The sequence below is a fragment of the Nicotiana sylvestris genome, chromosome 2, assembly GCF_000393655.2.
Source record: "Nicotiana sylvestris chromosome 2, ASM39365v2, whole genome shotgun sequence".
In the NCBI taxonomy this organism is placed as follows: domain Eukaryota; kingdom Viridiplantae; phylum Streptophyta; class Magnoliopsida; order Solanales; family Solanaceae; genus Nicotiana; species Nicotiana sylvestris.
In genome coordinates, this window is record NC_091058.1 from 56,166,160 (window position 1) to 56,238,248 (window position 72,089).

A 72,089-nucleotide genomic window follows, 5' to 3' on the forward strand; every position below is an offset into this window, starting at 1 on the left:
AGCAATAAACCTGCTAATATAATTCAATCTTCCCAACAAACTCATTACTTCAGTTTTGTTCCTGGGAGGTGGCAATTCTTGGATGGCTTTGATCTTTGATGGGTCTAGCTCGATGCCTCGTCGACTGACTATGAATCCCAGCAACTTTCGGATGGAACTCCAAATGCGCACTTGGCAGGGTTAAGCTTGAGGTTGTACCTGCGAAGTCTTAAGAAGAACTTCCTCAAATCCCCAACGTGGTTGGCCTGATGCTTTGATTTTATGATCACATCGTCCACGTATACCTCAATTTCCTTGTGTATCATATCATGAAACACTGTGGTCATTGCTCTCATATAGGTTGCTCCGGCGTTCTTTAGACCGAATGGCATTACCCGGTAGCAATAAGTTCCCCATGGTGTGATGAATGCCGTCTTTTCTGCATCTTCTTCATCCATTAGAATTTGATGATACCCGGCATAACAATCCACGAAAGACCCTATATCATGCTTGGCACAATTGTCGATCAAAATATGGATATTGGGTAATGGGAAATTATCCTTTGGACTTGCTTTGTTGAGATTGCGATAGTCGACGCATACTCTAATTTTGCCGTCTTTCTTTGGCACAGGAACGACATTAGCTAACCAAACAGGATATCGAGTGACTCGAATGACCTTTGCTTCCAATTGTTTGGTGATTTCTTCCTTAATTCTCACACTCATATCAGGCTTGAATTTTCTCAGCCTCTGCTTGACAGGAGGCACCGTTGGATCGGTGGGCAATTTGTGGACCACTAAATCAGTGCTCAAGCCCGGCATGTCGTCATACGACCATGCAAAAACATCTTTGAATTCTATGAGTGCTTTAATTAACTCCTCTTGGATCTTTGGTTCCAGATGGACACTTATTTTAGTTTCTCGGATATTACTCGTGTCCCCTATATTGATGTCCTTGGTATCACTCAAGTTAGGTTTGATTTTTTCCTCAAAGTGAATTAACTCTTTACTAATCTCTTCAAAAACCTCATCTTCATCATATTCTGATTCATAATCACAATATATTTCTTGAATTAATGTTTCGGAACCAGATTGATTTTTAAGACTGGGCTGAGGATTCCTCATGCATGTCATATCACTAGAGCCAGTGTAAAAGGAACTGTACAGGAAAGAAGAAAAAGAAAAGAAAACTATTAGGAATGATAATAAAAAGGAAACTGCTTTTTATTGGATGATGAAAGATAACAAGGTTTGCACACTTCAAACAAACTGTAAGATAAGCTTTGGGATTACAACCTTGAAATAACCCAAACAAACTGAAAGAAAATCAAAATAAACTACCAAGACTCCTTTCGAATTGGGAGAGGAGTGGCTTTCCAATTATTGAGCTTTGTCTCTGGTCCAACGAATTGAACTTCTGCGTTGCTACACCCTTCTCCGCCTTCCAGCATATTCACATCACTAAACAATTTCTCGAACCTTTCAATTAATTCCTCCTCAGGATTGACCCGGGATTTAGGAATTGTTGTTATCGGGCGATTTTTAGCACCGGTCTTGACAAAAGACTTTGACAGATGTGGTACTGGTTTTGGAAGAACCCATGCTTGGTGTTTCAACTTCCTGGCCCTTATCACGTCATTGGCGGTGGGTATGAACCCTAAACCGAATGTTCCCCAGTTCTCGGGGAGAGATACTGGTTGTACAATTCCTTGCAAAGATAAGCCCAGACCTTTGCCGGGTATAAAGCCATTCTTCAGCATTTCATAAGCTACCATGACTGATGCAGAGGATATATTTGGATTCGAAAGGTATTTCCCTTCTGGAATTTTCTCTACCGACACTGTGTCGGACACTTGGTATACCCATGGTCCTTGGTCAATTTCTGTTCCCTCGACCGGTACAATGGTACTGTTGTGAGCATTTAAACTTTCTTCTCCATGCACGACTATTTCTTGATGATCCCATTCAAACTTGACAGCCTGATGTAGTGTTGACGGGACTGCTTTAGCAGCATGGATCCATGGTCGACCCAACAACAAGTTGTAAGAAACAGTTATGTCCAACACTTGGAATTCCATTGTGAATTCAACTGGCCCTATAGTTAGTTCCAACACTATGTCGCCAAATGAATCTCTGCTTCCACCGTCAAATCCTCGTACGCAGATACTATTCTTTTGGATCCTCTCCTCTTTAATTTTTAATTTGTTTAAAGTGGAGAGAGGGCATATGTTTGCACTGGACCCATTGTCAACCAATACCCGGGTTACTACGGAGTTTTCACATTTCACGGTGAGGTAAAGAGCTCTGTTGTGCTCGGTACCTTCCACAGGTAATTCATCATCAGCAAATGTAATTCTGTTTGTCTCAAAGATTCTGTTGGCTATTTTTCCCAAATGATTTACAGATATCTTTTCAGGAACATGAGCTTCATTCAGGATTTTCATCAACGCCAGACGGTGTTCCTCTGAATGGATCAGTAATGACAACAATGAAATTTGAGCGGGGGTCTTCTTTAATTGATCCACCACAGAATAATCATGGAGTTTCATTTTTCTTAAAAACTCCTCCGCCTCTTCTTCCGTCACAGCTCTCTTTGTTGGCATTGGATTGTTTTTAGTTTTTCTCAGCTCTTCGGGAGTAAAACATCTTCCCGAACGAGTCAAGCCTTGCACCTCACACACTTCTTCCTTGATTTCTTTGCCCTTGTACATTACGGTCATCCGTTCATAGTTCCATGGGATGGTTTTGTTGTTGATGATCGGCAGCTGGATTACAGGTGCAATAATAACCCGATCTGTACGTGCTCCTTCCACGAATACAACGGGTTTGTTAGCAACCCCTGGTACTATCACTTTTGGCCTTTCTTGTTTTGCGGAAACTTTGCTCGATGATCCCTCATCGACTATCATAGACGGTTCATCACCATTTTTGTTCTGCTTAGACACCGGCTTCTCCTCCATTAACTGCTTATCTGGCTTGGTTTCATGAGACTTGATCATCATGACAGTTTGTGACGGCTTCTTTGTCTCCCCATCAGCTTGTATGATTTCTATCATATTAGCCTCTTGATGGGCTGGCATTGGATTTCTATTGATATTTGGAGCTTCGGGGGTTTGAACCTCGATTTTATTAGTATCAATCAGCTCTTGTATTGCATTTTTCAAATGCCAACATTTCTCCGTATCATGGCCTGGTGCACCGGAGCAATATTCACAGCTAATGGTGTAATCCAGATTCTTTGGAGGAGGATTGGGTAGTTTGGATTGTATTGGTCTCAGCATGTCTAGCTGTCTCAGCCTGTGGAACAGACTAGTGTAAGACTCTCCCAATGGAGTGTAAGTTTTCTTTTTCTGTTCCCTTTCTCCCCTGAATGCTGGCCTAGGCCTGAAACCTGGTCCGGGATAGGCTCGTGGGTAAGTATTTGGTGTGACAGGAGCACGCCAATTGGTGTGAACAGGTGGCTGATTGTATGCTTGAGCATGGTTAATGGCAAAATGAGGCTCTGAAGGGTGATAGTAATGTTGGGATGAATCATGGTGGTAAGCTGATTGGCGAGGTCGTTGTTAATTATAGTAAAGTGGTGAACCTCTGGGTCCCGGCCAAATTCCTGAATCAACTACTGCTGCTTCCTCCCTTTTCTTTCTTCCGATTCCTCCTACCCCGCCTTGAATAGCTTGAGTAGTTGCCTTAATTGCTGAATAGCTCATGATTTTATTTGTTTTGAGGCCTTCTTCTACCATACCTCCCATCTTTACTACCTCGTTGAATGATTTTCCAACCGCTGAAACCAAGTGGGCATAGTAAGTTGGTTCCAAGGCTTGGAGGAAGTAATCTACCATTTCGCTCTCCTTCATAGGAGGATCCACTCTTGCTGCCTGTTCTCTCCACCGAAAACCATACTCTCTGAAACTTTCATTGTGTTTCTTCTCAAATTTGGTCAAAGATAATCGATCTGGGATGATTTCCAGATTGTATTGGAAATGGTATGCGAATGCCTGTGCCAGGTCATCCCAGGTGTACCATCTTCCATGGTCCTGGCGTGTATACCACTCCAAAGCTGATCCGCTTAGACTTTGACTGAAGTAAGCCATCAATAATTCATCCTTTCCCCCAGCTCCTCGCATCTTGCTACAGAAACCCCTTAAGTGGGCTACTGGGTCGCCGTGCCCGCTGTATAGGTCAAATTTGGGCATCTTGAAGCCAACTGGCAATTGTACATTAGGGAATAAGCATAAATCTTTGTATGCTACACTGACTTGCCCACCTAATCCCCGCATGTCTCGGAACGACTGTTCTAGACTTTTGACCTTCCTGAACATCTCTTCTTGTTCAGCATTTTTGGCTGGCTTGTCAATTTCGGTTGGGAGATCAAACCGAGGAGCAGTTGAATTGATTTCGGAGGCTTTGAAGGTGGGCTCCGGGGGGTAATATTGGTTGTCTTGGGCCTGAAATGTAGGCTCACTAGGAGATTTGTGAAATGTAGCAGGGGGAGGTGCTACGAAAACAGGAGTCATAGGTGGAGGAAGGTACGGAACTGGTTTTGGAGGTGGAGACTGTGGTGTCTGAGAGGTGGTGCCTCGGTAGTGCTGATAAATGGGGAAACTTGGGGATAATTCAGTGGTGATATTATCCTGAGTTTGGGTCATTGATGGAGCAGGGTTATTTGGGTAAGATGGGGGTAACTGTCCTGTAGACCAAGCTTGGTACATTTCAGCCATTTGCTGCTTGAGCTTAAACATCTCTTCTTTCATTTTCCCGACATCCATCTCTTCTATCTCCATACCTGTGTCAACATCTGGGATAGACATACTTTCGGGTATTGGTCCTTTTGATCTTGTGTGATAGTGATAATATGCCAGTATACTCTTTAGAGAAACTAACTGCTTGAATTCTGAAAATGAACAAACTTGTTAGTTTTGAGAGTTTAACACATATATAATCACACGTTGAGATGCAATGCTCCTAGACAAATAATCCCTTTCTATTATGCATTCGCTCGGTTGCTTGTGTCGTCCCAGCTTTCTTGAAATTGAAAAATTGTCATTCGCTTTTATTTACTATATATATCTTTATCGTGGTGGTCGAATCTTAGAGATTGCCTACGTATCATGCCAAACATGAATCAGACCTTGCGTAGTACGGACCAAAGTCAATCGTGTTTATTCATTACACAAAGATGGAATTACATTTGAAAACTTTAAGAAAATAGCTTGAAACACACACACTTAAATCAAAATAAAAGATACAATTCATAACATCTCACAACATGCCCCACTTTCCACTTTTGTTCTCTAATATTGGATTATCTGCTCAATGTGGGGCTTGACCTGGATGGCCTCCCAGCGTACGATACATCCTTTCCAACTCCATTGCTAGATGACGAGCAAAAGTGGGCGCATGCTCTGTAAACCTTTCATAATCCATTCCTTGGCAGTTTACATAACTTTGAGATGTGAAGACTGCCAGGTCGTGGATTTGTGCCCTGAAACCTTGGAGACGTTGGTCTTGGTCTTGCAATTGCTGCTGACGAGTGGTGGCTATATCTCTGACACGGTTTTCACGATCTAAAGCTGATTCTAATAGAGCTCGGAGTCTGGCCTGCTCTAATCTTGCTTGCGATCTTTCCCTGTCGAGGTCTGCTTGTTGATATTCTCTGTTGCATCTTCTTGCCTCTTCTAGTTGTGCACGAAGCTGGTCTTCTGATCGCATCCAATAGTCTTTTTCCTTCTTGAATTGAGCCTTGTCTTTTTCGGATTGCCTATCTTGGCGTTCCTTGTTAGATCTGGCTTCTTCGTTTAATTGTTGGATCCTTTCTTTTGCTTTGCTCAATGCCCTTTCGTTTTCCGCAAGAATGGAATCATAATCTTGCATTTTTTCGAAGAGATTGGCGATGGTTTTTTGATCCTTCCAGCTCCTCTTTGGCGTTTCAGAGATTCTTTTCATTTTTTGGAATCGAGCATGAAGATTTTCATTCTCACAAGCTAGACTCTTTTTCTCGCCTTCGGCTTCTTGTTCTTGCAAATCTTTCTCTAAACTGAGGCTTCTTAGATTTTCTTTTAGGGCATGGATAGTTGCTTTGTACCCTTTTTCTTTTTCTCCCCAGATCAACCGCTCTTGGATTTTATCATTGAAGTTTTGAACATGGGGTCTTTTTGTTGGCCTTTTTAGCTCAGGTTCTGGTACATCATCCACGCGAGACCGTTTTTCGAACCACCTTGCATATCCAGGATTTATCTCACCTTTGGTAGTGTCTAGGACTTGAGTATCACTTTTCAAGTATCGGCACCCGTTCCATATCTGCTGAAGTAGAGCTTCGGGAATAGTGGCTTCTGGGTGTAATTCGATTACTTGCATACTCAAATCTTCCTCATCAGGAACTATTTGATATCTCCCTAGTTGCCTTAGGACTCTTAGTGGTGCATACGGCTGAATGCTTCTCAATCCCAATAGTAGTAGATAACTATTTGAGGTTGACATATGTATTACTTCTCTCATCGGGAGCCATCCCAGAGTCCATTCAATTTGATTTGCCGTTAAAGCCTTTAGATGAGATACCCATGCTTCTATCCCTTCTGGAGCTTGATAATTTTTTGTTCTTTCCTCATAGCTCTCGATGCAATTAGCTTTGTTCGACCCATACTGTATGATCTTGGGTTGTTGTTGGAGATGTTCAATCACCCACATTTGCAACAAAATTTTGCATCCTTCGAAAACTTTCGCTCCTGATTTGCATAAAGTCAAAGCCCGATAAATATCTGATAGAATGATGGGGACAAGGGTGTGATTTTCTTTAGTGGTGAGGATTTGCACAACTTTTGCGGTGCGAATATCAATTGTTCGCTCTTTATTTGGGAAGACCATGACTCCTAGAAAAGCCACCATGAAAGCAAATCGACGGTGCATCTGCCAAGTGTCTTTGTTTTGCTTATTAGTAAGGCCTTTCTCATGAATTTCGAACCCATCTGACTTTCCAAACCTGGAATACAAAAAGTTGAAGGAACAACATCCATTGATGACATTGCTTTTCCTGATTTGACTGCTGATGTTCAGAAGACCGAAGAATCGATGTATTGAAGGAGCCTTTGTGAATATCAAGCTTTGATTTCTTAAACTTCCGTCAAAACCAACATAGCCAGCTATCTCCTCTAATGTAGGAGTAAGCTCGAAGTCAGAGAAACGAAAAACATTGTGAACAGGATCCCAGAAAGTTACTAATGCCGTAATCAGATCATCACGAGGTTCAACTTTCATAATGTCCGTGAGATTTCCCAAATGCTTGACGACCCATTTTTGACCGTCTTCGCCTAAATCATACCACCACATTTGAAGCTGACATAGAAATTCTTCCGTACTTGTGGATGAGGGACTTTGTGTGGTGCTCATTTTGTATCTGAAATTTAATTTTAATGAAGTCAAAATTCATTTTGGAAAATTTATACTAAAAATCATTTCGAATTTTTTTAAAAACAACCCATTTTATTCCTTTCTTCTTACCAAGCTTTTATTTAAGCTGGTCAACAAGCATGTTTGAGGCGAATAAATGCACAAATAACAAGTAGGATGCATCATGATGGTCTTTTAATTTTGGGTTCACCTGTCCTAGACAGACCCAACCCCTGTGTTGAGTCTCCAAGGCCAAATGCATATGATGCAAATATTCGTTCCTACTAGGGATCCGGTACATGGCTGAGTTATTCTAAGTGTAAAACCTTAGGTTGATTGTTCTAAACCTGGCTTACCCAAACGGACAGTTTGAGCCGAAGCGGGGGTAACGTACCGGGAGCACGAAAGTCTGCCCGACCTAGTTACTTGTCCCAACTCCGTCTTATTTGGTATGACTTTAACAGAAAGGTGGGTCACGCGCACGTGTACACCATAAATTCAGAAGACTCAGAAAGAAGGGGGTTTCGTAGCAATTATATATATTCACAATTTAAATAATATTAAAGCGGTAAAAAAAAACATTTAGCATATTAGCATATAAACAGTTGAAAATCATATAGTAAATAAAGCCAATTAACACAGATATTTAAGCTCGAATTCTTTAAACCCTGAACCAATGGTTCTGGGTTACAATAACAGTGTCCCCAACAGAGTCGCCAGAGCTGTCGCACCTCCTTTTTACCGTGCCCGCGGGGCGCGTGGGGAGTTTTCTCCAATTGAAGGACAGTCGAAACGGGATTTGTTTATTTGTTTTAGAGTCGCCACCTGGGAATTTTAAGGCGTCCCAAGTCACCAATTATAATCCCTGAATCGAGGAGAATATGACTCTGTTTATTATTCTGCGAACCAGAAATCCTGAGTAAGGAATTCTGTTAATCCGGAAGAAGGTGTTAGGCATTTCCGAATTCCGTGGTTCTAGCACGGTCGCTTAACTGTTTTTATTATTGGCTTAATTATCTTGATTTTTATTAAATACTTTTTGTTACGTGATTTTTCTACCGCTTTTACTTATTGTGATTAAGGACCCTTCTTTGAATCGAATTACGCGTACGTATATTCGTGTTATAAATTTAAAAAAAAATGCGGAATTGTGTCACGCGTACGTGTACACAATAATTTTTTTGGTAATATATTTATTAAACAATCATTTTTCGAAATTATTGTCGAATCGAGAATATTTGTTTTTCTTGAATAGTGAACCGTACATCTCAGGTTTTTATGAAATTGATTTAACGCCTTTGGAAAAATCCTTTTATTAAATATTCACTCGAAGTTGCGCGTACGCATAATCCGAATTTTGCTTTTAAAAATATAATCAGGGTACGCGAACGTATCCCTAATTGCGCAAAATATTTGTAATGATATTATGGATTTTCCACAAATTGTTTATTATATCCATACATTTTATATGAAAATACTGAGAAATTCATATTCAAGGGGTGTCTTTAAATTCTTTTAAAAGAAATTCACAAATTTTGAATATTGCCCGTTGACTATAATTTCCGAGTATTAATTATGTTCATCCCAAGACTATTCAAACTCTCAATGAAAGGATAAATATATGATTAATGCTATTTTTTTTTGACAATTATATGCTAAAGAATGAATTGTATATAAAACTGAAAATAAATTATAAAGGAAAGAATATTTTCAAGAACTTTTATTATTATTAATTAGTGCAAGTTCTATTCTAATTACCATTGATATAAAGTTTTGCAATTTGTATCTTACTCTTATATACTTGTTTTGATCCAATAGGCGAAATTAACTTAATTAATTATGCCTATGATTGAGTTATATATGTAATCAAACCCATTTAATTCTAGATCTATATGAATTATTACAACCATTAACTTTCGCATCGTACAAGTTCATAAACCCTTTTATTATTAAGAACGAGAACAAGTCTAACTGACTAAATAAAAATGAATATTGCATACAATATTACTTACCATATTTGACATCATAAACATAATGGATTATACGAACTCGTCTTTCAACTATAGATTATGAACACAACCAATATTATGCCAAAAGATAACTAATTGCAACCAATCATCATCTAGCTTTAAACAACACTTAATTAACTAACAAAATAAACTGATAGCATATTTTCCTTGATATTTCAGAATGTTCTATACCTGACTAACAATGTCATAGAACTTAACTAATAACCAACTTTCTGTCATATTCCTTACCTTAACAATTCAATCATAACTATACTTCAATGAAAATTTAGAAAATTAATCTTATTACAACACTTATACAGTCTTCAATGAAGGATATTTAACTTACAGTCATCCTATCAACATATATTTCTTATTTGATCAAGAAACAAAACTGAATTTTTAATTAAAGAGCTCCAATGAATAACATACATTATTACAATTCAAACTTCATTTATATGTCATGCTGAAACTCTTTCCAACATAGAATTTAAAAGGATATATATACCTGAAAATGAAGGTAGAAGGAGTAAATTTCAGCAGTAGCAGCAGTAACAAATTCAGCAGAATATACCAGTGTTCAACAGATTTGGTCAAACAGAACAAGGCCCGAGGAACTCAGAAACACAGTACAAGACTTCTTTAAAAGTTTCAGATTTTAAAACTGAACAATCTGTCTGATTCTAAAACTTTAGAAAAAGGAAAACTAAAAAGCTTTTAACTTCAAAAATCAGCCTTAATACTAGTGTCTGATGTAGAGTTCTTTTTTACTATTTCTGATTTTCTTTCTTTCCTTCTATCCTATATCTGATTCTGTTCTTCTCAATTTTCAGATTTCTATTTCTGATTTTTTTTTCTCAATGTATCTCTCTCAGTTTTTCTCTCAAAAGCTCCTTAAAAAACTCTCTTAAAGATTCTCTAAGGTCTGTCTGCAAAACTCTCTCTATCTTTTCAGGTCTGTCCCAATTCCCCTTCTTTATACAAGTTTTCCTCCCCTAATGCTGCCTGGACCCCTTCTTTCTTTTAAAATCAGAAAATCCCATTCAAAATCTGCTTTACTACTTTAAATCCCATTATGTAAAACCTTTTCCCTGATTTTCAGCACTCCCATTACCCTTTGTTTCCCATTATCCCATTAAATTATAGCCACTAACATTACATTATAATACACTAGCACTAACACCCTGTTTTTACTGTTTCATTCCCAGAAATGCCTCTGAAATCCTGATGTTATTACTGAAAAAATCAGAACCTACTACAAAACAGATTCTAAAATCTGTATAACTTAATTATCCTTCTGATTTACAGCTATAACCAATCCTATTAACCTCCTAATACAATTGTATTTGACCAACTTTTGTAAACTTGAATTCAAACTTGACATTACAGCAATATTACACTGAATTCAGAACTAACAACATATTACTGAAATTATCATAACAATTCAGACTGGACTTAACATTGAACCAGAATCAAACACACACAGGATCATTGTCAATACTGACAATGCCCTAAAACTTTAATGTTCAGATAATAACATATATACAACCCTTATTTTGACAGATTCATATAAACCAGGATGATTTAACTGACAAGTATTAGTTAAAATTGATTATCTACAATATCTGTCAACAAACAGTACATAATAATAGAAACAGATTGTTTCAATCAGTATTATGAGAATTCGTAATATAACTAATCGACGAACTTAATCGAGTCAATTACACACATTGTAACTAAGCACAATCAACAGAAACAATTCACATTTAAAATCAGGTAGACGGGTAGGAGACAGTATGATAATAAAAGATGGGAAAATTACACAGACTAAAACAAACACAAAAATACATGTATAATACACAAAATAAATAGAAAAAATACCTTTGAATCTTCAATTTTATTCCGACTCGAACTCAACTTGGATTTCGGATTTTTTGTTTGAAATCAAACTGACCTTAGTCGAAGTATTTTCCACTGAAAATACTTCGACTAAGGTCGATTAAACCTCAATCTTCATTTAATATGAACGGAATCCAAAAGTTTGGTATTTTTAGGGTTTCAGGTTCTTGGATCTTAAATCCGATCATTTCCGGGCAGATTCGAAGGGAACCAAACATGATACAAGGGTGAGGGTAGCCTAGGGGTCATTTGGTGTTAGTTTGAAACGGATCTGAGTTTGTTCTTGTTTGGTCCGAATCTTCAAAAGAAGATTCGAGAAGTTCAGAACTGATTCGAGCCAAACTAACTTCAGATCCATAACAAGGCATGCTAGGGGAAGCTGTGGTGTTGACTAGGTGCTGTTTGGTTTAGATCTGAACTTGGCTCGAATCTTCAAATGAAGATTCGAGAACCTTTAGGGAGATTCGAACCAAGCAGATAACATATTTGAATAGAGGGTGTTCAGGGGGTTCTGGGGTGTTAAGTTGGTGACCGGCGGCGTTGATGCCGCCGGGTTTCAAGCGGTGGAATCCTAGGGCGGCTAGGGTTAGGAGTGGGGGTTTGGGGGACGATGATGAATAGTGTAGGAGGGGGGGGTGTTCAGTTAGGGGTCGGGGTAAGGGCTTGGGATTTATATAGGGGAATAGTGGGTGGATATTGACCGTTGGATTAGGCAGGATGGACGATTGAGATCTATTCACTTAACCAAACGGTGTCGTTTGGTTTAAGTTAGGGGGACGGGTTAAATCGGGTGTTGGATCGGGTAAAGGTCTCGGGTTAGGGTGATGAAATCTTGGCCGTTGGATGGACTTAATCCAACGGCCCTTGACGAGAGGTGACCAAACGTCGTCGTTTGGTTCTGGCTTTGAATTGGACCGGACAGGCTGTTTTGGATTGGGCTGGGGGGGGGGGAATTAGTTCACTTGGGCCTGGATTTTAATCCAGGTCCAATTTCCTTTCACAATTTATATATATATTTTCTAATTTTATTTAAATTATAAAAAATCCTAATAAAAATTATAAAACAATTTTTAACCTTACACAAAAATATTAATTACTTCATAACAATTATTTAACACATAGTCAAAACATTAATCACACAGTGGGATATTTAAAATAGAACTAACGCATATTTTTTTTTTATTTAAATTATCTTTTAAAATGCATAATTATATCCTATATGCATGCAACATGTATTTTATTTTATTTTTCATTTTATCATGACAAAGTAAATATTTACGGACATAAACAAATATTTAACACCACGCAAATTCAGAAATTACACGGTAAAATAAATTTATTTTATTTTTGATTTATTTTGGAGTAGTTTTTCGTAAGGCAAAAATCACGTGCTCACAATTAGACAGATATCAGAACACTATTTCACAACGTGCTCTTTTAAGTGGTTCAAAAACAGCGTCCACGTCTCTTGGCTTTCATTGGCACAAATAGCAAAGGCTAGAGGAAATATCTATCCATTAGCATCTACTGCCATGGCTATCAACAGTTTGATATCGTACTTTCCATAGACATAAGTGCCGTCTATGGATATTAAGGGCCGACAATGTGAAAGACCATCAACTGCTGGTTTAAACGCCCAGAAAACGTAATTGAACATATATTCTGGTTTACCTGGAATACACTCAAGCTTCCATTCAACAACCGTCCCGGGGTTAAACTGCTGCAGTGCAGCCATGTACCTAGGGAGATCTGCAAATGACTTATCCCAGTTACCATAGACTATTTAAAACGCTCTTTTTTGCCCGAGATATGCCTTTATTTTAGTAATTGTATGGCCATGTTCCTGGTGGACTGCTGTAATGCACTATTTGATTTTATACCTTATGGTTGCTTCGATGTATGGAATAGGAACAAGAGAAATCAAGTCAATATCCAAGTTGAAATGATTCCCGTTGAATGTGTCCATTTCGCATGTATGGGTGGGAATGTATTTACCCACTTTCCACATACCTGTCTTCTTCTTAATCGCACGCAACATCCAATGACATGACCAAAACCACCTGTGACAAACAACCTTGTATACAACCGGACTTGACTCCCATACCTCATCTCACGACACTCTTTTATGTTGTGCATTTTACAAGCCCTGCTTAGGCGCGCTTTATCAGGAAAAAGCATGCCCTTTTCCAGCACCGTTGGTCTAGACTCATCCCACATTGCTGTCCGAATTTTATCAAAATCCCTTGTTATAGCTTCCACATCCGGCATGTTTGTCAAGTTATCAAGGTAAGGAACCTCCCTTGAATGAAATGACACTTGGGACTCATGCACTCTTCGTCTAGGGGATGGAACATACTCTCTCGTCAAATCAGGTCCTTCCTTCTCATCCTCCTCATCACCATCCTCACGATGAAATGGTGTATCGTCTCCAGATTCATCAGCATTATTGTCGTAATCACTGTTCTCTTCTTAACTCTGTGCATCTGCGAGATCCCGATTTAATACGTCATCTTCGGGCAATTGAGTGAGTACATTTGCTTCAACTTGATCGTTTTCACTGCACAATCAACAAATTAATAAGATGCTAAATTTACAAAATATTTTTCATATAGCCGTATCACTTCACTTACAAGTCGTAATGTGATGAAATTCCATGATGGACATTTTCATGTCGGTGATAGTACCCGGATGGACCACTTTGATCCAACACACCAAAACTATGCTTGGGTTCATTATTTATAAAACTCATATCCGACCTGTACCCCTTGTTAAATATATGAGCGTTAATACAAATTGAATACAACAAAATTGTACATCGTACCACAAAGAAAAATTGAAGCTTACCACTCGTCTTGTGAATTATGTAAAGTAGGCAAGGATGAGTTTAAATCAAGGAAAACTCTTTAATCAGGAACATGTCCGGCAAAAACTCCTCCAGAATAGCCAGCCGATGATTGGGGGTTATCCTGAACATGTCCAGCCATCTCATTATTTGGAACATCTTCGACCTTGACGTACATATCCAACATATTTATTACAAGATATTCCCGGTATTCATCCGGAGTCCTCATATAATCCCTCAAAGTTTCATCATCGTAGATGTTTAACACCGAGTAAAAAGCAGCCCCTTGCGGAGTGACGGAATACGAATATCTTCCAGTTACTTTAAGTATCACTGAACGTTTCCTCTTTCCCATTTTTTTACATAACAACGATATCAATTTATCGTACTCTAGTGTAAGTGGTAATTTAACATGACCCTGTGGAGATAAACTATACCTCACAGAGTTATTCTCCGTCACAACCTCACCCCCCAATATAATGAAACTCTTATTCTACGCTCTTCAGACATTGCGAAAAAAATGCTTCAGAGTTTAACAATAAGAAAATATTGAAGAGAATTAGAATTGTATGTGAACGATTTTTCCAAATACTCTGACCACTTTATATAGGAAATGGCTAGTCCGGGAGGTAGAAAATTTTGGATATATAGTGTTTCTAAACACACGCTATACATTGAAATAATTGTGATTGTGAGTTCACTTATTGGTGGGGCCAAAATCAGAGGATATCGTTTTCTGTTTGTGCGCTATACATATAGCGTGTAACAACAACACGCTATACTTAACGGCAGACGTTACCGTTAATATATAGCGTGTTGTTATTGCACGCTATATATAGAAATGTCGTTTTTTTAATACACTTATTTGTGTGTTTTGAGTCCAAACACATATTATTTAGGTTCCGGACTCTATTAAGGAGCACATGTTGGTGTGTGTATGATCTAATTTTGGCTATATCATAAATTAAGGAGAGATAACCATAAAGAGGTAAAAAGATAGTGGGATCGGAAGTAGGAGCGTAGTGCCAAATGGAAATAAACACGTAATTACGGTTTTTAACCATTATCTTTTTCTTGATAAAGAATTAGTTATGACTTCTAAAAATTGAGTTAATATGCTAATGAAATTAAAAACATGATTATTATTGGGAAGAAACAAGACAAACCAGATTTTTATTTAACCAAAAATCTCACATACTACACTAGTTAAGGGAGCACATGAGAAAATGGTTGGAGTTAAGCTCAAAATATAATTTCTGGTCTATTGGTACAGATATGTGTGTTAGTATCATTTATAGTAAAACTGCAGCTCACCGCCTGTGCAAATTAGCAGTGTACCATTCTGCAAAAAGGATCATAACAGAGAGAACACTATACGCTAATCCACTCCTGTAACCCTCTCTGTATTTCTGCTTTTGTTGCAGTGAGAGAGAAAGAAAGAGAGAGAGAGAGAGAGAGAGAGAGAGAGAGAGAGAGAGAGAGAGAGTATGTGTGTTTGTGTCTCTTTGCATTTCGTTCCTTTTCATTTCTCCTTGTTTGATGCAAACTTAACTCGGAGGTTTGACTCTAAACGCCATTTTTCGTCGTTCTGTTTATATATTTATTTGTATTCTCCGTCATTAGCAAATATAGACTCTGAACGTTTTCTTTTTCTTTTTCTTTTTTCTGTTTAGGTGTGTGAATGTTCACATTGTATTTGTGGGTTATTGTCATTTTTCTGCCAGAAACTTCTATATGGTTCTATATATTTTTGAGAAATGTTCTACAGGGTTTTAGGATTATGAGGTTTTTTGATCATTTTTCATCTCGTACAGGGCTTATTTTGCTGCTGGCTGCATACTTCAGTGTACACAGTTTAAAGTACTCTCTCTCTCTCTCTCTCTCTCTCTCTCAAACTCCTTCCTCTTCAGGTATGTATGCAATATGTTGGTCTAATAGGGTTTATGGATCTTTGCGTTTTTATCACGATTGTGTATGAATGCTACCTTATCGTATGGCTGTATTGTTCAACATTTTTAGATAAATGCGAAAAAAATTGTACCGTTTTATATTTCGAGATAAAAATGGTCTACAGGGCTTTTTGAATGATCGGATTTGGCCATCTTCCTCTGTGCATTTTCTATGCTTTTTTGGTTCTTCTTTTCTTTATTTCCTTTTGTTTCATTGTGTATAACTTTTTTCCCCCTTTGTAGCAATGTTTATGCTTTTTTATTTTCTCCTTGTTTTTCTGATTGCGTTGTGTATATTTTGTTGGTTGTATAGCTTTTATTGTCATTTTATTGATCATCTTTGTGTATACGTAGTACTTTTTAATGAATTGTCTGTTTCAGTGAACCTGCATTCAGAGCAACCCACAAAAATAGACATGATTGAATCCCTATTTCAAACTGAAAAAGAAACTTAAGAGGTGAACAAGAATGTTTTTGCTTTGCACCCAAGGTTGTGTCCTAGTCGTCAATGAAGTGAGTTGAGAACCATGAGGTCTCAGGTTTAAATCCCAGTGGAGGCAATTCCTATCTGTCCAAGTCTTGGTCGAACATCACTTATATAAAGAAAAAAGAATGTTTTTGCTTTGAATGGTTTGTTCTTTTGGAGTCTACCTTTGTTTGCTCTTTTTTCTTGTAAAAGCGAAGCCTCAATATGTGGGTTTCTATGGATTCTCCATGAATTTTGGGCCATATGTGTAATGATTCTGTTTTTAGGAATTTTTGGCAGTCAACAATTGTTAGAATGTGCACTTCTATTTTCTTTTAGATGGTTATCAGTTTTTAATGACAAGCATGTCTTCCCTTTTCAGGCCTTTGAAAAGTTAACACCACATTGTGATAAGTATCAAATGTTGCCCTTTCGAGAAGCAGAGGAAGACAGTAGTCCTAATTTTAGTTGGGGTGTCAAGAAGGGAAAGGGTGCCCTTAACAAGGGTGTCCAATTTTACAAATCATTCACTTATGAGGGGGTTGATATCTCCTTATATGATTGTGTGTACATGTGTCGTCCTGATGAAGATGAGCCAGACATCGGTAAGGTTGTCAAGATATGGGAGACAGCCCAAAAGAAAAGGATGGTTAAAGTTGTATGGTTTTTCCGTCCCACCGAGGTAATTCATTGGTTGGGTAATATCAAGCTGCTTGACAATGAGTTACTCTTGGCTTCAGGAGAAGGCATAGGGCTTTCAAATTGTAATCCTGTGGTAACTGTTTCACTCATCCTTTTAGAAAAATATATTTTAAATATAATCTGTTTTCAGATGTTATGGCATGACCTCTTTGAGATTTTATTGCAGGAAGCCATCACTGGTAAATGCAATGTTGTCTGCATATCAACTGATACGAGGAACCCTCAGCCAAAAGACGAAGATTTGGACACAGCTGACTTTGTCTTTTGTCGCACCTTTGATGTCAGAACTCGCGAGATATCTGAGGAATTTCCAAATTCAATCGCACAAATTGAAGGTAGTAACTATAATTCTGTTGCTTGGTTTCATCCAGTTCTACAGCATTGTGCATTCATGGTTGGATGAAACAGCATTTTAGATGCTTGAACCTAGAACTTATCCATTTAGTAGTGTTCCTGCTTCTTAGATTGTTATGTCGTGTATTTGGATTTATTTCTATAGAACTACTTTAACATGTGATACTATCTTTCAGAATTTTGTTTTCTCAAACTTCTGTGTAACTTATTCGAAGACAATTGTTTAACTTTCTGGGAACCTCAGTTTTATAGTTGCTTTAGATTATGTTATACATTCGACGACATGGTCTGAATGAAGAAAAAAACGAGTACAAGGGAGAGTTACTAGCATACCACAAAGAATTTCTCACAACATTTCTGTTGAAAGGGGTAGGATTCTAATATAACTGACTCAGGCACTCATTGGCTTTTCTTTGCTCTCCCCCATGAACATTCTTGTTTCAGGAAGTTTTCATCTCTTGATATTTTTTTTCGTTTGATAAGACGAAAGAATACTGGACAGGAAAGATGATTTGTGCAATAGATAGCAGAGCTTCTTAATATACCACTTCACTCCAGTGTTTTTTGTCAAATTGTGGCATGTGAATACAGTATTGCTAGCATTCAGGTTGCGTCTTATGTAGAGGTGGGAAATGGGAAGAATAGCAACAGATGATGCTGGGTTCTTGGTGCATCCCATTCATAGACATTTGGTTTTAGCTTATTTTTGGTCACCCATTCACGCATCAGTGCTGCCTTTAATCTGATGCATATCTGGATGAGTTGGTTTTCCTAGGACTCTCTTAGCTGTATGACCTTCTGATGTGGTATTTCTTCAATATTCAAGGAATTTAGAGCAAGGTCATATTTCTTTCACTTTTTGCCTTGCACTCTGGCTGCTTTTAGTCATGGTTCTAGTGCTTACATTTAAGGTGCTCTAGTGATGGACATAGTGGTATAAGTTCCTTGCAAGTTTTTATTGGGCAGAATAGTTCGGGATCCCCTTGAACTTGACAACTTTTGTTTAGTTCCCACTTAAACTTCACGTGGTCTTTAGTACCCTCTGAACTTGGCAATTTCATAGCCTCGACCCCCTAGACGCTGACAATCCATGGGAGTGTGACACGCACATCCATGTGGCATTTTTTACTATAATATATATATTTTTTAAGTCCACCAACTATCTAAATCATTTTTTTGCGTGCCATAATTTGTTAAAAAAAACCTTGAAACAACGTTATTTTAACTATAGTTTTTTATTTGACTAAAGGTATTAATATTTTAATCAAGTTACTTTTACATATTTGGTCAGGAAAAGAAGGAATACACAATTAGAACATATTATAATTGCATCTAAAAAAATAAAAATAAAAAATACGTTATTGAAACTCCATGTATTGGCTAAGTAAATAGTTGAGCTAAAAATAGTAAAATTCGGACCAAATATTTGCGAATTTGACTCGAAAAAAATGCATAGTCTAAATAAATAGTTACTGCATGAAAATAAAAATACACAATATTTTTTTCTTTTTGTAGAAAATACATTGTTTGAACTTCATTACTTTGGCTAAATCTTCTTTTTATTTGGCTAAAATAAATGGAGTTTCAACTAACTTTTGTAGATTTGGACCGGAAAAAAAAGATAAGAAATACATAGTTGAAACATATATTCATTGTATCTAAAAAAATACAATTGGGATAAAATATTTATTAAAAAGCAACAACGAGAAATACATTTGAAACAAATAAATCATTATATTTGATTATGTGGCAATTAATATTTAAAAAATATCCTACTTGGAAGCTGATTTTTTTATTTTTCTTCTCTCCCATGCGCCTAAAAGAGAGTGTATTCATGTTCTTTGCCACATCAGCATCTGGGGGGGTCAAGACTTTCAATTTTCCAAGTTAAGGTGGGTATTAAAGACCACGTGAAGTTTAAGGAGAACTAAACAAAAGTTGCCAAGTTCAGGGGCTCCCGAACTATTCTGCCTTTTTATTGTGCTGAAGGTTTCCTTTGAATGAAGGGGCTGGATTGATATGGTGTCCATCTCATTCAAATGATTTGGTAGCCAATTTTGTTGACTTGGTTTGGTTTGGTAGCCAACCTTGTTGAATTTGTATAATTTGGTAGCCAATTTTATTGACTTGGTTTGGTTTGGTAGCCAACCTTGTTGAAATTGTGAAAAGGGTGTGTAAATTGTCAAATATTGTAGGCTTTAGAGAGTGAGGTTTTGGCTATAAAAGGAGAGCTTTAACTCTCATTTCTACACACCAACAAAGAGAGAAAAGAGAGAGCAAGGTATTCCATAAACTATAAGAAAATAGTTTGTGAAGAAAAATAGAGTGTGAGAGATATTGTAGTGAGGTGGAAAAAGCAAAAGAGTGTTTATTTCTTTTGAGGGTGTAGTGGTCTTAGGAGTATTTTTTACTCGTTACTACACAGTGTAAAATTCCTCGCTATAGTGATATCAGTTGCTCTTCTTGGCCGTGGTTTTTTCCCTTATTCAGAAGGGTTTCCACGTAAAATCTTGGTGTCATTATTGCTGCATTTCTATTCTTGCTGATTTAACCATAACTTAGTGTTCTGCGTTTATCACTAATACCGTGAATACTATTTTTACGGGGTTTATTCCCAACAAGTGGTATCAGAGCCAAGATTCTATCTGAGTATGCTCTGTGGTTGCAGCACAGTCTGAACTTCCACATCAGAAAAGAATTACTTTGGTCTCCTAATAAATAGTATTTGTATTTGTGATAAACGATGGAAGCCAACACTAGTAAAATGGTTACCTTGAATGACACAAATTATGCCATTTGGAAGGGCAAAATGGAAGATTTGCTCTATGTCAAGAATTTTCATCAACCTGTCTTCGCCACTGTAAAGCCTGATAATAAATCAGATGAAGAGTGGAATTTGTTACACAGGCAGGTTTGCGGCTTTATTAGACAATGGGTTGACGATAATGTTTTGAATCATATTTCTGGGGAGACACATGCTCGGACCCTATGGGAGCACCTTGAAAGTTTGTATGCTCGGAAAACTGGAAACAACAAGATGTTTCTGATAAAGCAGATGTTGGGTTTAAAATACCACGATGGTTCCGCGATGACAGATCATCTGAATAATTTTCAGGGGATCATGAACCAGTTATCTGCTATGAGCATTAAATTTGATGAAGAAATTCAAGACTTGTTTCTACTTGGTTCCCTACCAGATTCTTGGGAAATTCTTAGAACTTCATTATCAAATTCTGCTCCGGATGGTGTGATCTCTATGGATTTTGCCAAGAGTAGCCTTCTAAATGAAGAGATGAGAAGAAAATCTCAGGGTTCCTCCTCATCAGATGTCTTGGTGACTGACTCTAGGGGAGAAGCAAGAATCGGGGTTCTCAAAATAGAGAACATAATAGAAGCAAATCCAGAAGCAGACTTAAAGATATTGAGTGCTATCATTGCGAGAAGAAAGGGCACACAAAGAAGTTCTGCCGGATTTTGAAAAAGGAGAATAGAGACAAGGAAGAACAGAAAGAAGATGGCAATCGTGTGGCCACCGTCACTACAGAAGATCTTGTTACAGTCCTTGATGCGGATCTGATAAATATTGCTTGTGATGAGTCAAGATGGGTTGTGGACAGTGGTGCCGCATCTCATGTGACATCAAGGAAGGAATTTTTCTCATCATATACTCAGGGTGACTTTGGAACTCTGAGTATGGGTAATGAGACTGTATCTAGGGTGGCTGGTGTTGGAACGATTTGTTTGGAAACTAGTATTGGAACTAAACTAGTTTTAAACAATGTAAAACATGCACCTGATGTTCGTTTGCACTTGATCTCTGTTGGTGTTTTGGATGATGAGGGATATGTCAGTACCAATGGTGCTGGAAAGTGGAAGCTCACTAAGGGCTCCATGATTGTGGCTCGTGGGGAAAAGCGTCGTGGTCTATATTGGACTACGGCCTCTACCTGTGTTGATATGGTGAATGCCGTTGAGAGCCATAACTCTTCAACGTTATGGCATAAGAGGCTTAGCCACATTAGCGAGAAAGGACTAAATGTTCTGGCCAAGAAGAAATTGTTGTCAAATTTTGAAAGTGCAAAATTAGAAAAATGTGAGCACTGCTTGGATTGAAGCCATGCAAGATGAGATGAAATCTCTGCATGAGAACCATACTTATGAGTTGGTGAAATTGCCTAAGGGCATGAGAGCTTTGAAGAACAAGTGGGTGTTCAAAGTTAAAGCTGAAGAACATAGTTTGAAGCCCAGATACAAAGCTAGATTGGTTGTCAAGGGATTTGGTCAAAGGAAAGGTATTGACTTTGACGAAATATTTTCTCCTGTCGTAAAAATGTCCTCCATTCGGACAGTTTCTTGGTTTGACTGCCAGTCTTGATTTGGAGATTGAGCAGATGGATGTGAAGACTGCTTTTCTTCACGGTGACTTAGAAGAGGAGATTTATATGGAACAACCTGAAGGCTTCAAGGCAAAAGGTAAAGAAAATCTTGTATGCAAACTTAAGAAGAGTCTATATGGATTGAAGCAAGCTCCCAGACAGTGGTACAAGAAGTTTGAGTCTGTTATGGGGGAGCAAGGCTACAAGAAGACTTCTTCAGATCACTGTGTGTTTGTACAAAGATTTTCTGATGACGATTTTATCATCCTCTTGCTATATGTGGATGATATGTTGATTGTGGGCAGGAATTCTTCTAAGATTGACGAGTTGAAGAAACAGTTGAATAAGTCTTTTGCAATGAAAGACTTGGGTCATGCTAAGCAGATTTTGGGCATGAGAATTACTCGTTCGAGAAACGAAAGGAAGCTTTACTTGTCACAGGAGAAGTACATAGAACGTGTACTGGAGCGCTTCAATATGAAAAGTGCTAAGTTGGTTCGCACACCTCTTCCTGGTCATCTGAAGTTAAGCAAGAAGATGTGTCCAACAACAACGGAGGAAAAAGAGAGAATGACTAAGATTCCTTATTCCTCTGCCGTTGGAAGTTTGATGTATGCAATGGTATGCACTCGACCAGATATTGCTCATGTAGTCGGTGTTGTTAGCAGATTTCTCGAAAATCCAGGAAAAGAGCATTGGGAAGCTGTAAAGTGGATACTCAGGTATCTAAGAGGAAGCTCACATGAATGCTTATGTTTTGGAGGATCAAATCCAATTTTGAAGGGCTATACAGATTCTGATATGCAGGTGACCTTGATAACAGAAAATCCACTACTGGATATTTGTTTACTTTTTCAGGGGAGCTATATCATGGCAGTCGAAGTTGCAGAAGTGTGTCGCACTATCTACAACTGAAGCGGAGTATATTGCGGTTACTGAAGTTGGCAAAGAGATGATATGGCTCAAGAGATTTCTTCAAGAACTTGGATTGCGACAGATGGAGTATGTTGTCTATTGCGACAGTCAGAGTGCAATAGACCTGAGCAAAAATTCCATGTACCATGCGAGAACAAAACACATTGACGTCAGATATCATTGGATTCGTGAGCAAGTGGAGAACGAATCACTTCAAGTCAAAAAGATTCACACGAGTGAAAATCCTGCAGATATGTTGACCAAGGTGGTACCAAGAGACAAGTTCGAGCTATGCAAAGAACTTGTCGGCATGCACTCAAACTAGAAGATAGTGCTACCTCCTCTAGATGAATGAGACTGGAGGGAGATTGATATGGTGTCCATCTCATTCAAATGATTTGGTAGCCAATTTTGTTGACTTGGTTTGGTTTGGTAGCCAACCTTGTTGAATTTGTATAATTTGGTAGCCAATTTTATTGACTTGGTTTGGTTTGGTAGCCAACCTTGTTGAAATTGTGAAAAGGGTGTGTAAATTGTCAAATATTGTAGGCTTTAGAGAGTGAGGTTTTGGCTATAAAAGGAGAGCTTTAACTCTCATTTCTACACACCAACAAAGAGAGAAAAGAGAGAGCAAGGTATTCCATAAACTATAAGAAAATAGTTTGTGAAGAAAAATAGAGTGTGAGAGATATTGTAGTGAGGTGGAAAAAGCAAAAGAGTGTTTATTTCTTTTGAGGGTGTAGTGGTCTTAGGAGTATTTTTTACTCGTTACTACACAGTGTAAAATTCCTCGCTATAGTGATATCAGTTGCTCTTCTTGGCCGTGGTTTTTCCCCTTATTCAGAAGGGTTTCCACGTAAAATCTTGGTGTCATTATTGCTGCATTTCTATTCTTGCTGATTTAACCATAACTTAGTGTTCTACTTTTATCACTAATACCGTGAATACTATTTTTACGGGGTTTATTCCCAACATGGATAAATTACTAACAAATAACTCTAGCATTGGACATATCTGATGAGATGCATGTCTATGATAATTTCGATGTTTCATGATAAAGAAGAAACATCTTCCAGTGACTCGATGTGAGTGGCTGTTGTGACTTGTGAATTGTCACTTGTCAGCTTAAGGAAAGTGCTGGCATTAGCCGAAGTGGACTTGTGCTCTTGTTGTTCAGTATCACACTACTTGCTTGGCCAGATAAGTGAGGTGTATGACGTGAATTTCCTTGGGAAGAGCCTAAATATCTATTGCTTTTTTGCTTAGCCTACTTGTATGCATGAAGGCTTATATCTTAAAGAAAGTAGTCTCTGAGCTCTTGATATATAAGTTTGTGATAAAATCTGTTTCTTCAGTTTTCACATTCTTCCTCTGAGGCATTTAGATATTGAAAATCAATGATTGAATTATTACCTCACTCCTGCTGCAGTGGAGCATTACTTCAATAAGGAGACGGATCAGAAGCAGCCTCTTCATCATGGAGGAAAAGGAAGTCTTGAAAAGCCACAATCATCATCTTCATTTGGAGGAACAACAACTAAAACAGTGGTGAAAGATGGCCAGTCAGGAAGAAGCACTCGTAAGTACTTGTAGACATGTGGGGTAAAGTTTTAGTGGTAATGGCCAATGACCCGTGGTTATTTTCATTTTAACTGTTAATCTGGTCATTCCCAGAACTGAAGAAAGCCACCAGTAGCTCACGGGAAAGACACGGAAATATTTCTGTGACAAACGGCACTGTTGCCAGAACTGAAGTAAAGTATTCTTGTTGTATTTCTCCTACTAGCCTATCTGATTCTCATGCTTTGAAGAAGAGGAAGCTTCTAGACTCTTCAGGTTTCTTTCTTACCTGTAACAAGCTCTTAGAATCAGATGGCAAGTATTATGGATGTTGACTGTTTGAGGATGATGCTGCAGGTACTGCACCGTTTGAACAACATAAGGTCATGCAATCTAAGAGTCAGGTTACAAAAGTGGTAGAAAAAGGTGATTAATCGCAAAGATAATGGGTTCTTGTAAATTCATATATTTGAGCTTAACTGTTAATCATGTCATTCCCGAACTGATAAATTCATCAATTAATTTAGGTGGACAAGGCAATATTTCTGTGACAGACAAGACTGTTGCTGGAACTGAAGTAAAGCATTCATATTGTACCTCACCTACTAGCTTATCGAATATCCATGCTTTGAAGAAGAGAAACCTTCAAGATTCTTTAGGTTTCTTTCTTACCTGTAACTTTCTCTTCGAAACAAATCATTATGGATGTTGTCTGATTGGGGATATGATCATACAGGTACTGCACCATTTGAACAACGTAAGGTCATGAAATCTACGAGTCAGGTGATCGAAATAACAGCATGGGTGAAGGAGGCAATTCCCTTTTCCTTTTCTTTTTTTTTGAGTATTAGGTCCAGTGAAGTATTTGATTTACATAGAAAACACTTTTCCTCCTTTCATTTTATAAACATTTCAAAGAAAATCAAATATTGAGGTATTTGAAATCTCTGATTGCTCATATCCATATTGCACAGTATTTCTCTTTTAGTTCCCGATTATTGATGTACTGCATCCTGCTTTTATGAGCATGGACATTGGTTGTTTGGTTTGTAATAAAGTTATAACTTGATTATTTGTTCTTGTTTATATCTGATGGCGTTTGCTGGCCTCATCTGTTGTGTAACTAAGCCTCAGGTCGATTCCTGATATGAGTGATTGGATACATTAAAGGAGCTTTTCACCTGTTTTGAATTTGGAAATTTTCCTGATATGATCTCTTTTATCTTGCAGGGTGCTAGCACATGGTTCAAGGAGCAGGTCAGTTTCCTGTTCCCATTGTTATATTTATGAGGAAGTGTTGCTTTCAGTATGAGAGAAAAGGTGTAAGTTGTTTGGAAAGGTGCTATATGCTTCATCTGTTTAGGGAAAAGTAGAAATAGTTAATTTGTAACTCCCGGTGTAGCTTTTACGTTTACTTTTTAATTGGTGAGTTGGGAAGGAGAGAAGAAACACGTGTCCTTCCAGGAAAAAGAGATTTTCTGTTATTGGGAGTCTCCAAAGTAACGGATGCCTGCATTTGTGCTGGTAACCTTGCAACTCACACTTGTACTCCTCAAAAATGAATCCCTGCATTTGTAGGACTAGGTCACCTTTCTTGAAGAATGCTCTTAGTATCCAGAAAGGGAACTCTATTCCCTAGGCCTAGAATTATAAGTAAGAAGGAATATCTTATTTTTCTTTAGAATTTTCGCTTTTCATGTTCTATTTGACATCTGCAATATAGAATATGGACTCCTTTCATCTCTTATAAGTCTTTGATAAGGGTATTGCTTGGTGATACAATGGCCCCTTCATACAAGAGTTATTGGCTATATGCAAAATTTTGAAAGAATAACTAAAATTGAGTATTTGAAGTCTGAAATTCATACATAACTACTCTATGGAATGACATTAGGAAGTCTATTTCCATCCCAAAAAAAAATTGAAAATAAGAAGTCTTACAAGTTAGAGTTTTTACATTATAAAAAAGGCAAATTAGAGCATTTACATGTAGTCAATTATCAATGCAAATTTTGGTATCCAACTGCAGAAGTCAATTATCAAACAAATATAGCTTACTAGCGAAGCTTGAGCGCTGTTCAAAGTTTTTGCGTTTTTCTTTAGTATTCATGGATTTTGATAAGAACTTGACTGCAATGTCTGTAACGCAATAATCTGCTTCTGGGAAGGGACTGCATTTGTTACTGGTGATGGGTGCCTGTTTTCCTGTAGACCACATTGTTTATGACTTCGTGCTCCATTCTCTTCATATTTTTCCTTTTTATTCCCATAAAAATACCATGTAGCAGGTACTATCATATAATCAAGTTAAAGGAGTGGTCGGCAAAAAAAAAAAATTATTAGATGCTTGTTTTCTTACTTCACTAGTCGCAGTCACTTAAATTGTTTCGTGTGAAAGAATATGAGTTTCTGTAACAACTCAACTCATATCCTTTATAAAGAAAAGAACCCTTTTCTCTTGTTTGATTTTAGTTCCAAGAGCCTTTTGTTTGACCTCTTTCATTTGGGAGGTGGCTTCTTTTCTCCATAACATTTACAATGGGCTTTGTGGTCTTGGATGGTTAAATGCTAATGAGATCTTGGAAGCATAATAAGGAAAATGTTAATGGTCTCTGGGTCCTTGTTTTCCTTGTGACCACATTATTCTCAACTTCGTGCTCCACTCCCTTCATATCTTTCTTTTTGTCAATACCATGTGGCTGTGGCAGGTTGTCATAAAATTAAGTTAAAAGAGTGGTTTGGTAAAAAATGTCTTAGGTACCTATTGTCTTACACTCTTACTCACTGCACATATCCACTTGATCTTTTTGTGTAAAAGAATCCTGGGCTTCCTTGACAAATCCACTAATGTCTTTTAATAAGAAGATAATTCCTCTTTCTTGTTTAATGTTTAATTCTATGATATTTTTCTTTGAGCTCTTTCATTTGAGAGGTGGGCTTTCTTATCAGAAACATTTACATGAGCCTTATTATTCTTGGATGATTTAATGCTAGTGACATCCAGGCATAAAAAAGGCACAATGAATGCTCTCCTGTGCTTCAATTGAGAACGTTTGTATTCTATTGATGGTGTGGGGGGAGACATGGTCAAATGTGTCTTTTCAGATATCAAGGGGTTGATAAAAGATTTATGGAACTTTTCTTTTGCAAAGTGTTAGTTCCTCTTTGGAACGTCTGATATGGTCGGAATGTTGGATACTTAGATATCTGAAAACCACTTCATGTTCTTCCTTTATCAGTGGTGGACCTTTTCGCTCCACCAGGAGTCAAGTGGTTAGTGGGTCAATTTTTGGATCCATTCTGAACTCAAAAGAAATTTGAAAGCCGTATTTTGGAATCTGTTACATATTGTTGATGCTCTACTTGGGAAAACCTCAAATGCTACATGAATCTGGTGCCTCTGTAGATCTCTCTCCTGGCCTTTTTTCTTTGGGTGGTTGGTGGGAAAGCAGGAGTTGCTAATTCGCCTATATTGAGTGGGAGAAGAGTTGGAGAGAGATTTTGAAGTTTCTTTTTTTTTTCCCCACATAACTTTTTGAAAATCTGAGAAGTTTTTTCTTGAAAAAAATGATGCAGAAGTTAAGGTTACTTCTGTTGACATCTCTTAATTGTTGTTATATTATGTTAACTTCTTTTCAGAGAAGTAATTGTACTCTTTAATTCTTGTTTAGCTCCCTTCAACTTCTCCTCACTGGGCAAAGTAAGCCAATATGGGCAATCCAATTTTGACTTGATTAAACTAACCAACACTTGGAATAGCAAAAGTAAATTGATGTAGCGTCTGAAGTTGCTGTGAACCCAGCCTGTCCAAAAATGACTAAAAAGAAAAAAAATCATGCGAAGTTTCTGTTATTTTTGAATATTACTACTACAATTTGTTGGTTTAGTTGGGTCTTAGACTGTGGAAGCATTCTGCTCTATACTGGACGAAGTATAGGAGTAGACATTGTTCCGTCACCTATGTTTTGGCTGTTATGTGGTCATTTTGGATAGGGAAGAGAAATAGGGTACTCTAAAGATTAAAAGACTTTAAATCATGCTCTTTTGTGTAGTTCCATGTGGCATTTTTAGTTTCATTTTACAATGAACTTTTGAATAGCTGATCAGGGAGTAGGCACCTATTTGTTGTTTTCCTCATTTCCTTTTTGTCTTTGACTACTTTGTCAACTGCTCCTTTCGATTCTCTAAACTTTACTGGGACTTCCTCGAAGTGCTGCTTCTGTTCTCATGAATATGTATACATTGATAATTTTTTAGCCTCAAAGCAGTTATTTACTCTATATTTTGTGATTTGCATATGCTATTTTGTTCCATCCAGCCATGGAATGAAAGACTCCATGTAGCTCAAGAGCGAGGCACACTTGTGTTGCTTGAGAATCTTGATCCTTCATATACATCAGCAGAAGTGGAGGTACATACTAAACTATTTTCAAGTTGACTATGTGCTTTATTTTGCCCATTTGAGTAATGAAAATTGAAATAGAAATGTTTCTTTATGTCACGACCCTGAAACCGACCCGGTTGTGATGACGCCTATCGTAAAACTAGGCCAGCCGACAGAAATTCCAAATCTAATCAGTATTTCATAAAGTCATTTTTTAAGCTATGAATTAACAGAATCTCATAACATAAGTCTAAATAACTAGTGCGGAAGAAAATAATACAAACTCGACATCGGGATGTCACAAGTCACGAGCAACTACAAGATTTGTCTAAGTACAAGAACAGTCTGTGTAAAATAACATACTAAGAACAGTCTGAATAAGGTAAGAAGGAGAAGTGCAGTACTGCGAACACCAAACAGCTACCTTGCCAACTCTGAAGACTTGTTGGAAGAACGATCAACACTCACTATCGTGACCCGCAACTCCTGGATCTGCACACAAGGTGCAGGGAGTAATGTGAGTACGCCAACTCAGTAAGTAATAAAAGTAAATGAAAGCTGAGTAGTAAAAAAACAAATAATTCCGTGTCATAGCACTACAACAAATACAGTATGTTCCCAAATCAGTACAGAAATCAATTAACTCGTAAAACAACTCAGTTTTAATAAAACCTTTTCTTTTAAAGACATCTTTCAATAGTTAACAAGTGATGAAATAGAGAGTAAAAATGATAGAAATGTAAACAGCACCTCGGGCAAGACATGTACCATAAACGGCCCCTCAGGCAAAATATCAACAGAACCAGCCCTTTGGGCTACCTCACAATCGCTCGTAAACATGTCCTCAGGCAATATCACATCACTCACACTGGGTACCCGCGCTCACTGGGAGTGTTCAGACTCCGGAGGGGTTCCTACAACCGAAGTGCTATAACAAGCCATTTCGTGGCATAATAAATCAGGCCCTCGACCTCTTATATATCACAAATCAGTACAACATGCTGCGGCGCGCAACCCGATCCCATGATATCCTCACAACACAGGCCCTCGACCTTACTCAGTCAGAAACCTCTCAAGCCACTCGGGCTAACAATGAAAACGGGGTGCTCAGCCCAAAAATATCATTTATAATATCAAAATGGAGTAAATAAGGCTGAGTTATGAAATCAGTAAAAACACAGCATAACTGAGTACAGATATTAAGTCAAAACAGTGAGGAATAGTAGTAAAAAGCCCCTAAGGGTCCAAATAGATTGGCACGAGGCCAAAATATGGCATTAAGCCCAAAACATAGTAATACTTTCCAAAACACAATGATATCAACTGCTCTCTCCGTTCAAATTTATGTGAACTTGTTTGATTGGGACACGAAGTTTAAGAAAAAACGAAGACTTTTGGAATTTGTGGTCCTAAACAAGTCAAAAAGGGGCCTAGAATATTTGTGTGGCTATAAAAGCTTCTCATTAAGGGTAGAATTGTAAGTTTAAGCTAAATTGTTTCCAAATTTAGAAAGGGTTGATTCTTTTTGGAACTGACCAAAAAGGAAATAAGTTCCATAAACTGGAACGGAGGGAGTAGTTTTCAGCCAAATATGCGACTTATTAGTCATACGGGACGGACCAAGTCACAATCCCCAACAGTGCACGCCCCCACGCTCGTCATCTAGTGTGTGCGTCACCTCAAAGTAGTGAAACGATGTGAAATCCGGGGTTTCATACCCTCAGGACAATATTTACAATCATTACTTACCTCAAATTGATCCAAACTCTAACCTGCGATGCCCTTGCCTCTCGAATCGGCCTCCAAATGCTTTGAATCTAACCAAAATCAGTATTACATCATTAATACACTCTAAAGGAACAAAGCCCAAGCGAAAATAATCAAATTAACTCAAAATCCCGAAATTGGCCAAACCCGACCCCGGTCCCACGCCTCGGAATCCGATAAAAATCACAAAACTGGAAAACCCATTCGCTCACGAGTCTACCCATATCAAATCACCAAAATCCGACATCAAATGGCTATTCAAATCCCCAAAATCAACTCTCCAAATTTTTCTTCCGTTTTTCCCAATTTTCACCCCAAATTCCCAAATTAAATGATAAAAATCAAGACATAATCATGGGATTTAACCAAATTTGAGTGAAGAACACTTGCCCCAATCACTCCTTTGAAAATCCCCTCCAAAATCGCCTTCTACCGAGCTCTCTAATGAATTTGAAATTATGGACCAAAACCCTCGTTTTTGAACTTAAACATTCTGCCCAGATGTTTTCTTCTTCGCGAACGCGGTAGCTCCCTCGCGTTCGCAAAGCACAACTGCCTCTGACCTGGAAATCCTTCTATGCGAACGTGATGCCCCACTCGCGAACGCGTACCTTAACCAGCTCAACCATCGTGAACGCGACGCCCTCCTCGCGAACGCGATCCATACTCAGATCAAACCTTCGCGTTCGCGGCCTCCCCTTCGCGAGCACGTAGAACAAAATTCCTCTGCTCTCAATAACCCTTCGCGAACGTGATAGCCTCCTCGCGTACGCGAAGATGGAATTCTTTGCAACAAAATACCAGAAATCTGCCAACTTCTAAAGTCAAGAATTGGTCCGTTAACCACCCGAAACACACCCGAGGCCCTCGGGACCTTAACCAAACATGCCAACATATCCCATAACATCATTCAAACTTGTTCCAACCTTTGGAACATTCAAAACAACATCAAATCACCCTTAGATTCAAGCCTACGGATTTCCAATCTTCCGAATTCCGCAAACGATGCAAAAACCTATCAAACCTCATCCGGATTACCTAACATTTTGCACACGCATCACAAATGACACAACGGACCTACTCCAATTTCCAGAATCCCAATCCGACCCCGATATCAAGACTTCCACTGCCGACCAGAAAACGCAAAAATTCCAATTTCGCCAATTCGCCTAAACCTACCGCGGACCTTCAAATTACATTCCGAACACGCTCCTAAGTCCAAAATCACCTAACGGAGCTATCCGAACCATTAGAATTTACATCCGAGACCTTCTACACATAAGTCAACATCCGGTTAACTTTTCCAACTTAAACTTATTTAAAAGAGATTAAGTGTCTCATTTCAGTCACTCCAAACACATAACAACCAATACGATATGATGAAATACAGCTGAACAACACATAACAAAGTAGAAATGAGAGAAACGGAGCTGTAACTCATGAAATGACCGGCCGGGTCGTTACACTCTAGGTGTCACTCTTACGTTAATTCATTATTTAGACATTCATATTTTTCCATTTTTTATTCGGGAGTATTGTTTCTAAAGCTCTTGTAAGTCCAGATGTATGCGGTGAATGCTTGTGTTCCCTTTTCTTTCTATTTTCTTCTTTATTTTTGGATGAAAATATAAATTTTACCTGAATTACATTTCTTGTATTCTACATGAACTTTTCTTTTAAAATTATTGCTATTCCTCGGGAAAATTTCAAGAGCAAACTTTTGAATATCCTTACATCAACTTAGGTTAACCAAGATTACTGCATCTAGCTTCAGATTTGTTATACAAATTTGTTTCACTTAACTTTGTTTTGCCAGCCCTTTAACACATGTTAATTTTCATCTTCAATCCACTATCGTTAGTGAGTCTATTAGTGGGGAGGGTAGTCTTATCCCTAAAAAAACATAGTGAACCACGGCTCTGTCAGAGGAGGAAAAAGTGAAAAGCTTAGAAAATGAAATTATAACATTACGGAATTATTCAAATATTTTATTTAAGTTGATATCTACTGGAGCTCGGTAGACTTTGAAGCTTGTTTGGACCGGAGAAGTTACTTTCTCCTTTTAAAAAATCATTATTTTGGTGAGTTAACCTACGCGGTTAAGCTTCTGAGAAGAAGGGGATTACTAGCTTGTTTGACTAAGCTTTTGGGAAGCCAAAAGTGTTTTTTTAGTGTTTATTTTTTTAAAAGTGCTTATTTTAGAGAATTAAGTGTTTGACCAAGCTTTTAGGAGAAAAAAGGGCTTTACAGTAGTGGCATCAACAGTTTTTCAGAAGTTGAAAAAAGTAGTTTTTTCATGAAGCACTTTTGGAACTTTGGCCATTCACAAATTGTTGTCATAATATTGGCAAAATGATTTTCAAGTTAATTAGCCAACACAAACTGCTACTCTCCAAATACTTTTTGAAAAACACTTGTGACAGAGCACTTTTCAAAATAAGCAAATCTTGAAAGTTTGGCCGAACGAGCTAATATGAGTAGGAGTAGAAGCAATTTTTTGTTGTTGTTGCATAAAGCAGAAATTTGTGGTTTCCTTGAAGCCAATAGTTTTTATCATGATCAAAAATACCTTATCAAAATTTTATATTATCAAACCGTCCCTCCTTAATTTAATCGATGTCTCTCACACTCTCGTTTCTTGCATGCCTCTGAGATAAAATTGAAAAACTTAATACTCCCTTTGTTCTATTTAATGTGATATTGCTTGCTTATTAATTTGTTCCAAAAAGAATGACATACACTATATAACAGCTATTCACTATAAAAGTCGAGTTATTGTCGAAATCGAATATTATATTATGTTATAATATATGTTCACTATAACAACACTTCACTATAGCAGTCAAACAATTTCGGAACAAACGAGGCTGTTATAGTGAGGTTCTGTATTTCTATATTAGGAAATCATGTAACTTTAAACTTTCCTTTATCCTGAATGAGAAGCCTTTATAGCCACACTATGTTTAAAATTATAAGTTCCAAAAGGTTTATAGCCGAACAAATGTTATGGCATATTTAAGGACACATGTTTCAAAAAATCTTTAGTTCTTTTCAAAATCTCGTATCGAGTTAAACTACCTCAGATAAATTTGAACATAGGAAATCCTACTTTACATGTAATTTGACAACTAAAGATACTCTTTGGAATGATTGGTCAAACATGTTGTTTTTCTAATATTGACAAAAATGTTTGTCAAATGATTTAGCCAAACACAAATTGCTACTCTTTTAAAATACTTCTGAAACGCTCTGAAATTTGCTACTCATCAACTGCCCTCCAGGATATTGTCGGGCGTGCCTTGGAACAAAAGGTTAGTGCAAAAATGGTGCAACATAATACCTTCTCAAATTCACTGAATGGTAGGCCATCATGTATCTTCTTCTTTAAGTCGTGGAGCACAAAAAAAAATCTCAGCGAACTCGATGTTGCTTATTAGAATAAACACTTGCAGGGAAAGCATTTGTTATCTTCAAATCAAGTGAGCATGCAGAGACTGCCATTTCTAAATTGAAAAAGAGATGCCTTATGTTAGGTGATGGAAGGTACTAGATCTATTTAACAAGTTTTATATCACTTGTGCTTGTCTTGTTGATTAGATGTTTCTATGCACTGTTTCTACATCCATCTTGCTAGTTGGCATCCGTTTCTTTACAAACTATGCTATGGTCATGGTCTTCAAAGCCCTTGATGACATGAGGTTGATGGTATAATTAGTGTAGTATTTTAAAGGGCACGGGCGTGAGGTAATGCGCAAGCCTCGATGGAGCATAAGTCCCATAGATATTTATTGTTTACCATTTTTATAAATTAATAAAATAAGCATATAAATCACAAAAAAAATTGTAAAAAATTCAAAAATATTGTAAAATTAGTGAAATATATATAAACATGCTAATATGTGCACAAACTTTACAAAAGAATTTTTTTTTTATACTTGGAAAAGTGAAAGATGCCTCTCTACCTTCTCAATGTAGGGGTAAGGTCTGCATACACACTGCGCTCCCCAGACTCCACATGTGGGATTACACTTAGCTTTTTATTGTTGACTTGGAAATGTGAAAGACGGTAAGATGCATTAAATGTAAAATGATAGTTCCTAACGATTTACCAAAAAAAGACTATTATAAAGATTGTGTGAATGCCTAAAGCCAAAAAAAAATTACAAATACTCATCACAACACAGATAGAACATCTTTTGAATAAAGTCTCCATAGCAATATCTAAAGCTAGAGTAATACCAACATGGAATTCCAAAATAAAACTAACTTGAAAAGAATAAAAAGAGAATGAATAAGAACTTTGAAGACAAGCGTGGAATTAGAGCAAATGTTGGAGGACAAAGCTTTTGCTTTGTTGTTTGCACTTTACAGACAAAGAGAAAGAATTATGAAATTAGGGTAAACAATTAAAAGAGACCTTTGACTTTTGAGTTATTTTAGTTTGAGAATTTAAAATTAGCTAACTTCTTAGTATTATAAGTTTTAAAAAAAGAAAATTTTAAGTAATTTTGATTCTGATTTGGGAAAGTTTTTTGGGCTTATGCCCCAAATCAGTCCACCTCAATATGTTTTTAGCTAGCCTCGCCTAGAAAATGTTTTTGAAACATTTGATAAATTAGTAATATCAAGAAGTCTAGAGGTCACTTATGATGGTGTAATCTTAACTTTGTTCTTTCTTAGAGAATTAGCGACAAGCCTCAAGGTTAATTGTGATATTTAATATCAGCTCTGTCTGTGTTATCCATTTGATGATTGTCATGGTAGAAGTCATACATGTTATTTATACTTAACCATCTCATGGAACTAGGTTTTGTGATTTGTAATTGTTGAAGTGCGTGATCATCTCATCTAAAAATTTTAAGTTGTTAGAGAGCACACTTTTAATTACGTAATCAAGTTTTCAACATGTCCACTTACATGTGGGCTTGATTCTTTTTAATGAGCCAAACACATAAAAATTATTGTTGATGATGTGTGGTGGTGAGACTCGAATCAAGAACTTTTGCTTGCTCTTATACCATGTTAAAGTGTGTAACCATCTCATGTAACAGCTTAAGTTGTTAGAGAGACCACACTTATAATTACTTAACTAAGCCTTCAACAGTCATCTAGAGAAACAATTTGCGAGAATAGCTTCTCAAGGGTAATAAAATTAGTCAGTCTGTACTTGACATCATGAACCGATGTCATGAAAACAAGCTTTCGTTGAGTTGTTGCTTGTGCTTCTTGTTGGTAATATTTATTTGAAATTTGTCTTGGATTTAGGAACTTTTGTGATTACACTTTTAATGGAAATAGCTGAATGAAACGTGAAAAATATTTATGGTGAGGGAGATGATGTCACCATTGTTTATGTATTGTTAAGGCCAGTTGTTGCTCGGAGAGGAACTATAGAGGAGCCAGTGAAATGTAGTGGCCTTCCTGGCCATCTGTCCATTGGTAGAATCAAATTTCAAAAGCTAGGAGAAGAAATGGTATGCATTTCACTGCACAAATGACCTCGTCTCCCTTAATTTGCGATTTGTTGATCCAATTTGATAGTTCAATTTCTCTTGTAAAGAGAAAAGCAGTATCAACATCACACCACTCTCAGAGTAACACAATCGAACATGAGATGGCCGTCGAATGGCGTGCACTACAGGAAAAGTCAAGCCTTTGGTGGAAAGCTTTACATGAGGTGATTATGAAGAGCTTATTTTCTATCTCTCCCTCTTCTGTCTTTTCCCTTCTGCCTATATAGCTCCTCCCCTGCTTGCTGCCATTTGCCTGTCCTTTCTAAGTCTATCCGCTTTTCTTGTTGCAAGAAACAAGCAGCAGAGATTGAACTACTTAGGGGCAAGTTGAAGAGCCCTATTTGGAACTAAGCCCTGTATAGGATCTAACCGTAAGTTTAATCCACTTTTCACCCTTTTAGTCTTTTTTTTCAACCTTTGCTGTGATTATTCTTTTTCTCGTCCCTGTAGTGTTAAGAGGATTGACATCATTTCTTTTCCACAGGGACTCTTTTTGTTGGTTTCCTTGTGTACAAGCGGTATACAGAGGTGCCCCCTTTTTGGATATGGGATTGCACCTAAGCATAGAGTAGTACAGAGATTACAGATTAGTATTATCTGATGATAGAATGCAATTCTTTTTGTGCAGCACAACACTGCATTGCTGTGAATTCGAAAGTTGTACACAGTTAGTCAGTTATAGGAAATTGGTGCGGTTTGACTTTCTTTCCACATCATAACAACCAGATTCTTTTTTCTTCAAAAAACCAACATTAAGTCCCTAATCATATATCTACTTAAGAAAAACATATATCTACTTAAAATTCGTACAGCATCGCATGTTTACAACTCAAATGATAAGCCAGCTTGTGTTAAGGAGTAATCTCTTTACTCATTTGAATATAGGTAGTTTTAGAAAACTTTGAACTCCCCCTGTTTTCTCAATATGATGTACTCCCTCCGTCTCATAATATATGTCATGATTCTCTTGTGCACGCCCTTAAGAAAGAATAGTTTTGACTACTCTACCCTTATTAAATGTTTTCTCAATTTATGTGTCATCTCTATTAATGAAGTTATTCATATTTTTACTAAACGTGAATGCAATTGATTATTAAGGGTTAAAAAGGAAAAATATAATTAATTTTGTCTTGAACTTCTAAAATGATAAATAATTTGAGACAATTATTTTTAGCAACCATGACACATATTATGAGAAGGATGAAGTATTACTTTTACCTTTAAAATGACTTTGACCAAAGTCTTCTCTATAAATAAATATTCCCAATGTGGACGAAAAGCTTTGGATGGAAAAAAATATATAACGGCTTTGACCAACGTCCTTTTAATATTTTTTAATTCATGTATGTCAATAATGTACGTACATGCCATATTGCCATTTTTCGCCAGATTCGTGATCTATAACTCTATAACTAACAAAAGAACAAGGAAAATCCCCGATTTACTACCTTTAAAAACTACTAGTGTCATTACCCGCATACAAAATATTAATCTTATAAAATTATGAACTAATATATTTTATTATTTTAATAAATATTAGTTTTTATTTTCTTATTTAATGTAGCATGCGGAAATATAACAAATCTATACAAAATCAAAGGATACACATCATATAGTAATCAAATAAATCATTGTCCCTTTTTTTTTTTTGTTAAATTAGCAAGTATTTAGTATTATCTATTTACTAATGTGATTTTTATAATCTTGTCAATTGACTTAATATTTTGATACTACTTCTCTTTTAATATAACATGGATATATATTTTCTTACTCTAGAAATATTTTTATTCTTAAAACTTGTGTTATACTGTTCAAAATTCTCTAAATTTATCAATAATATTTTTGAGAGTTATTTATTTATCTTTTATTTTTTAATTAATTCAAAATATAACTATCATAAAATTATCCTTATCCCCCTCTTTTCGTCATTTTTTTTACTATAATATTTGATTAATTTTCTCAATTTGTAAGTTACTGATAACTTAAATAATGTAATATTTTTTTTACTAAATTAAAATTTTAAATTCATCAAAATTATAAAGAGATAAGCCTTTTATTATCTATATAAAAAACCTACCAATATTTTTAAGAATTATTAATTTATGTTATATATATAATATGCTTATTTTATATATAGATGTAGATTTGAATGAACAGTTTTTTTAATTTATGTTTTTTATTATTAAATATTTTTTTTTATTTTATAGATATTTAAATTCAAAAACAATAATCAGTAACTAATTATTAACGTTTTATGCCATGTGACTTTTTTGTAGGCTGCCACTTGACTTAAGGACGGAGCTTATAATACTTACATCTTTATCTTTAAAATTAGTTAAAATAGGGGTATTATTTTTATCTTTAAACTCAATTTTTTATTAAAAAAATTTATTAGTTAAAATAGGGCAGTAGGTCGTATCTTTAGAAAAATCTTATTACTCTCTTCCCATTTAAATTTAAAAAAATCTTACCTTTCAATTTAAATTAAATGTTATTGTACATATTGTTCTAAATTGCCAGATGGCTTTATAATAACTTGACACCTTGCTTAACCACAATGCAAACATTATTTCTTTAATTAATTTTCATCCTTCTTTCCATTAATTATTAAAGGAAAGAAAGGTAGGGGCATTTGTATCTATACCCGCTTTTTGTGTCACGTTTTAACTTGTGCCCGCTATGCAAAAAAAATTGCAAGCGTACCCGCTTTTTCGCATAACTTCAGCATACGGGGCTGAAGTAGCAAAGGCAATCACGCAAAACTTCAGCATTCTAGTAGCCGGGCCTGAAGTTCAGCTCTAGAGCTAAAGTTTTTTTTTTGTAACTGTTGAACTTCAGCTCTAGAGCTGAAGTTTTTGTTTGTTAGCTTCAGCTCTAGAGCTCAAGTTTTTGTTTGTAAGTTTCAGCTCTAGAGCTGAAGATTTTGTTTGTAAGCTTCAGCTCTAGAGCTAAAGTTTTTGTTTTGTAACTGTCGAACTTTAGCTCTAGAGCTGAAGTTTTTGTTTTTGTAACTGGCGAACGTCAGCTCTAGAGCTGAAGTTTTTGTTTTTGTAACTGGCGAAAGTTTTTGTTATTATTATTATTATTTGTATTTGTGAGAAAGTAGTATATGCATATGTCCCTGCTTTTCCAGTTTTTGCACTGATTTCTTAAGTGCATTGGCGAAAAAGCTTAAGAAGAATAGCCTGCTTTGGAGAATCATCATCGAATTTATGTCCCTCCAGGTGTTGCCTTAAAACGTGAGAAGGATGAACCGCTTCGAGTCAATATACTCTTCAAGCACATCCAGGTAAATATGAATTGTGATTAACACAGAGCACTTTAGAACTGAAGTGTAAATTCCATTATCGATTGACAGTATAAGAGATTTCATGACGCTACATACAATAGAATGAAGGAGGAATTCTTATATTCCCTGGAGGTTTTAATTTGTTCCCATTGCTTTTTCGTTCACAGGAAATGCTTAGTGGCAACATTGCGGTGATTGCAGAAACAGGGGATTCATGGTTTAATTGTCAGAAGTTGCATGTTCCTGAAAATTGCGGGTAAGCTAGACTCGACTTTATTCTGAATTGTGCTTGTGATAAGACGTATATGCATATGTCCCTGCTTTTCCAGTATTATGAACTAAATTCTTGTGTTTATAATAATAAGAAGCACCAACAACAGCAGAAGAAAAAAGAAGAAGAAGAAGATAACGAAGGAGGAGAAATAGGCAGAGAAAGGGGCTGAAGTTATTTAAAATGTGGGTACAAGTTAAAAGTTTTTAGAAAAAATGGGTATAGGTTAAATGGGGGCGACCAAATAGGGCGCCCCATGCAATTTTTACAGAAAGGTAAATTAAAATTTGAATTAATTTGTTTCCATTTTGATTTCAGTAATTAGTCATCTCTTTGTTCTAAGTTTGCCAAATGGCTTCTTAAGAGCTAGCCACTTGGCTTAATCACAATGCAAACTTTATTCCTTTAATATATATGTATATACTAGTATCTACAAACGTGCGTTGCACGTTAATAATGATACGTGATGATTTAAATATTTATTTATATGAAAGAACAATAAAATTTAATTAATGAGAGAAATATGTATAATAATACATCAATCATGTGAATGCCGAAAAATATTATTACATTAGCTAATACATGAATTTAAAATAAAAGGGCATCATCAAAACTTACACAAATGATCGATTTTGTCATATTAGTTGGATAATTATATATTATAGTTTAAAAGTATTTAATGTGATGGTATCTTAACGAACATTTCGTTGTGGACAATATTTTTGTGTGTATGTTTCCTGCTAATGCTTTGGCTACTCTACCTTAAGCAGAACTCTTGTTGTCGATCTTGATATCTCTCTTAAAAGTGAAACTTATCGTTGTTCGTGCAAGAAAATATATTGCAATAAATATAGTCCAATATTTAGGATGTTTGTCCTTGTGCTTTATTTATTATATTTGCAAAATATAAACATGCTAAATATTATTTTCACACAAATTTAAAAGGATATCCTTAGTTTCAGAAGACGAAAGTTGAATTCAGGTATAAGAATATACTTAGAAGCACATTAACCAGTATCATAGTTTTTGCATGTATCACGTTATTGTCAAAACTTCTATATATTATCTGTGTGCTATTACATAAGCTATTTAGCGTATCTAAGTTTTTAGTAGCATGACAGACATATTTTTCTTCAAAATTAACCTATATACAATGGAAGATCAATTTTAACTTAGTCGATTATATAAACGGTACTAACATACGTAAGAAATAATAAACTTAACAACAAACATGTATGGTAGAAGACCATTTGGTATTAATGTATTTAAGTATCCTTCTTGGTAGTAATTATTGATATCATTTTTTGCTGAGTCAAAAATAGAAAAATATTTTGTTTCTACTATAAAATTTGGCAATCAATCTTTTATTTAGTTGATCAGTATATTCATTTCTGCTAGCTAAGATATCTTTTTAATTCTATCATGCGATTCACACAAATTAGCTTTTAATCTAATAATAAAAATATTTCTCTTATTAAATGCACTACTATTACCATTTGGATTGATAACCAAGTGTACATGAAGAACTAAATCATCTTTTATTGGATGCTCTTCTTCGTTTCTGACACGAAGCAAGAAGACACAAAATACTGGATCTGTTCTTCCTTTATATTTCTTGTTAGTTGAATCCTTTTCATTTGAGACCAGAAGCATAACTTTGGCAAGTAGCTTTTACAGTCTCTGTTTTTGTCAATTTTGGAACTACTGGTAGTACTTGACATGCACATCCCAAACCATTAATTTTTCATCAAACGGTTCATTAATATCCAATACATCTCTATAAGTTCGGGCAATTATTTCGATCGTTTGACACTTAGCCGTAAGTGTTTCACCCCATATTATCAATTTTGCTTTCCTTATAAATTTAGCACTATTACTCTGCTTTGATATATTTGTGATAGTTGTCACACCTCATTTTTCACCCGCGCCCCCGGGAAGGGCGCAGAGGGAGTTTTTCCAATTTAAAGGACAATCAAAACGGGATTTATTATTTAATTCAAAGTCGCCACTTGGGAGATTTATGGTGTCCCAAGTCACCGGTTGAGTCCCGAATCGAGGAAAAGATTGACTCTGTATTACGGTCCGCGAACCAGAAATCTGAGTAAGGAATTCTGTTAACCCGGGAGAAGGTATTAGGCATTCCCAAGTTCCGTGGTTCTAGCACGGTTGCTCAACTGTCATATTCGTTTTATTTATCTGGTTTTAATACATGTTGAACCTATGTGCAAATTTTAACTGTTTACCATTTTTTTATTTTTTTTAACGAGAATTGCAACGTCGTGAAAATACACCTCGAACCACGTCACATCAATGCACCCGTAGTTATTGACACATTTCAATTCTGTTGAGATTTGGATTTGGGTCACATAAATGTGCACCCGAGTTTAAGAAAGTAAATTATTAAAGGCGTGCCTAAAGCGACTAGCGTATTATTATTTTGGGTAAGGCCGTGAAATTTTGCTAAACGACCCATCCCGAAGTCTAAGTAATTTTACCAACACGTATAGAGGGCCCCACAACTTGTGTATTTTTGTTTGTCGAGGCTCGTCTCATTCATTTTTTTGAAAAGAAATTTGCAACGTCGTGAAAATGCATATCGAACCACATCACAATCAATGTACCCGTGATTAACGACACATTTCAACTTCGTTGAGATTTGGATATGGGTCACATAAATGTGCACCCGGGTTTAAGAAAGTAAATTATTAAAATGCGCACCTAAAGCGATTAGCGTATTATTATTTTGGGGAAGCCCGTGAAATTTTGCTAAACGGCCTATCCCGAAGTCTAAGTATTTAAAATAACTATTTATTGAGGGCCCCGCCGTTTGTACGTTTTATTTGGCGAGGCTCATCTCATATTTTATTTAAAGGATATCCTAAAGCGACTAAGATTTTTCTATTTTTTCTCTAAAGATAAAGAAAAGGTCCTAATTAGTTAATATTATAAAAGCGGGCTTCGAGTTCAAATTCGAGTCCAAACAAAAGGACGGACCTTTTAATTTGAACCCTCTACCTAACTCAAAGCCTCAAACTTATATTGTGTTAACTATATACTGAAACCTTTAAATCAGGCCCAAATTAAATGGGCCAACTAATTCTACTTGTGAACGAACAACAACAGGTGGGCCTTGAGGCAAGCCCAAAACCGAATGGGGCGTGCCAAGCTGCGTAGGAGAGATCGAGGGATCGAGCCCCTGAAGTCAAGCGTTTACTTATTCATTTGCATGTCATTAGGTAAGCATCCTGATTTTATAGTGAAAGCAGTACATCGTTCTACTTGGAACAACTTGAACAAAATAACCACAACACTCTTTATGGGCCAATTTTAACATGCCATGATGTAGCAAATAAACAGTCTTATTTTAATACAAAACACATGACGACCATTACTAAAGGTTTATTGCAATGTGAATCGCTTTCAAATGACTTCACGAAACAAATTATCAAAACTGGAATTAATCTAACTATCCTATTAACCTAACATAAAACTAAATACAACCACTGCTCGAGATCACAAACTTATATATATTCAAGACATATCGAGTGATAATCTAGCTAATAAAAACAGTTTCAGTTTATTTATACAGTCATGTCAAATAGAACTAACAGCTGCATTTCCATTTCATCTCAACTTCAACTCCAAATTCGAGCTTACATCAACACATGTTTTTTAGAATGTGTACCTGGAAATGGAATACAATGGAGAAGAAGAAGGAGTGATCAACACAACAGATAGCACAACACAACAACAACAGTAACATATATCCAGCAGCAACTCAGGAAATCAATTAAAATTCCCAGGAATACCAACAGCAACACAAACACCCAGTAACTGACCCCAAAACAGCTTGATAACAACCAAATATCAATCAAAACACAAGCAGAAACACCCCTAGAATTCAGTAATCAAGAAAAACTCGAAAATACAACTCCACAGTTAAAGCTGAAGCTCTTTTTAGTTTCAATGGGATAGAACTAGTTGAACTAGACTAACTCTTAAAACTCTCTTCTAGTTTTCAGAATGTTCAACACCCTTAAGATTTCCAGAATGTTCTCTTCCTAAGGTCTGCCCAAAAGAAAAGCCAGATCAGACTCCAAGGATCCTCCCCTAATTCTGTCCAGACCCCTATTTATACCCAAACCTCAACCCCTTCCCGCTCTAAGGAGCACTTAGCTCATTAAAAAAGTATTTCTGCCCACTACTACATGTTTTGTTCTCTTTTTAATTCACTTGTTCCCCACTACCCTTGTCTTTTTTTTATTTAAATTCAAATAGGTATGGGCACCTATTTCTTAATCCATTTCCTCTAAACCTTCCCCTACCATTATGTTTTGTTCCCCATTAGCACTTAAACAATTCATTAGTTTAATGGTATTTCAGTACCCTAATGTCAGACCATTCAACTTAAACTACTTTCAAACCTTTTTGATCCCAAAATACCCTCCTAAAGTCCCTAAAATTACTGCCCTGCCCTAAACCTCTTAATCTGATGGTAGAACTCTATAAGTTATAACATTAACAACTGATTTCTAACTGATCACTAAAGTACTACAGTTATAACCAATTCACAACCAAATTCAAACAATGATTCAATCAGAAGTGAAGTAGTATGAATCAAATTATTATCAGGTTATTCTAACATTCAAGCATGTAAAACTAATCGACGACACTTATCCAATCGACTACACGAATTACAACACATACAATCAGTAGCAAATCAGAATCGAACAGGCACACAGGTGGTTCGAGTCGTATTGATAGAAACATGGAATTATAATAAAACTTAACTAATCGACGAAACTCATTCAAATCGATTATATAGTTTATCATATACTTGACCATGACCAGAAAAGGTTCGACCAAATAAAAGGTCATTGAAGAAGGACAGAATCAATCGACAAAAAAGAATTGAAAAATCAATAAAACTAAACTAAATAAATAAACAGATATAAACAAATACAAAATGGAACAAACAGGAAAGGAAAAATACCTCAAGAACTCGGAAACATGACGACCCTGACTTGGACTCTGACTCGGACTCTTTGAGGTTGAACGGACCTTAATCGAGTGTTCTCAACTGAGAACACTTCGACTAAGGTCGATTAGACCCCAAATCATCCTTTAATTTGGACAGATTTCAACCTTTGGTTTTCTAGGGTTCTTGGGGGTTCGATTTGGGGTTCGAACGGTTCTGGTCTGATTTAAACCAAACCAACGGTGGTTTGGTGACGAGGGAGGTCAGAGAGATGTCCGGTATGAGTTTGGGACTGGTTGGGGTAGGTTTAGGTTCTGCTCGAATCTTCGATTGAAGATTCGAGAAGCTGGAGGTTGATGCGAGGCAAACGGTTAGCGGATTTGTAACGAGGGTGGTCAGATGGCTTAGGGGTGTTAATTTGGTGACCGGCGGCGTTGTTGCCGCCGGGTTCAGGCGGAGGTGCAACAATGGCGGCTAGGGTTTGGGTCTAGTCCATCTCTGAGCTTGAGAGAGACGATGGGGTGAGGAGGGGTTTGGTTTGGGGTGTGGGGTAAGGGATTAGGGTTATATACGGGTGGGGGCATTTGATCTTGGCCGTTGGATCAATCACGATCAACGGCCTGGATCATTTTACTAATAGGCACGGTGTCATTTGGAGTAGTACTGGGGCGGTCCAGGTTGGGTCAAAAACGGGTTATGGGAGGAGTGGTCTGGACCGTTCGATCAAAACAAATCACCGGTCCAGATTGAGCGTGACAGAAACGACGCCGTTTGAGCGGTCGTTTTGCCAGATCGACTGGACCGAGTACAGGAGTGAAATTTGGGCCTGGTTTTGGTCAAAAATAAAATGGCCCAGTTCCGATTTCTTTGGATTTTTCATTTCTTCCTTTCCTTTTAACTTCTTTTTAATTCCTAATTACCAAAAATTAAATTCCAAAAAATCTTAAATTAAATTATAGAACTTAAATTAACTTGTTAAAAACACAAATTAACTTCTATTACAACTATTAACACAATTAAATATCAATTACAAACAAAATCACACAATTGAACTACAATACATATTTTTGTGATTTTCGCTCTTTTAAAAACCAAATATGGTTCAATTAATTCCTAATTGCAAAATTAAATCCTAAATGTGAATGCAATATATATTTTGTATTTTTTCTTTAATAAAATGAAAACAAACATGCACAGACAAATACAGATAATTAACAACATGCCACAAAAAAAAACTCTCAAAATTTCGTATAAAGGAAAAATTATGTTATCTTGATTTCTTTTGGAGTAGTTCTTTGTGAAGCAAAAAATCACGTGCTCACAATAGTTATTTAAGTTGTTTGAAAAGGTATATCAAATCTAAAGTGGGTTGCCTCATAATAAAATCGTTGTTGGTACACCACTTGTTATTGCTAACAGTGTCATATCACTTGATATGATATTTGGAAGTAATGCATGATATGAAAATATTATTTCGATTCACCCGAAGGCATCTACAAAGAATAATCCCGTTATAGCAGAGTCGATTCTTTATGATATAGCCTTGAAATCTTGTTCTTGTTTAGGATTTAGCTTTGATTGTGCTTCCTATAGCATTTTGATTCTTAATAATATACTAACTTTTTTACTTTGTGTTCTAACGCTCTTTTAATGGAATAAAATTATGTGCCCTAAGTTGTTTTTTATTTGAATAAGAATTTTACTCATATGATGAATTTAAACAGTAATTGAATTGGATTCTCTTGCTAAATAATTAATTAAATGATTTTATTATTTTATTTTAACATAAAAAATAATTTATTCTATGCTGATTCAGATCTTAATGTTAGTTTATCTCTTGTTTTGAATATTTGATCTTAATTATAATTTATCCACCATAAATTTTATTTTCAAAGATCAAACTATTGATATGACATTTCACTTTTTTATCTTTATGTTTGTAGAATCATTAGTGGTATTGACTCTTACCAATCATTTTTTTTTCTTTCTCACACATTTATATTCTTAAATTTTCTTAGTTATTGTTTAATAATTGGGTATTTTTTAATATTACACGAAAAATTGATTAAAAAAATATTATTTGAGTAGAAAAATAGTTCAAATATAATATAAACATATATTATCGTGGGAGTATTTTTTTCTCAATTTCAACTCTTTATGCAGTCCACTTAATATTACTTTTATTTTTTCTTGGTATTAGACATTATGGAGTGGTAATGTATTGCCAATACGGCTGATTCTTATGAAATTGATTTTATTAAACCTTCCTACATTTTTAATAATAATTTAATAGACAAAATTTTATTAATTTTAAATATTAAATATTAAAAATTAGTAGCATATAAGGTATTATAGTCCAAAAAATAGCTTATTACAGTTACGTACTCTTCCTATGAGTTCTTTCGTTTAATAATGTAGGGCTATTTTGATATATTAATATTGTATTTATGCTTTTATAATAATATAGGCTCTCTTTTTTCTATATGAATTTGGACAATATAATACATTTTCAAATTAAATTAGTATCAAATAATTGTATTTTTGCTTTTTTAATAATTTATACGCATGAATTTCATAATCCAGCATATTATGCTAGAACTTTTCGTGTTTCAACTAAAATAATGACTATTTTTCAATGACGTTACAAACACTGACTAATTTTTGATTGCAGTCCGAAAACTATCTAGTCTATGCTATTTTCACTTTTCTAAACTCCCTGCCACTGTATGCTTTCATTGGATTAACCTTTAACCACACAAATATTTTAAAGAGTAATGTTTGACAGCGTAATTTGAAACATCTACTATGCCTCTGTATATAATATCTAATGTTTGTTCGTAGACCAATATTCTAATTCCTCTCTTGTAGACTAAACGGGGCTGTAACTAACTAACCACCATAGTTATCTAAATTAGTGACCCTAGCGACCATTGATAATTTGATACTGATCATTGACTTCCACCAAATCTACTTTCTAAATGTGGACTGACTCATTATGAATTTGTGAGGAAAATACTTTCCTAATGCTAGTGCTCTTCCCATTATCTAAACTCCAAAATTTTGTAAAATTCTTTGAACCTTCCTTTAAACTACCACAAATTTTCTTATCCTTTCCTATCTCACCATTATAAATAGCCACGCACATGCAAACCAAAGGTACACACTAAACAAACTTCATTCTTCAAATTACTGATTACTCGAAAAAAACACTTCAAACTTTGCCAAAATGGTTCATGAAAAGCAAGTGATAGAGGAAGTATCCGGCTGGCTTAGAGTTTTCGAAGACGGTTCAGTAGACCGGACTTGGACCGGTCCACCCGAAGTCAAATTCATGGCCGAGCCAGTCCCACCCCATGACTACTTCATCGACGGCGTTGCCGTCAAAGATGTAGTCGCCGACGAAAAATCCGGCAGCCGTCTCCGCATCTACTTACCTGAACGAAACGACAATTCCGCCAGCAAGCTTCCCGTCATTCTTCACTTCCAAGGCGGCGGCTTTTGTGTCAGCCATGCTGATTGGTTCATGTACTACACTGTCTACACGCGCCTAGCGCGCGCGGCCAAAGCTATCATTGTCTCCGTCTTCCTCCCCCTCGCGCCGGAGCACCGCCTCCCAGCTGCCTGCGATGCCGGTTTCGCCGCTCTCCTCTGGCTCCGGGACCTCTCCCGGCAGCAAGGACACGAGCCCTGGCTCAACGATTACGCAGATTTCAACCGAGTATTCCTCATCGGAGACAGCTCCGGCGGGAACATAGTCCACCAAGTTGCCGTCAAAGCCGGCGAGGAAAACTTATCTCCAATGCGACTGGCCGGCGCAATTCCGATCCATCCAGGTTTCGTGCGGTCCTATCGGAGCAAATCGGAGCTAGAACAAGAGCAAACCCCGTTTTTAACATTAGATATGGTGGATAAATTTCTAGGGTTAGCTTTACCAGTAGGGAGCAACAAGGATCATCAAATAACATGTCCGATGGGAGAGGCGGCGCCGGCAGTGGAGGAGCTTAAATTACCGCCTTATTTGTACTGTGTGGCGGAGAAAGATCTGATAAAGGACACTGAAATGGAGTTTTACGAAGCTATGAAAAAGGGGGAAAAGGATGTAGAGCTGTTTATTAACAATGGAGTGGGACATAGCTTTTATCTTAACAAAATTGCTGTTAGAATGGACCCTGTAACTGGTTCTGAAACTGAAAAACTTTATGAAGCCGTTGCAGAGTTCATCAACAAGCATTAAAAGGAGAAAATTTGTGGTTTTGCAGAATATTTGTTTGTTGCATGCATGTTCAAGATTTTGATGTACCGTCTTGATTGTCACGTTCTAATGGTTTTGTAATTATAATTATGAGGAGTAAATTTCTATTGTTGCGTAGAAATGTTTTTTCTTTGGTAGTAAATGTTTATTTGTAATACTTTAAAAAGTGGACAAATTTCTTTTGAGATTCATGAAATAATATCTTTAAATTTCGAATGTCAATAAGTCCAGAAATTGAAATGTACTGTACCGTCAATGAAGTCTCCTTGAGGCTTTTTTTCACATGATATTCGTCTATTACCACCAAAAAGTTTGATAAGCTATACAATATGAGATTCTCGTTGGTCTCGATTAGGGCAGCTATAGCAAAATAGATAGGGGCGGTGTCAGTGCTATGGCTACGGGTTCGGCAAACCCAGCAATGTAACTTTGGTTTAAATATGTATTTGTCTTGAATAATTTATTAATTTATTAACAATTAATAATTTAGAACCCAATAACTTATAATGCTTAGAATTTCGAATCTATAAGCTTGAATCCTAATTTCGCTTCTGATTAAATAGAGCTATAGCAAAAATGGAGTCACATGCCGGTCCTTAGTTGGAGCTATATATAGTGAAACGGAGAAAATTTTGATAAAAAGTGTTTATTCCTTTAATGAATCCGTGATACGAATTTGAACTAGTCAGTAGTCAAGCAAGTCTTTGGAGTGCTTTTGAAGATGAGCTTAGTTATAGGAACGACACTGTGAAAGAAGTTTCTTTGAAGAGTTGGGTAAAATTTTACTAGAAGTTTTCAAGTGCGTTTTACGTGGTTCATAATAGAAATAATTGTTGGGGAAGGAAGGAAATAGACTTGATAATTTGAAGCAATCTTGGCCTACCACATTTGCTAGTGCTAGTGATATACGTTTTAGATGTCACGTTTTTTTGTTGCAGCAGTTTGAAAAGGATTGGTCTGCAAGGTGATCCTCATAAAAGTTGGTGAACTAAATTGGAAATTAAAAGAAAGAAAATGAAGTTGACATTTTTGAAGCAGACTTGCCCCTACCATAGTTGTTGGTCGGATATGCACACTGTTTCCTTTTTGGCAAATTGTACACTTTTCTTTTTACCAAATTGTTCATGAAAAGCAAGTAATAAACTTGGCCCTCTACCACATTAAATGGAAGAGCTGTTTGAGAAAATGCCAATGTAGCCTTCTTCTTTGTTTTGTTAGTGGAAACATGTTGAAGTAGAAGACATCCATAACTACACAATATATAGTCAAAGTCACATGAGAGCAAATTCTAACTACCATAAAGAAACCCCAAGAATATCAGACAGAAAAACTATCACTACTAAAAATCCGATAATTAGCGACCACAGAAAACGATCAATGTTGGTCGTTTTTGGCAAATTACCGACCAAAACGCGTCCAAACACGCTTGGTCGTTATTTTGGTGGTCGTTTTAGTATACCAACCAAGATTGGTCGCTAATTACCGAATAAGGTTGGTCGCAAAGGTAAAAGAACCAACGGTACAATTTAAAGCACATACCGACCAACTTTGGTCGGTAACATATTTTAATAATTTAATTTTACCGACCAAAGTTGGTCGGTGTATTTAAATTACGTTATTTTATTAATTATTAAAATTTAAAAATTAGCGACCAAAGTTGGTTGGTAAAATAAAAAATATATATATTTTTAAAAAAGTTAAAATTTAACCATACCGACCAAAGTTGGTCGGTATAGTTGAAATCTGGGTAATTTTTGTTCATTAACCGACCAACTTTGGTCGGTAATTTTTAATTTTTTTTAAACTTAAGCGACAACCTTGGTCGCTAATCAGCAGATTTTTTTTTTAAAAAATTAGAAATCGACCAACTTTGATCGGTTTCTTGGGTTTTAATTTTTGCACAAAATGCCTGTTTTGGCAGCTATACCACATGCCAGCATACCAAAATCCCTAAATAACACCACCACCACCACCACCACCACAACAACAACAACAACGACAACAACAACAACAACAACATCATCATCATAATTCAATAAATACATTAAAACTGACAAATTAAAGTTCAATAGAACTAAAAAATCCAAAACCAAGTTAAAACTTATTAAAACTAATTCAAAATCGGTTCTATTTGTCTAGTTCAAAGTATATAAAAGTCAAGGAATGTTTTGTACAACATCATCATCACCGTCTGATGGACTTTCAACTAAAAGATGGTGTCGAGAAGGGTCTTGTGGAGGACGGGAAGAACGACCACTGGGAGGACGGGAGGAACGATCACGGGGAGGACGGAAGGAACGCCCACGTTCAAGTCGAGCCTTTGGAGATGACTCACGAGACTGGGGCAATGGAAAAGCTCTAGTAGATAGGAGAGTTCTGATCTGAGCTTGCATGCCAAGGAACTGAGCATCTCTAACCCTTCTCTTTTCTTGGCTGCTTCTAGCTCGGTGTGAGCTTTGTCACAATCTCCCGCATAGCGGATAGGTTCTCCCCATCAAGTTGCTCGCCTTGCGAGGAAGTCCCTATTTCTTGCGTTCCACACTTATAGCGATGGAATTTCTTAGTAGGAAGCCCATATACCTTCCCCCATTTTGGACCGCCAGTAGACTCCATCTATATTCTTTTAGTTGGGTTGGCTCGCCCGAGTCATTACGTGGCTAGGTGCGGATAAATTCCTCCACGTTAGTTTGGTAGCGACCCTATACGAAAATTTACATTGAATTAGTATTTCAAAATTCATATAAAAGTAAATTAAAATACTTAAAGAAAAGTGAAAACTTACATATACAGTCGAGGCCCGGTCCTCGACCCACCTTTTGTGATCCGTCTTTTTCTTCTTCTTTATAATATATGTTTCATTGAATAGCTCATCATGGTTCATTGGACGCCCCAACTTTTTTTCCTAAAAACAAATTAATTTAGTTAGTAAACAGAATAGATATACTTTGAAATTAAAATAATTTAAGCAATTACGTACCAATGTTCTTTTTATTGTCCCTAGGTTGATCACACCTCCAGTGTGCAAGGAGCTTCCCTTCTCAGATGCGCGAGCTTCTTTCCTTTTTCTCTCTTCTCTAAGAACTTTGCGGTAATCCATTGCCTTAGCAAATCATCTGTGACGACCCAAAGGGTCATCACCGTAATTCTTCCTAGTTCCGTGCTTCCGAGGCCCTGAAAACCTCGCTTTTAGTTGCCTCGATTTGCATGCGCAGTTCGGGCACGTAGCCGGAAAGTTTTTATGTTAGAATATGCGAATTTTGTGAAAAATTTGATGAATTTTGATATTAATATGCATAATATTGACTTCGGTCAATATTTTGGGTAAAACGGACCCGGACCTGTGATTCGACGGTCCCGGAGGGTCCGTAGAAAAACAAGGGACTTGGGCATGTACTCGGAATCAAATTTCGAGGTCCCAAACCCGAGAAATAAATTTTTGTGTGAAATTATTTTCTGAAATTAATTAAGGAAAATGAAGAAGAAAATTGATCAGAAAACTATGGTATCGGGCTCGTATTTTGGTTCCGACGCCCGGTACGAGTCTTAAATATGTTTTAAGCACTATCTGTAAAGTTTGGCTAAAAACGGACGTCATATGATGTGTTTCAGACTTAAAATGGGGAATTTGAGTTTTTTTTTTATGAAAGTTGAAAGAAAATCATGTATTTTGAGGCTTGATCCTATGTATAAATGTTATTTTGGCGATTTGATCGCACGAGTAAGTCCGTAAGGTGTTTTCGAGATCATATGAATGTTTGGTTTGGAGCCCCGAGGGCTCGGGTGAGTTTTGAGTAGGGCCCGGGAGGTCTTAGACTTAGAAAAATATACAGGTTCAGATGTTGTAGGCCCAGCGCGGCCGCGACCATTTCTGCGCGGTCCGCGCTGGCAGTCACGCGACCGCGGTGCTTTTCTGTGTGGTCCGCGTGGTGGGGTTCAGAGGGTCGACCAGCGCGGCCACACACCAAATCAGTGCGGTCCGCGCTGGGTGGGTTCAGATAGAGCACACTTCTCCCCTCCCTCGGCGCGACCGCGGTGCATTTCTGTGCGGTCCGCGCCAGCCCCCAACAAAATGTATAAATTCGGGATTTTCAGTCATTTTTCCACCTTTTAAGAACCCAAAACCTAAGAGGCGATTTTCCAAACAACTTTTCTTCTTCAAAACGATTGGTAAGTGATTTCTAACTCATTTTTTTCACTTCTTAACATCTTTTAACATGATATCAACTTCAAAACAAAGATTTTTCATGGAGCAAATTGGGTGTTTTGGGTAGAACCTAGGTTTTCCACAAATTGAGGAGTTAGACCTCAATTTGAGGTCCGATTTCTAAACAAATCATATATTTGGATTCGTGGGAGAATGGGTAACCAGGTTTTGGTCCGAACCTCGAGTTTCGACCACGTGGGTCCGGGGGTGTTTTTGACCTTTTTGGGAAAAACCTTGTAAAAATTATTTTCATGCATTGGGATTGATTCATTTAGTAATTATTAATGGGATTAGGTAACTTATGACTAGATTCGAGCGGTTTGGTGGTGGAATCAAGAGGTAAAGCTATACTAGATATGTGAGTTGAGTTTGGAGCATTCGAGGTAAGTGTTTGTTCTAACTTTGACTCGAGGGAATAGGATTAGGATGATATTTGCTACTTGCTAATGTGGAGTACGGTGTATAGGCATGGTGACGGTTATCTATGCACCGGAGTCTAGCATGACCGTGAGTCTTGATTGCTTTTAATTCGAATAATGTGACACAAGCTCCTTGTTTATTTGATGAGTTTCATATGATGTGAACGGTTGAGGTAGAATTGTGATTGGTGTACTCTTGGAGCGTTAGCTCGAACATGAATGTGTTAGTTGAGGAAGAAGTGATTTAAAAAGAGAATGTGTTGTGATTACTCCCCTGCCGGGATGTGTAGACTGATATATATACTCTCCCTTGTCGGGATATTTTGGGCTGTTAGCTGTACCCTTGCCGGGTTAAAGGTATTGAGATGTTATTCTCCCCTGAAGGGGTCTACTATATGAAGTCAAATATTATGAACTATATTATGGGATCGTGTGGCACGCCGTTCACTTATATATGATATTATGGGATCTTGTGGCACGCTGTCCACCTATATATTGTTAAAAGGGATCGTGTGGCACGCCGTCCACTTATATACTATATTATGGGATCGTGTGACACGCCGTCCACTTACATACTATAATACGGGATCGTGTGGCACGCCGTCCACTTATATATGATAATATGGGATCGTGTGGCACACCGTCCACTATATATATATATATATATCATGGAAATCGGAGTTTCTTCTGTTTATTTCCGATATTTTATTTTTATCTGTTACTCCCCGATAGCATGTCCCCTCCCAGCTTTACTTTGTATTATCTTGTTATTGTTTTTCTTGTAGTCGTTATATCTATCTGTACAGGTTAATTGTGGTAGGTCCTGTCTAGCCTCGTCACTACTTCGCCGGGGTCAGGCCAGGCACTTACCAGCACATGGGGTCGGTTGTGCTGATGCTACACTCTGTGCATTTTTGTGCACAGATCAGGGAGCAGCTTACAGACCGCAGCAGTAGGACTTCTAGGAGCTATCTTCAGTCCAGGGACTCTCGAAGTAGCCTAGCTGGCGTTCGCATGCCGAAATCCCTTTCCATGTTTCTTGTTTGTTCATCTTGTACCAGACAAACATGATGTATTTCCTTTCAAACATTGTTTGTAGTATTCCGTAGTAGTCCGTGAGCTAGTGACACCAGACCTTGGGTAGTGATGTGTGTTAAACTCCCACACTTTTGTTTTTTTTTCCAGTTGCTTTAGATTTAAAGTCTTCTGCTTAAATTTTTGTCTCGTTTATTTATATTGTTTGAAAGAAAGCAGGAAAGGTGTTTTAAATATTTGGCTTGCCTAGCTCCGATAGTAGGCGCCATCATGACACCCGATGATGGAAAATCCGGGTCGTGACAAGTTGGTATCAGAGCACTAGGTTACTTAGGTCTCACAACCCACGGACAGCTCGGTAGAGTCTGAGGGATCGGTACGGAGACGTCTGTATTTATCCCGCAGAGGCTACTGAGTTAGGAAAACTTTACCTTGTTCATTCTTGTCATGCGATTTTGTTTCTCAAGTACTGATTGTCTTTCCACTCTGTTCTTTCACAGATGGAGAGGACACGTGCTTCCTCTTCTACCGCGCAGCAGCCTGAGCCCCCAGCAGCAGCTTCTATCAGGGGCAGGGGGCGAGGCCGAGGCCGTGCCATAGGCCAAGGCCGGGGCAGAGCTCAGCCCCAAACGGCAGCCCCAGAGGTGGAGCCTCATGTTGACTATGACGAGGAGGTTCCAGCTCCAGCAGCTCCAGTCGGCCCAGCTCAGGTCCCAGAGGGTTTCATAGCCACTCCGGTGCTTCAGGACGCTTTGGTCCGATTTGTAGGCTTTATGGAGGGCATTTCTAGAGTGGGTTTGCTTCCCGTAGTACCAGCCACATCTCAGGATGGGGGAGGAGTTCAGACTCCTGCTACTCATACTCTAGAGCCGGTAGCTCCTCCGGCCCAGGCTCCAACAGTTCAGCCAACTGTGGCAGTTCAGCCAGTTGCAGCGGTCCAGTCAGGTATTGCGGCTCAGTCCAGTGATGGTGCGGCCATGCCCGCGGATGCTTTGTGGAGGTTAGATCGGTTCACCAAGCTCTTCACAACCATATATAGTGGCACCCCCTCAGAGGATGCTCAGGATTTCATATTTAGCTGTCATGAGGTTCTACGGACTATGGGCATTGTAGAGACCAATGGGGTCGACTTTGCCACTTTTCGCTTGGCAAGATCCGCTAAGACTTGGTGGAGGGATTTCTGCTTAGCCAGGCCAGCGGGGTCGCCATCATTGACCTAGGATCAGTTTTCAGAGTTAGTTCTAGGGAAGTTTCTTCCAGTTACTCAGCGAGATGCTCTTCGCAGGTAGTTTGAGTGTCTCCAGCAGGGTCCTATGACGGTCACCTAGTATGAGACCCGGTTCATTGATCTTGCTCGTCATTCCATTGTGATACTCCCCACCGATAGAGAGAGGGTGCAGAGGTTTATTGATGGGTTGGCCCAGCCGATCCGTGTTCAGATGGCCATGAGTGCCGGTAGTGAGATTTCATTTCAGGAGGCGGCAGATGGTGCCCGCCGGATAGAGATGGCACTTGCTCAGGGAGGTGGTCATGGGTCTGATAAGAGGCCCCGTCATTCTGGTAGATTCAGTGGTACCTCGTCTGGAGGTAGGGATTCTTATGGTAGAGGCCATCCTTCGAGGCCCTTTCAGTCAGCTCTCCAGGCTTCTCAGGGTACACCAGGTGGTCGTGGTTCTGAGCCGTAGCATTCTGACCAGCAGCTCTTCAGTTCACCATCAACACCTATAAGTGCACCACCCCTTCGTTATGCTCAGCAGCCGAGGGCTTGTTATACTTGCAGCGATGTGAGTCTCATTGCCAGATATTGCCCTCGAGCTTCCAGCAGCTCGCAGCAGCAGGGTCCTCGCCCGATGATCCAGACACCAGTTGCCCTACATCCTGCCCAGCCAGCTAGAGGCGGGGGTAGGGGACATAGAGGTGGAAGTAGAGGTCTTAGAGGTGGAGCTCAGACGGCTAGAGGTAGGGGTCAGCCAGCAGCAGATCGTCCCAGGGATATGAATCAGGGAGGTGGCGCCCAGCCCCGTTGTTATGCCTTGCCAACCAGGCCAGAGGCTGAGTCATCAGATGTTGTGATTACAGGTACTATTCTGGTCTGTGATAGGGATGCTTCTGTGCTATTTGATCGCGGATCTACGTATTCATATGTGTCGTCCTATTTTGCACCCTATTTGGTTATGCCTAGTGACTCGTTGAGTATTCCTGTTTATGTGTCAATACCGGTGGGTGATTCTATTGTGGTCGACCAAGTTCATCGTTCTTGTATCGTAGTGTTTTGGGGTCTTGATACACGTGTTGATTTGTTGCTTTTGGACATGGTCGACTTCGATGTTATATTGGGGATGGATTGGTTATCCCCGTACCATGCTATCTTGGATTGCCATGCCAAGACCGTGACCTTAGCCTTACCGAATTTACCCCGTTTAGAGTGGAGAGAGACTTCTGGTCATTGTACCTGCAGTGTTATCTCGTATGTGAAAGCTCGGCGTATGGTCGAGAAGGGATGTTTGGCCTACTTGGTGTATGGAGTTGATGAACCGAGTGTTCAGACCTTATTTGGACTCGTTCGTGATAGTCTTCATTGACGATATTCTTATATACTCCTGCAGTCAGGAGGAGCATGAGCAGCACCTCAGAGTGGTTCTTCAGTCCCTAAAGGATAGTCAGTTGTATGCTAAGTTCTCGAAGTGCGAGTTTTTGTTGAGTTTGGTCGCATTCCTGGGTCATGTCGTATCAGCAGCAGGTATTCAGGTAGACCCAAAGAAGATAGAGGTAGTCAAGAACTGGCCTCAGCCAGCTTCAGCTATGGAGATTCGGAGTTTCCTGGGGTTAGCAAGTTACTACTGCCAGTTCGTGGAGGGGTTTTCATCCATTGCAGCCCCTATGACCAGATTGACCCAGAAAGGTGCCCAGTTCAGATGGTCAGATGAGTGTGAGGCGAGCTTTCAGAGGCTCAAGGCAGCTCTGACCACGACACCGGTGTTGGTTTTGCCCATAGGTTCAGGGCCCTATACAGTCTATTGTGATGCATCTCGTATTGGACTTGGTGCAGTGTTGATGCAGGATGGCAAGGTCATTGCCTATGCCTCGAGGTAGTTGAAGGTTCATGAGAAGAACTATCAAGTGCATGATTTGGAGTTGGCAGCCATTGTTCAAGCATTAAAGATTTGGAGGCACTATCTGTATGGTGTGGTGTGTGAGGTGTTCACGAATCATAAGAGTCTTCAGTATTTGTTCAAGCAAAAGGAGTTGAATTTGAGGCAGAGGAGGTGGTAGGAATTGTTGAAAGATTATGACATCACTATCTTATATCACCCGGGAAAGGCCAATGTGGTGGCCGATGCCTTGAGTAGGAAGTCAGCCAGTATGGGCAGTCTGGCTTATATTCCGGTCGGTGAGAGACCGCTTGCTTTGGACGTTTAGGCTTTGGCCAATCAGTTTGTGAGGTTGGACATTTCTGAGCCTAGTCGAGTATTAGCTTGTGCGGTCACTCGTTCTTCGTTATTGGAGCGTATCCGTGATCGGCAATTCGATGATCCCCATTTGTGTGTCTTGAGAGACACGGTGCAGCGTGGAGGTGCCAAGAAAGTAACCTTAGATGATGATGGCGTATTGAGATTGCAGGGGCGAGTTTGTGTGCCCAATGTTGATGGGATTCGAGAGTTGATCTTAGCGGAGGCCCACAGTTCTCGGTATTCTATTCACCCGGGCACCGCGAAGATGTATCAAGATCTGAGGCAGCACTATTGGTGGCATAAGATGAAGAAAAACATCGTTGCGCATGTGGCTCGGTGTTTGAATTGTCAGCAGGTTTACGAGCATCAAAGACCTGGTGGTCTATTTCAGAGGATTGCACTTCCCGAGTGGAAGTGGGAGAGGATTACGATGGATTTCGTTACTGGACTTCCGATGACTCGGAAGAAGTTTGATGCAGTTTGGGTCATTATTGATAGGCTGACCAAGTTAGCGCATTTTGTTCCTGTTGCAGCCATCTATTCGTCCGAAAGGTTAGCCGAGATTTATATTAGGGAGATTGTTCACCTTCATGGGGTGCCGCTATCTATCATCTCGGATCGGGGTACACAGTTCACCTCGCATTTTTGGAGAGCGGTTCAGCGAGAGTTGGACACCCAGGTTGAGTTGAGTACAACATTTCATCCCCAGAAGGACGGTCAGTCCGAGAGGACTATTCAGATTCTTGAAGATATGCTCCGAGCCTGTGTTATTCATTTTGGAGGCTCGTGGGACCAGTTTTTGCCTTTAGCAGAGTTCGCCTACAACAACAGCTACCAGTCCAACATCCAGATGGCTCCGTATGAGGCGTTGTATGGTAGGCGATGTCGGTCTCCAGTTGGATGGTTTGAGCCGGGAGAGGCTCGATTATTGGGTACTGATTTGGTTCAGGAGGCCTTGGACAAGGTTAGGATTATTGAGGATAGACTTCGTATAGCTCAGTCCAGGAAGAAGAGTTATGCAGACCGCAAGGTCAGAGATGTTGCTTTCATGGTTGGGGAGCGGTTATTGCTCCGTGTATCGCCTATGAAGGGCGTGATGAGATTTGGGAAGAAGGGCAAGCTCAGCCCTAGGTTCATCGGTCAATTTGAGATTCTTGATCGTGTGGGAGAGGTGGCTTATAGACTTGCCTTGCCACCTATCTTGTCAGCTGTGCATCCCGTGTTTCATGTATCTATGCTCCGTAAGTATCGCAGAGATCCATTGCACGTGTTAGATTTCAGCACTGTCCAATTGGACAAGGATCTGTCATATGAGGAGGAGCCGGTGGCTATTCTAGACCGGCAAGTTCGGCAGTTGAGGTCGAAGAGTTTTCCTTCGGTGCATGTTCAGTGGATAGGTCAGCCTCCTGAGGCATCGACCTGGGAGTCCGTGTCCGATATGTGGGGCCGTTATCCTCATTTATTTCCCGACTCAGGTACTTCTTTCTTTTGTCCGTTCGAGGATGAACAGTTGCTTTAGAGGTGGAGAATGTGATGACCCAAAGGGTCATCACCGTAATTCTTCCTAGTTCCGTGCTTCTGAGGCCCTGAAAATCTCGCTTTTAGTTGCCTCAATTTGCGTGCACAGTTCGGGCGCGTAGCCGGAAACTTTTTATGTTAGAATATGCGAATTTTGTGAAAACTTTGATGAATTTTGATATTAATATGCATAATATTGACTTTGGTCAACATTTTGGGTAAAACGGACCCGGACTTGTGATTCGACGGTCCCTGAGGGTCCGTAGAAAAATATGGGACTTGGGCGTGTACCCGGAATCAAATTCCGAGATCCCAAACCCGAGAAATAAATTTTTGTGTGAAATTGTTTTCTGAAATTAATTAAGGAAAATAAAGAAGAAAATTGATCAGAAAACTATGGTATCGGGCTTGTATTTTGGTTCTGACGCCCGGTACGAGTCTTAAATATGTTTTAAGCACTATCTGTAAAGTTTGGCTAAAAACGGACGTCATATGACGTGTTTCGGACTTAAAATGGGGAATTTGAGTTTTTTTTTATGAAAGTTGAAAGAAAATCATGTATTTTGAGGCTTGATCCTATGTATATGATGTTATATTGGCGTTTTGATCGCACGAGTAAGTCCATAAGGTGTTTTCGAGATCATATGAATGTTTGGTTTGGAACCCCGAGGGCTCGGGTGAGTTTTGAGTAGGGCTCGAGAGGTCTTAGACTTAGAAAAATATACAGGTTCAGATGTTGCAGGCCCAGCGCGGCCGCGGCCATTTCCGCGCGGTCCGAGCTGGCAGTCACGCTGCCGCGGTGCTTTTCTGTGTGGTCCGCATGGTGGGGTTCAGAGGGTCGACCAGCGCGGCCGCCCACCAAATCAGTGCGGTCCACGCTGGGTGGTTTCAGAGAGAGCCCACTTCTCCCCTCCCTCGGTGCGGCCACGGCGCATTTCTGTGCGGTCCGCGCCAGCCCCCAGCAAAATGTATAAATTCGGGATTTTCAGTCATTTTTCCACCTTTCAAGAACCTAAAACCTAAGAGGCGATTTTCCAAACAACTTTTCTTCTTCAAAACGATTGGTAAGTGATTTCTAACTCATTTTCTTCACTTCTTAACATCTTTTAACATGATTTCAACTTCAAAACAAAGATTTTCATGGGGGAAATTGGGTGTTTTGGGTAGAACCTAGGTTTTCTACAAATTGAGGAGTTGGACCTCAATTTGATGTCCAATTTCTAAACAAATCATATATTTGGATTCGTGGGAGAATGGGTAACCGGGTTTTGGTCCGAACCTCGAGTTTCGACCACGTGGGTCCGGGGGTATTTTTGACCTTTTTGGGAAAAACCTTGAAAAATCTATTTTCATGCATTGGGGATGATTCATTTAGTAATTATTAATGTGATTAAGTAACTTATGACTAGATTCGAGCGGATTGGTGGTGGAATCAAGAGGTAAAGCTATACTAGAAGCGTGAGTTGAGTTTGGAGCATTCGAGGTAAGTGTTTGTTCTAACTTTGGCTCGAGGGAATAGGATTAGGATGATATTTGCTACTTGCTAATGTGGAGTACGATGTATAGGCATGGTGACGGTTATCTATGCACCGGAGTCTAGCATGACCGTGAGTCTTGATTGCTTTTAATTCGAATAATGTGACACAAGCTCCTTGTTTATTTGATGAGTTTCATATGATGTGAACAGTTGAGGTAGAATTGTGATTGGTGTACTCTTGGAGCGTTAGCTCGAACATGAATGTGTTAGTTGAGGAAGAAGTGATTTAAAAAGAGAATGTGTTGTGATTACTCCCTTGCCGGGATGTGTAGACTGATATATATACTCTTCCTTGTCGGGATATTTTGGGCTGTTAGCTGTACCCTTGCCGGGTTAAAGGTATTGAGATGTTATTCTCCCCTGAATGGGTCTACTATATGAAGTCAGATATTATGAACTATATTATGGGATCGTGTGGCACGCCATCCACTTATATACTATATTATGGGATCGTGTGGAGCGCCGTCCACTTATATATGATATTATGGGATCGTATGGCACGCTGTCCACCTATATATTGTTAAAAGGGATCATGTGGCATGCCGTCCACTTATATACTATATTATGGGATCGTGTGGCACGCCGTCCACTTACATACTATAATACGAGATCGTGTGGCACGCCGTCCACTTATATATGATAATATGGGATCGTGTGGCACGCCGTCCACTATATATATATATCATGGAAATCGAAATTTCTTCTATTTATTTTCGATATTTTATTTTTATCTGTTACTCCCCGATAGCATGACCCCTCCCAGCTTTACTTTATATTATCTTGTTATTATTTTTCTTGCACTCGTTATATCTATCTGTACAGGTTAATTGTGGTAGGTCCTGTCTAGCCTCGTCACTACTTCGCCGGGGTTAGGCCAGACACTTACCAACACATGGGGTCGGTTGTGCTGATGCTACACTCTATGCATTTTTGTGCATAGATCAGGGAGCAGCTTACGGACCGCAGCAGTAGGAATTTTGGGAGCTATCTTCAGTCCAGGGACTCTCGAGGTAGCCTAGCTGGCGTTCATAGGCCAAAGTCCCTTTCCATGTTTCTTCATCTTGTACCAGACAAACATGATGTATTTCCTTTCAGACATTGTTTGTAGTATTCCGTAGTAGTCCGTGAGCAATTGACACCAGACCTTGGGTAGTGATGTGTATTAAACTCCCACACTTTTGGTTTTTTTTTTCCAGTTGCTTTAGATTTAAAGTCTTACGTTTAAATTTTGTCTCGTTTATTTATATTGTTTGAAAGAAAGCAGGAAATGTGTTTTAAATATTTGGCTTGTCTAGCTCCGATGGTAGGCGCCATCACGACACCCGATGGTGGAAAATCCGGGTCGTGACATCATACCATAAATTTTGAAGTAACCAGTCAGGCTTTTTGTTATTCTTTCTAGCTTCAGAGAAAGTGTGCGACAATCGCTTGCGAGCTTTGTGATGAAAATTTGCAGCCATGTCACGCCCCGAACTTGGGGGGCGAGACCGGCACCCAATGCCTCACCTATCCTTGCGTACCAACTTGCAACTAAGGGACTCTGAATATATGATGTCATACTTTTGGCCATAGGCCACATTGCAAGACGACCGCGAATGCTGACTAAATATCAATATGAAAATTGGCCGATAAGGCCGTCATATTTATTATAGCTGACAAACCAACCAAATATATATACAAGGTCCGCAAGCCCAACATACTGTACTAACTGATAATATATGTCTACAAGCCTCTACTAATGGATATACTGTGATCGGAACGACTCTCTGACCTACTCATGAAATATATACATTTATATACAAGATATACATAAGGCTCTAGACCCGGAAACTCCGAAAGGCATGGAGCTTACCGATCAAGCTGAACTCGGGCAACACTTATTGAAGAGGCCTACTCGTCTGTCTGTCTGACCTGCACACATGAAATGCAGTGCCCCCAGGCAAAAGGGACGTCAGTATGAAATAATGTACTGAGTATGTAAGGCAATATACTGAAAGCTGAAACTGAACAGATAATATAATAACTGCAAGTAGCTGGAAGTCAAAGATAATCTGAAGATATGCTTACCTACTGATACTGACTCAATTCTCTCAATATAGTAAGTAAAATAGTTGTCCGGCCCTATAAGGCTCGGTATACATATATATCTGCTCTGCCGTAGTAGGCTCGCTCATAAGCGCTCGACCATACTAGGCTCTGTATCTCGACCAACTGGGCTCGCTCATAAGCGCTCGGCCACAGTAGGATTGTCATATAACTTACCATCTGATCAGAGGTTGCCCAATAGGGGCCTTCCCATCGATTATAGCTCGATGGTAATGAAAATACTTTTAATACTGTATATATGTAACTTCTCTGCTCTCTTGATTGGAAGAAGGAAATACTCAACTGAATATGAAGTCCTGATAACGAGAATATTATAACTTACAACACTAGAAAAATATACGCAATTTGAGAAACTAACAAAATATATGTAATTTTCGGGATATGAATGCAATGACGAGATCATGCCAAATGAAAGAAGAGCTTAGCCTTAACATACCTGTTCCTGGAATTTATTTGAACAATATTGTTGTTGTTCTTTGAATTTCCAATCGACCCTTGGCTAAATAATTTGGATGAAAACAACTCTGTTCCAAGTTCTTGGATTTTAAAATCCACGGCAGAATGTTTGATTAACCTAGGGAACTTTGGATGAAATAGAAATGTCTCTTGGCTTAAATGCCAAAGTATTGCTTCTGCTCTTCACGTTAGTTGACAGAATGATGGTCTTTGATCCTTTAAGTGAAATGTTTTCTTTTGTCTCATTTTGATTCGATAAAGGTAATCATAAAGTCTTGATAAGACTTTCAAATTGTGCTTTTGACACCTTTAAAGGTGATTGATGAATCACTTTGATAAAGAGAGGGGGATGCCACGTACCTCCTTGAGAGGTGATTTTTGTTAAGTTTATCCACTTATTAGTTAACCGGGTAATGTTTCGTTACCCGATAATTAATCTATTACCTGCATAATTCAAGAATTATCACAAATTACTTAAAATTTTATTTATTTTCAAAATACTTCATATATACTTTATATATTACACTACTGTGGTAATATGGTACCTCGCATGGTACTAGTTTATAATTATCGGGTATTATTGCTCAAAATACCGCCCGACCCGTATTTTATCCCAAATGCCAAACTTGGACGAATATTCGTTTCCTTTGAATTGATTCCCCTCTAACCTTCACGAATTTACTTATTACTTGTTTGAAATAGCATAATCCTTATTATCTTCGAATAATCTTTTCCTTGGACTGATGTCAATTACCTTACGAAAAATTCCACGTACAGTACTACAGGGTGCAACATCGTCGTAATGTAGTACTACGGAATGTGACATCTCACTTCCGGGCTCTCATTAATTTATTTATTGCGTATTTTCACTTACGAAAATATAGGGTGTAACATTATTCCCCCCTTTGGAACATTCGTCCTCGAATGTTGACTGATGCACTTATCGTTCTCATATCCCATAGCTCTTGAGAATACTTTAGTAGTCCTCTTGCCATCTAGGCAACTATTCTATGAATAAGTCCAAAGGCTAGGGCATTCCCCCCTTTAGGCTTCTTTCCCATGTCATGAATTGTGATCGAATTCCTTTCAATCTCATAACCCTTGCTACCTTCGATCATGCAGCTTCTATGGTACTGACCTTGTAAGTGTGCCTATGAGACTCTCCTCTCTTTTTTCCTCCAGTTTTTAACCAATCCTGAAGTTCTTCGCTTGGTATTTTGTCGAACTTACGAATATTGCTATATCTTATTTTATAGACGTGGTTATCCATTTGTATGACTTTACTGCATCTACATAGGTCATACTATGCCATAACTCTTACTTTGATTTATCGTTATTGAGATCTGCTACCAAATCCCAGCTTACTCTCATTGCTTCTTCCATATGTATAAATTTAAGTCCCTTAATGCTTCCTCATTACTGTTCATCTTTAGAATAACGGCCTAATCTTATCTCATACTTTGTAACTTTTGTCCATCCATTGTTTATTCACCTCAATATTGATCTACAATATACCATTGCTAACTTAACCTTTTATGTAATATTGCTGCTAGGATTCACATTTTATCGGGGAACGTCTGAAATGATTAGATTGATCCACCTGGGGCGATACCTTTCATAACCGTACCTCACAACATCCCAATGCGATTCACCTTGCGTGGGTACTTTAATCCGGTCCAATTCATAAGATCCGTTTCTTTTCTTTGTTGAATCATTACTCAATCGAAGGCCCAAACGTCATCATTTATCTATCACGATTGCATTATTATTCTATTACCAGGGCATCATTTCATCTCTTCTAAATGCTACTAGTCTTAGACTCCTTTGAGTTCATTCAAAATTATACTGAGCTTTCTATAACTTATAGGAATCATCAGCTTCCTTGTTTTCACAGGCTTAATCCCGAGGATTTATCCATTTTCATCATCTTCTCACTTGCCCTTCTCTTATCCTTACTCTTGTCTTTATAAAACCTTTTTGCTTTACCATACAATGACTTGCAACCTACACAACTCTATTATATTACTTGCAACCTTTCAACTTGCTTGCATCATAGATTTTCTTATGTCATTCTAGGACATCAAGCGAGACATCACATCGTCTCTAACTCTTCTTTACTGTCTTAATTAGCTTCCTTGATACCTAGAAACCATAGGTTATGAGATATGCCACTGACTATGCCGCTATCATTCATGAATATTGAATCCCAGCACTTCTAGCCTTCTATCCGAAGTATGGACTATTCATATATTCTGCCTTGAGTATCTCGTACGCTATTCACATTTACCTTTCTTACCTTAAAATCTCGCATCGTATCTTCTATCTCTTTCACGACTTCCCTTCCACCTAGGTATAATTCACGTCCATAACTTAAAGCTCTATTATAATTCTTACACCTCTGGTGCATACACAATCCGGTGGGAGCTTCGTACTGACTTCTTATGAGGTTGATACTCTTCAGTTGGCTTCATTGTAGAGCCGTTATAAAATATGGCTACTGTGCTATTTCTCTTATATCTCTACTATTTAAGAGTGATGTTGAGGTCTATAATTCTCTTGGTCCCTCCTATTTTGCTTAGTCGATGTAACTCTTTAGTTTTCTCTTCTTTCTAATCAGCCTTTATGTAGGCTTAAACTATCTTCTGATCTACGGCTCCTGGTATTAGTTATTACTTTTGCCTTTCATAGGCACTGAGGGATATTCATGATAAAATCCTTTAACACTTCAATCCTTCGTCTATGACCTGAGCTCAATTCTTTCTTTTAACATATACAAGAATCTTCTGCGGCTGTATATGCTGTAGGTAGAACTCCAAACTCTTAAGTACGTTCATAACATTACCAACTCGGGATTATTGATCAAGTAATTCCTTTTGTTCCTTCCTAGCTTTCTTCAACATAGGCTATTACTTTTCCTAGTCTTTTTTTTGTCCTTGTTGCATGCATACTTAGCTTATCTTAGTTCCCATGCATGCCAGAGTTTTCGTGCAACTCATATGATCTTGAATATTACTTTTAATTGTACTTCCCCTCCTTGACGTCGTGCTTGGACAATATTCTTGAATTGTAGCATATCTGTAAGATTTGGATAAGTGCCATCTTATTCCTCTTTCATTTATCGCATTCTTCCTTTACCATTCCATAGTCACTAGAACCACTTAATTCTGACTTAACGTCATATCACTCCATATTCCCCCCTTCAGGGGTATACTAAAAGCTTAAGCCATGAGGATCTACCTATAGATGTTTTCCCTCTTCATCCTTGGCGTCGTTTCTCAACATCAATGATCCTTACTCGCCTTGCAGCAATTCTCTTGTAAAAAGGATGACAATTTCCCTTACTCGCGAGGGTGACACATAGCGTAACTGGCATATACAGTCTCTTAAGCTTAACTTTGCTCATATTGCTTGCTCTAGGGAAGCTTCTCCCTGAATGACTTTTCTATGAATTCATCGTGAATCTTCTTCTGTGGTCCTTTCTATTTCCGTCGGAACGAAATTTGAAATTCCCATGATGCCGAGTACTTTCCAATCATTCAGTCCCTAATTCATATTTAGTTTATCTTGTTTACCAGTCCATACTGATTTCTGTTACTCTGGGGATTAACTCTCCCCTCTGGTAGTTGCGTTGGAGTCACGAACTTATTTCTCCAAATGAGGATATAACCTTATGGCCTATACTCTTTCGTTGTCTTAAGGCCCATCACCTTTCGTCTCTTCCTTCATTTGACAATAGGTTTTGTAATACTCTACCATATTCATCAATGTATCACACCTTATTCATAATGCTTCCTTATCTCTCTTCTCATTATTCTACTAATATTTCTTCATATCCCTTTTCTTATGAAAACTTCAATACAACATTCTTTCACTTTTAGATTTCCTTTGCTCTATCCAGTGGCTCTTCAAGTTGCTTAACATTTTACCTTTACTAGGATGCGAGCCACACTAAGGTAATATTTATCCCTTCAAGGCTTATAGTGCAAGTCTTTGTAGTACTCATATCTGGCTGCACTACTTTAGAGTGCACCATCTTGGTGTCTCATAAAGAGATCTATTAGCACATTTGCAATATCCTACGGAAATGTTAACCGACGCAATCAATTCATCCATAATATCTTCTTATACTACTTTTGTTAACCCCTATAGGACATATCTGGAAAGGGTATGAACAATTGTATATACCTCTGTTACTATTAAATATACTCAAGAAGCTTATGTTTCTCTGCCTCAATTATAAACGCTGTTAACCTTCATTAACTAGGTACCTCGTACCCTTTTTCACCTTGCTCCTTTTACTTGTCGAAACTTGTACTTATCTTCTTAATCTCTCATTGTCCTTCACCATAAAGATGGATAGGCATTCTTGCCTTAAGACTTCTTATCAGGAAGCTTACCCATTTCAGTACACCCATGATCTGCTAAAGATCTCATATTTACTTATCGTAGGCAGCATACAAAATTCAATTCCTCTGACTCAGTTCTTCCACAACTATCTCTCTTTCAAACTTTTTTTCGAGAAGTAGGCATCGTCTTATTACGAATAAAATACAATTTCAGAACTTGGATTCTTATAAGTGAGCTCTACCACACGATCTAGAGTAAGAAGAAAGAGTGACAATCCTAAATGCCCTGTAGCCTCCTGCTTATAAGTGTGGTGCACGACACACCCATAAACAAGACTCTACTAAACACGGCTTGTAGACTTCCTAGGACAAAACTGCTCTGATATCACTTTTGTCACAACCCAAAGCGATGGGCCGTGACGGGTACATGGTACCTTACTCAACCGAGTACCAACATAATGTATATTTCTTATTATATCATCATATACAAGTGACATACGGATTAGGCTAACATGATCATTTATAAACTCAGAACATAGGCCGACAAGGTCGTACAAATCTTTCACGTACACGACATATGTCTACAAGCCTCTAAGAGTACATAAATATTATAAAGGTCGGGACAGATTCCCCCCATACCAAATAATACACGTCTAAATCATACTAACCAAACGAGCAATTCCGAAGCAAATGGAGCACACCAACATCTTCCGCTGAGCTGATAGCCTACTTGGAGGGCTCTCGACCTGTCTATCGGGACCCTCACCTATCCTTGCGTACCAACTTGCAACTAAGGGACTCTGAACATATGATGTCATACTTTTGGCCATAGGCCACATTGCAAGACGACAACGAATATTGACTAAATATCAATATAAAAATTGGCCGATAAGGCCGCCATATTTATTACAGCTGACAAACCAACCAAATATATATACAAGGCCTGCAAGCCCAACATACTGCACTAACTGACAAGATATGTCTACAAGCCTCTACTAATGGATATACTGTGATTGGAACGGCTCTCCGACCTACTCATGACATATATACATATACATATAAGATATACATAAGGCTCTAGACCCGGAAACTCCGAAAGGCATGGAGCTTACCGATCAAGCTGAGCTCGGACAACACTTATTGAAGAGGCCTACTCGTCTGTCCGTCTGACCTACACACATGAAATGCAGCGTCCCCAGGCAAAAGGGACGTCAGTACAAAATAATGTACTGGGTATGTAAGGCAATATACTGAAAGCTGAAACTGAACTGATAATATAATAACTGAAAGTAGCTGGAAGTCAAAGATAATCTGAAAATATGCTTACCTGCTGATACTGACTCAATTCTCTCAATATAGTAAGTAAAATAGTTGTCCGGCCCTATAAGGCTCGGTATACATATATATCTGCTCTGCCGTAGTAGGCTCGCTCATAAGCGCTCGGCCATACTAGGCTCTGTATCTCGACCAACTGGGCTCGCTCATAAGTGCTCGGCCACAGTAGGATCGTCATATAACTTACCATCTGATCAGAGGTTTCCCAATAGGGGCTTGCCCCGATTATAACTCGATGGTAATGAAAATACTTTTAATACTGTATATATGTAACTTCTCTGCTCTTTTGACTGGAAGAAGGAAATACTCAACTGAATATGAAGTCCCGATAAGGAGAATATTATAACTTACAACACTAGAAAAATATACGCAATTTGCGAAACTAGCAAAATATATGTAATTTCCGGGATATGAATGCAATGACGAGATCATGCCAAATGAAAGAAGAGCTTAGCCTTAACATACCTGTTCCTGGAATTTATTTGAACAATATTGTTGTTGTTCTTTGAATTTCCAATCGAAATTGACTAAATAATTTGGACGAAAACAACTCTGTTCCAATTTCTTGGATTTTAAAATCCACGGCAGAATTTTTGATTAACCTAGGGAACTTTGGATGAAATAGAAATGCCTCTTGGCTTAAATGCCAAAGTATTGCTTCTGCTATTCACGTTAGTTGACAGAATGATGGTCTTTGATCCTTTAAGTGAAGTGTTTTCTTTTGTATCATTTTGATTTGATAAAGTTAACCATAAAGTCTTGATAAGACTTTCAAATTGTGCTTTTGACACCTATTAAAGGTGATTGATGAATCACTTTGATAAAGAGAGGGGGCTGCCACGTACCTCTTTGAGAGGTGATTTTTGTTAAGTTTATCCACTTATTAGTTAACCGAGTAATGTTTCGTTACCCTGTAATTAATCTATTACCCGCATAATTCAAGAATTATCACAAATTACTTAAAATTTTATTTATTTTCAAAATACTTCATATATACTTTATATATTACACTATCATGGTAATATGGTACCTCGCATGGTACTAGTTTATAATTATCGGGTATTATTGCTCAAAATACCACTTAACCCGTATTTTATCCCAAATGCCAAACTTGGATGAATATTCGTTTCCTTTGAATTGCTTCCCCTCTCACCTTCACTAATTTACTTATTACTTGTTTGAAATAGAATAATCCTTATAATCTTCGAATAATCTTTTCTTTGGACTGATGTCAATTACCTTACAAAAAATTCCACGTACAGTACTATAGGGTGCAACATCATCGTAATGTAATACTGCGGAATGTGACATCTCACTTCCGGGCTCTCATTAATTTATTTATGGCGTATTTTTTACGTACAAAAATATGGGGTGTAACAAGCCACTTCCGCGTTATAGCGGTGTTCCCATACACACTTGCTCTGTATTTCAAAAGTTAAATATTATATGGAAATATCATAAATATAAATTATTAAACTGCTTTAAAGAACATTTATACCTTAAATTGGTTGAAAATTTGCTCCTTCAGCGAGAATGGAAAATCAGTCCAAGTCGCATAAGGGCCATCATAAAGCTTTCTGATGGCTTTGGTGATTATCCTCATAGTCTTATTACTCGGGATGAACCTGCAATTTAATAATAAAAACACATTAATATCTTAGTAAAAACTTTACAAAACAATAAATGCAAAAATAACAAATAACTCTTACCCATCACCCACAGGGACTATGATGATCCTGCCATATTGATCATAATGCACCTCCTCGTCATTATCAGTATCATCTTCCTAGGTATAAGAGGTAAATAATGCATCGCCTTGATAGCGACCATATTCCCACTGGAAAGCCTCTTGAAACGAGGCTTTTCAAAAAATTTACAACTGTCTAAAGTTGTATCGTCTTTATAATATAACATGCAACCATCTTCACAACAATTAATTCTCATTGACGAAAGTCATAACTTAGAAACCAATCTCTTTGCCTTATAGAAATCACCAAGTAAGTTGATATTAGGGTCAACTAGTTCAGTCATAAGGTCAATGAAAGAGTCCATGGCTTCTTGAGAAATATTCCAATTAGATTTTATACTTAGTAATCTAACTGTAACAGATAGCTCAAAGTGTAGACTTCCTTCACGTAGTGGACGACTAGCTTCCTCTAACTGTTCATAAAAATGTTTTGCGTCATCATTAGGAGTTTGTTCGACATTTTTATTGGGCTCACCCCCGAAGTACATTCCAAAAGCATCCGTAACCATATCATGAATTCTAGAATCACGATTTGTATTCTCCACCAACATACTACTTTCACCAATAACCATGTTATGAAATATCCCACGGCTACCATCGATCTCTCCATGATTAGTCCATACAAAGTAATTCTCTATAAACCCCTTCCTATAAAGATGAAGCTTAACTTCCTCAGATTTTTCAAACTTCATACAGTCGCACCTAACACAAGGGAACCTAATTACTCCTTCACTTTAGTATTACGGAAGTGACATTGCATGTCTAATAAAGTCATCAACTCCTTTTACAAAATCCTCCTGCAATCCCCGCCGATTAGGATAATTCTTATTGTACATCCAAGTACGATGTTCCATCTATACAAATAAAACAAGAACAAATTAATTTAGCTAATTCATATCAGAATTTTTTTTGTTAATTCGTATCCTAAAAGTTCAATTCATATCCTAAAATTTCAATTTATAAACTAAAAGTTCAATTTATAAACTAAAAGTCCAATTCATATCCTAAAAGTTCAATTCATATCCTAAAAGTTTAATATATATCCTAAAA

The 72,089-nt window shown here is 38.0% G+C and overlaps 2 protein-coding genes across 9 annotated transcripts; both read left to right on the forward strand.

Moving 5' to 3' along the window:
• Positions 1-15,331: 15,331 nt before the first annotated feature.
• Positions 15,332-36,805, forward strand: LOC104236656 (protein ANTI-SILENCING 1-like). Of its 8 annotated transcripts, none has more exons than XM_009790627.2 (17): positions 15,332-15,666; positions 15,923-15,968; positions 16,906-17,298; positions 17,380-17,560; positions 24,300-24,449; positions 24,545-24,706; positions 24,788-24,856; positions 24,958-25,089; positions 25,167-25,243; positions 25,661-25,687; positions 28,749-28,841; positions 33,863-33,941; positions 34,034-34,124; positions 35,947-36,055; positions 36,142-36,258; positions 36,386-36,465; positions 36,579-36,805. In XM_009790627.2, exons 1-16 carry the CDS (start codon positions 15,596-15,598, stop codon positions 36,443-36,445), a joined length of 1,857 nt encoding a protein of 618 aa, XP_009788929.1. In that variant the 5' UTR covers positions 15,332-15,595; the 3' UTR covers positions 36,446-36,465; positions 36,579-36,805. The 8 variants fall into 8 exon arrangements, 7 of the variants coding, with proteins under 7 accessions (XP_009788929.1, XP_009788931.1, XP_009788935.1 ...); XM_009790629.2 differs by having other exon boundaries at positions 25,167-25,213; XM_009790628.2 differs by having other exon boundaries at positions 15,333-15,666; positions 17,392-17,560.
• Positions 36,806-47,778: 10,973 nt separating this feature from the next.
• LOC104236658 (carboxylesterase 15-like) lies at positions 47,779-48,998 on the forward strand. Its single transcript, XM_009790636.2, has one exon. The coding sequence runs from the start codon at positions 47,859-47,861 to the stop codon at positions 48,864-48,866; it is 1,008 nt and encodes a 335-aa protein (XP_009788938.1). The 5' UTR covers positions 47,779-47,858; the 3' UTR covers positions 48,867-48,998.
• The last annotated feature ends 23,091 nt before the right edge of the window (positions 48,999-72,089 follow it).

Coding starts and splice junctions, on each gene's coding strand:
- LOC104236658 (XM_009790636.2), top strand. CDS start 47,859: ATGGTTCATGAAAAGCAAGTGATAGAGGAAGTATCCGGCTGGCTTAGA.
- LOC104236656 (XM_009790627.2), top strand. CDS start 15,596: ATGTGTGTTTGTGTCTCTTTGCATTTCGTTCCTTTTCATTTCTCCTTG. Junction 15,667..15,922: donor GATGCAAACTTAACTCGGAG/GTTTGACTCTAA, acceptor CATCTCGTACAG/GGCTTATTTTGCTGCTGGCT. Junction 17,299..17,379: donor TTTCAAATTGTAATCCTGTG/GTAACTGTTTCA, acceptor GACCTCTTTGAG/ATTTTATTGCAGGAAGCCAT.